Source organism: Cervus elaphus, chromosome 23 (assembly GCF_910594005.1).
Source record: "Cervus elaphus chromosome 23, mCerEla1.1, whole genome shotgun sequence".
NCBI lineage: Eukaryota > Metazoa > Chordata > Mammalia > Artiodactyla > Cervidae > Cervus > Cervus elaphus.
This window is the reverse complement of record NC_057837.1, coordinates 50,856,569-50,927,781: the sequence shown is the minus strand read 5'-3', so window position 1 is coordinate 50,927,781 and position 71,213 is coordinate 50,856,569. Positions and strand designations below refer to the sequence as shown.

The following is a 71,213-nucleotide window of genomic DNA, read 5'->3' as shown; positions in this document are numbered from 1 at the left end:
AGTAGAGTGTACGTGTCTGTCCCAAACTCCCTAACTATCCCTTTCTCCCCGGCAACCATAAGTTTATTCTCTAAGTCTGTGAATCTCTTTCTATTTTGTAAGTAAGTTCATTTGTATCATTTCCGTTTAGATTCCACATATAAAGGATGTCATATTTCTCCTTCTCTGTCTGACTGACTTCACTCAGTATGACATTCTAGATCCATCCATGTTGCTGCAAATGACATTATTTCATTCTTTATAATGGCTGAGTAATAATCCATAGTATAAATGTACCCCATCTTTATCCATTCCTCTGTTGGACATTTAGGTTGCTTCCATGTCTTGGCTATTGTAAACAGTGCTGCAATGAACACTGGGGTGCATGTATCATTTGTGAGCATGTTTTTCTCCGGATATATGCCCAAGAGACAGAATGCAGGGTCTTATGGTAGCTCTATTTTTAGTTCTTGAAGGAAGCTCCATACTGTTCTCAGTAGCGGCTGTACCACTACGGAGGTAGTGGTAAATTTGCATTCCTACCAACAGTGTAGGAGGGTTTCCTTCACTTCACATCCTCTCCAGCATATACTCTTTGTGGATTTTTTTGATGCTAGCAATTCTAGCTGGTGTGAGGTGATATTTCATTGTAGTTTTGAGTTTAATTTCTCTAATAATTAGCAATGTTGAACATCTTCTCATGTGCCTATTGGCCATCTGTAAGTCTTTGAAGAAATGTCTATGTAACTCTTCTGCTCATTTTTTGAGTGGGTTGTTTGTTTTGATGCTGTTAAGCATCATGAGCTGTTTGTAAATTTTGGAACCTATTTCCTTATTGGCCACACCATTTGCAAATATTTTCTCCCAGTTTGTGGGTTGTCTTTTTGTTTTGTTTATTGTTTCCTTTGCTGTGCAAAACCTTTTGAGTTTAAGTAGGTCCCATTTGTTTATTTTTGTTTTCATTTCCATTATTCTGGGAAACAGATCAAAAAAGATATTGCTGCAATTTATGTCAGAGAGTGTTCTGCCTATGTTTTCCTCTAGGAGTTTTATAGTGTCTGGTCTCATATTTAGGTCTTTAATCCATTTTGAGCTTATTTTTGTGTATGGAGTTAAAGAATGATCTAATTTCATTTTTTTACATGTAGCTGTCCAGCTTTCCCAGCATCATTTGTTGATGAGACTGCTTCCAACATTGCATAGTCTTGCCTCCTTTGTCATAAATTAATTGACCATAGGTGCGTGGGTTTATTTCTAGGTTTTCTATCCTGTTCCATTAATCTATATTTCTATTTTTGTGCCAGTAACTTACTGTTTTGAAGACTGTAACTTTGTAGTATAGTCTGAAGTCAGGAAGCCTGTGTCCTCCAGCTCAGGTTTTCTTTTTCAAGATTGCTTTGCTTATTTGGAGTCTTTTGTGTCTCCATAAATATTTTGAGATTTTTGTTCTAGTTATGTGAAAAATGTCTTTGGTTATTTAATAGGGGTGGCATTGAGTCTGTAGATTGCCTTGGGTAGTATAGTCATTTTGACAATGTTGATCCTTCCAATCCATGAACATGGTATATCTTTTCATCTGTTAATGTCCTCTTAAACTTCTTTCATCAACATCTTATAGTTTTTGGAATACAGGTCTTTTTGATTGCTTAAGTAGGTTTATTCCTAGGTATTTTATTCTTTTTGATGAGATGGTAAATAGAATTGCTTCTTGATTTCTCTTTCTGATATTTTGTTTTAGAGTATAGAAATGCAACAGATTTCTGTGTATTAATTTTGTAACCTGCAACTTTACCAAATTCATTGACGAGTTCCAGTAGTTTTCTGGTAGCATCTTTAGAATCTTCTGTATATAGTATCATGTCATTTGCAAGTGGTAACAGTTTAACTTCTCCTTTTCCAATTCACATTCACTTTACTTCTTTTTTTTCTCTGATTGCTGTAACTAGGACTTCCAAAACTATATTGAATAAAAGTGCTGAGAGCGAACATCCTTGTCTTGTTCCTGATCTTTGAGGGAATTCTTTCCACTTTTCACCACTGAGTATGATGTTAGCTGTAGGTTTGTCATATATAGCTTTTATTATGTTGAAGTATGTACCCTCTATGCTCAGTTTTTGGAGAGATTTTTTAAAAAATCATAAGTGGGTGTTGAATTTTGACAAAAAGCTTTGCATCTATTGAGATGATCATATGGTTTTTATTCTTCAATTTGTTTATGTGGTGCATCACATTGAATGATTTGTGGATGTTGAAAAAATCCTTGCATCTTGGGATGAATCCCACTTGATCATGGTGTATGATTTTTTAACGTATTGTTGGATATGGATTTGCTAGCATTTTGTTGAGGATTCTTTTTTTTTTTTTTTTGCATCTTTGTTTATCAGTGATATTGGCTTGTAATTTTCTTCTACTGTGGTATCTTTGTCTGGTTTTGGTACCTGGGTGATGGTGACCTCATAGAATGAGTCTGGAGGTTTTCCTTCCTCTGCAAGTTTTTGGAACAGTTTCAGACATATAGGTGTTAACTGTTTTCTGAATGCTTGATGAAATTCTCCTGTGAATCCATCAGGTCCTGAACTTGTATTTGTTGGGATGTTTTTCATCACAGTTTCAATCTGAGTGCTTGTGATTGGTCTGTTCATATTTTCTCTTTCTTCCTGGTTCAGTCTAGGGAGACTGTACCTTTCTAAGAATTTGTCCATTTCTTCCAGGTTGTCCAAATTATTGGTATACAGTTGCTCATATTCTCTTATAAGCCTTTGTATTTCTGTAGAGTCAGCTGAACTTCTTTTTCATTCCTAATTTTATTGATATGAACCCTCTTCCTTTTTTCTTGATCAGTCTGGCTAAAGGTTTATGAATTTTGTTTATTTTTTAAAAGAACCAGCTTTTACTTCCATTGATTTTTAAATTGTTTTCTTTGTTTTTATTTCATTTCTTTCTGCTCTGATCTTTATGATTTTTTCCTTTCTACTAACTTTAGGTTTTGTTTGTTCTTCTTTCTGTAGTTGGTTTAGTTGTAAGGTTAGATTGTTTATTTGAGATTTTTCTTGTTTCTTGAGGGAAGATTATATTGCTATAAAGTGAAAGTGAAGTCGCTCAGTTGTGTCGGACTCTTTGCGACCCCATGGACTGTAGCCTACCAGGCTGCTCCATCCATGGGGTTTTCAGGCAAAAGTACTGGAGTGGGTTGCCATTTCCTTCTCCAGGGGATCTTTCTGACCCAGGGATCAAACCCAGGTCTCCAGCATTGCAGGCAGACGCTTTACCCTCTGAGCCACCAGGGAAGCCACCTTTTGCTTCCGACCTTCCCTCTCATGGGATGCTTTTGTTGCATCCCACAAGTTTTTGATTGTTGTGCTTTTGTTTTCATTCATCTCTAAGTATTTTTAAAAATTTCCTCTTTGATTTCTTCAGTGGGTGTTTAGTAGCATATTTTTTATCCATCACGTGTTTGCGTTTGTTAGATTTTTTTAAAAATTGTAGTTTATTTCTAATCTCATAAGTGTTGTGATTAGAAAAGATGCTTGATATTATTTCAATTTTCTTAATTTATCAAGGTTTGCCTTGTCTTCCAGCATGTGGTCAGTCCTGGAGAATGTTGTTTGTGCACTTGAGAAGAATGTGTAGTCTACTGCTTTTGGATGGAATGCTCTATATATCAATTAAGTCCAATTTGTCTAAAGTGTCATTAATTTTCTGTCCAGATAATCTGTCCCTTCATGAAAGTGGAGTATTAAAGTTATTATTAATAATATTAGTAATGTGTTACTATCAATTTCTCCTTTTATGGTTGTTAGTATTTTCCTTACGTACTGAGGTGCTCCTATGTTGGTGCATATATATATATGTAATTGTTATATCTTCTTCTTGGATTGAACCCTTGATCATTATGTAGTGTCTTTCTTTGTCTCTTATAACAGTCTTTGTTTTAAAGTCTATTTTGTCTGATATGAGTATTACTATGAGTATTACATACTTATACTATGTATAATTACTATACATAATTGCTAGTATGTAATTACTATTACAGCTTTCTTACAATTTATTGTTACCATTTACATGGAATACCTTCGCCCATCCCCTTACTTTCAGTCTGTAAGTGTGGCTAGGTCTGAGGTGGGTCCCACATAGACAGCATATGTACAGGTCTTATTTTTGTGTCCACCCACGCAGTCTGTGTCTTTTAGTTGGTGCATTGAATCCATTTACATTTAAGGTAATTATCAATATCTGTGATCCTATTACCATTTTCTTAATTGTTTTGGGTTTATTTTCGGTATGTCTTTTCCTTCTCTTGTGTTTCCTGTCTATAGAAGTTCCTTTGCATTTGTTGTAAAGTGGTTTAGTGGTGCTGAATTCTCTTAACTTTTGCTTTTCTTTAAAGCTTTTGATTTCTCTATTTAATCTGTATGAGAGTCTTGCTGGGTATTGTATTCTTGGTTATAGGTTCTTCCCTTTCATCACTTTGAATATATCCTGCCATTTCCTTCTGGCTTGTAGATTTTCTGTTGAGAAATCAGCTGATAACCTTATGGGAGTTCCCTTGTATGTTATTTGTTTTTTTTCCCCTTGTTGCTGTTAATATTTTATCTTTGTCTTTAATTTTTGTCAGTTTGATTACTCTGTATCTCAGTGTGTTCCTCCTTAGGTTTATCTTGTCTGGTCCTTCCTGGACTTGATTGACTCTCTGCTTTCCCACGTTGGGAAATTTTTGCACCTATTATCTCTTCAAATATTTTCTTGGGCCCATTCTCTCTCTTCTTCTTCTGGGGCCCCTATAATGTAAATGTTGATGCATTTAATGTTGCCCCAGAGGTCTCTTAGGCTGTCTTCATTTCTGTTTTGCAGTAGTGATTTCCACCATTCTGTCTTCCAGGTCACTTGTCCATTCTTCTGCCTCAGTTATTCTACTATTGATTCCTTCTAGTGTAGTGTTCATCTCTATTTGCTTGTTCTTTAGTTCTAGGTCTTTGGTAAACATTTCTTGCATCTCCTCCATTCTTTTTCTGAGATCCTGGATCATCTTTACTACCATTATTCTGAATTCCGTTTCTGGAAGTTTGCCTATCTCAACTTCATTTAGTTTTTTGGGGGGAATTTATCTTGTTCCTTCATCTGGATCATAAACTTAAGCCTTTTCATTTTGATTAGCTTTCTGTGATTGTGGGATTGGAGTTCTGTGGGATTGTAGTTCTTCTTGCTTCTTCTGTCTGCCCTCTGGTGGATGAGGCTAAGAGGCTCGTCAAGCTTCCTGATAGGAGGGACTGTCAAAGACAAAGATAAAATATGAAAAACAACAAGAGAAAAAAGGCCAATAACATATAAGTGAACTCCCATAAAGTTATCAGCTGATTTTAAATAGGAGGGACTGGTTGTGGGGAAGTCTGGGTCTTGCTGTGGTGGGCAGGGTCTGCTCAGTAAAAGTTTAGTTCTATTATCTGCTGATGGGTGGGGCTGAGTTTTCTTCTTGTTAGTTGTTTAATCTGAGGCCACATAGCCCTGAAGTCTACAGGCTCTAGGTAGAGCTAATGGTAGGGTGAGTGGTGACCTCCAAGATGACTTACATCAAAGGGCACATCAAGACTGCTGCTACCAGTGCCCCCGTCCTTGCAGTGACCCACTGTAGACCCATGCCTCTGCAGGAGACCTTGCAACACTCACAGGTGGGTCTTGCTCAGTCTCCTGTGGAGTCACTGCTCCTTTCCCCCAGATGCTGGTGCACACAAAGTTTTGTTTGTGCCCTCCAAGAGTGAAGTCTGCTTTCCCCAGCCCTGTGCAAATCCTGCAGTCAAATCCTGCTGGACTTTGAAGTCAGATTTCCTGGGTATTCCTAGTCTCTTTGCTGAATCACTAAGCTGGGAAGTCTGATGTGGGGCCCAGAACCTTTACAACAGCACAAGAATTTCTTTGGTATTATTATTCTCCAGTTTGTGGGTTGGCCACTGGTAGGTATGGGGTTTGATCTTATTGTGATTATGCCCCTCCTACTGTCTTATTGTGACTTTTCCTTTGTCCTTGGATGTGGGGTATCTTTTTTGGTGGATTCCAACATCCTCCTGTCAATAGCTGTTCAAAAAGTAGTTGTGATTTTGGTGGTCTTGCAGGAGATGAATGCACAACCTTCTACTCTGCCCTCTTGAACCAATCTGAATATTTTATGCATTTTAATGTCTAAACATTTCTGAATTCTGGAAGTAAATATAACTAGGGTATGATATATTGTTGCTTTAACTATCTAGCTAGATATATATATTTTTAGAATTTTGTATTGAATTCTCATATCTATGTTTATGAGAGATATTGGTCTGTTATATTTCTTTCTCATTTTATTCTTGTTTGATTTGGACTTTCAGGATTTTCTAACTTCATAAAATAAATTGGGGCATGTTCTCTTATTTTCTGGAACAGTTTTCATGAGACTGGAATGATCTGTTCCTTGAATGTTTTGAAGAAATTGCCTATAAACCCATCAGAGACTATTTTCTAATGGGTAGATTTTTTTTAAAGTTTTGATTACATTTCGCAAATGTTTTTCAAATTATTTAGCATTTCTATTTCTTCTTGAGTCAGTTTGGGATAGATATAAAATGAGGACATTACCCATTTCATCTGAGGTTTCATGTTTAGTAGCAAAAATTTTTTCATAGTTTATAGTTGTTTATGGTTTAAATTTCTGTTTTTTTATGTAATTAATTCTTACTTTTATTATTTTATTTCTTCTGCTTTCTTCAGACTTATTCTATTATTCTTTTCTTCCTGTCTAATGCTTGACTGATTAAATCAACAATTTTCAACCTTTCTATGTGTAGAATCTAGAAAATACAACAAACTAGTGAATATAACAAAGAAGAAACAGACTTACAGATATAGAGAACAAATTATTGGTTACTAGTGGGGAGAGGAAAGGGGGAGAGGATTAAAAGTTACAAGCTATTACGTACAATAAATAGATATAAAGATATATTGTACAACACAGAGAATATAGCCAATATTTTATACCTTTTAACCATGAATGGAGCATAACCTTTAAAATTGTAAATCACTGAACTGTACACCTATAGCATGTAATATTGTACATCAAGTGTATTTCTACTAAAAAAAACAATTTTCAGTCTTCCTTCTTTTCTACTGTTATTATTTATGATTTTATATCAATTTTATGCCATATTTCCTAGAAGTAGAGCCCGGGAGCCTAAGATAAGAATTCTTGTGTATATAGTTTATTGAGAGAGGGCTCTCAGAGTAAGGAAGCTGAGGGAAGCTGAAAAAAGTAGAGGAACGAGTTAAGCAGGGACATGGGCTCAGTTGAAGTCTCCCTGGGCCTGATGCGTGGGGAGCTCTGGAACAGGACTGGTCATAGAACTGTTCCTATCTGGAGGCAAGCAGGTTGGACATTTGTATTCCTACCTGAGTTAATGACTGGTTACAGATTGCAGGTGGGAGTGGTAGTTGGGGGGGCATAATCTCCTGGGTGAGATGGCTCCCATGAACTTAGTGAGGTTAATTCACTGGATAAGGGGCAGACATGAATTTCTAGCAGAAATACTCACAGATGCTGGAGACAGGCACACTGACCTGTTGAAGGGGGACAAATAGCAGCTACTACATCCAATAATATATAGGTTTCATTTTTATTATTTCATATTTGTACTACTATATGATTTTATACTAAATTTATTTTATCTATAAATGATTTATAAATGAGTTGAAAATCTTTGTTAGATTTATAAATTAACTGTTTTGTATCAAGAGAATATTTATAATACTCATTTTTTGCTATTGGTTGTGAAATGCTCCATTTTGTAAATTTATATGTGTGCTTGAGAGGAATGGTGTTTTTTTTTAACCTCTTGTTGGGTGCTAGGTTCTACATATGCCTTTTATATCAAGCTTGCTAATATTGTGGTTCAACTAATCTATATTTCTAAAAATGCTTAATATATTTTTCTCAATAATTAAAAGAAATTTAAAAATTTACTCTAATATCATTGATTTATCAATTTATTCTTATAATGCAAGAAATTTTTCCTGTTATAGTTCATCAATTCTAAGATACACATTTTCCTCCACATTTTAACATTTTTGTTATTGGGATGCATTTCACAACTGAAGGTACCTTGTTACTGCTTTTGGCCAGGTGGAGGTCACAATGAAGTTGTCATTGCCTGAGCATGGATCACCTTGGGCATAGTTATTCTTATTGCCATCATTTCATTTGAATAATGTGCCTGTTGGTACATCATGTGTGGAATTTAATAATCACTTTACATTGCCAACAATATTACATTAACTCAGCACTGAAATAAAAAGTTGTGTACATTCTATGTACAAAAAGATAGCAGCGGGGCAAAAGCACCTAAATGATGTTGATTGAAACAATTATAATTCTTTTTTTCAAAACAGCAACCAGGGATTTTATGAAATAAAATGAAGATATCCATAGGCAGATGAAGCTGTTTTATAACTAAAAAGTTTGCTTGTCACTCACCAAGCAATGCCATGAAAGTCAGGAGAAATTCCCAAAACCCTCAAATTTAATGAAAGAGGTTTCAAAACAGTGAGAAGCTGGTATGACTGAGGTGTTGTGTGGTATTTGTTGCTGAAGCTTTGAAATCTGTTTCCCAGGGGCTTTCTGCTTTGAACAGAGCTGTTTAATTTCCTGTTGTGTGATTCAATTGGGGAAAAATGAAACTATGAATTTAGGCAAATAGAGAATGATGACAAAAATTGCACATTCTTTAAACACCTCAAAACTGTACTGTCAATTTTAAAAGCACTAAAGAAATAATGTTACTGAAATAGTAAATCACTGTGATTTGTGTAGTTGCTGCAAACCAAAAGATCTGAGCCACAGAGCTACTGGTCTTGTTTTTGCTGAATGTATAGAGCTTCTTCATCTTAGGCTGCAAAGAATATAATCAATCTGATTTCAGTATTGAGCCATCTGGTGATGTCCATGGTTAGAGTCATCTCTTGTGCTGTTGAAAGAAGGTGTTTGCTATGACCAGTGCATTCTCTTGGCAAAACTCTGTTAATCTTTGCTCTGCTTCATTTTGTACTCCAAGACAAAATTTGCCTGTTACTCCAGGTATCTCTTGACTTCCTACTTTTCATTCCAGTCCCCTATGAAGAAAAGGATATCTTTTTTTGGTATTCATTCAAGAAGGTCTTGTAGGTCTTCATAGAACTGTTCAACTTCAACTTCTTTGGCATTAGTGGTTGGGGAATAGATTTGGATTACTGTGATGTTGAATGGTTTGCCTTGGAAAGAAATCAAGATCATTCTGTTATTTATGAGATTGCACCCAAATACTGCCTTTCAGATTCTTTTGTAGACAATGAGGGCCACTCCATTTCTTTCTAAGGGATTCTTGGCCACAGTAGTAGATACAATGGTCATCTGAATTAAATTTGCCCATTCCAGTCCATTCTAGTTCACTGATTCCTAAAATGTTGATGTTCACTCTTGCAATCTCCTGTTTGATCACTTCCAGTTTACCTTGATTCATAAACCTGACATTCCAGGTTCCTTTCCAATATTGTTCTTTACAGCATTGGACTTTACTTTCACCACCAGACACATCCACAACTGGGTGTTATTTCCAATTTGGTACTGCCTCTTCATTCCTTCTAGAGCTATTTCTCTGATCTTCTCCAGTAGCATACTGGACACTACCAACCCAGGGGGTTCAACTTTCAGTCATATCTTTTGCTTTTTCATATTGTTCATGGGGTTCCCAAGGCAAGAATACTGGAGTGGTTTGCCTTTCCCTTCTCCAAGGAACCATGTTTTGTTAGAACTTTCCACCATGACCTGTCTTTCTTGGCTCATAGTTTCATTAAGTTCCACAAAGCTATGGTCCACGTGATTATTTTGGTTAGTTTTCTGTGATTGTGCTTTTCATTCTGTTTGCCCTCTGATGGTTGAGGATAAGAGGTTTGGGTAAGCTTCCTGATGGTAGGGACTGGGTATGGGGAAAACTGGGTCTTGTTCTGGTGGGCAAGGCCAGGCTCAATAAATCTTTAATCCAATTTTCTGCTGATGGGCAGGCTGATTATAGCTCAGATCATCAACTCATTATTGCCAAATTCAGACTTAAATTGAATAAAATAGGGAAGACAACTAGGCTGCTCAGGTATTCCCTAAATCAAATCCCTTGTGATTACATGGGCTTCCCTGGTGGCTCAGAGGCTAAAGCATCTGCCTGTGACATGGGAGACTCAGGTTCGATCCCTGGGTTGGGAAGATCCCCTGAAGAAGGAAATGGCAACCCACTCCAGTATTCTGGCCTGGAGAATCCCACGGACAGAGGAGCCTGGTGGGCTACAATCCACAGGGTCGCAAAGAGTCGGACACGACTGAGCAACTACACACTACAATTATGATTATATAGTGGAAGTGACAAATAGATTCAAGGGATTAGATCTGATAGACAGAGTGCCCCAAGAACTATGGACGAAGGTCTGTAATGTTGTACAGGAGGTGGTGATCAAAACCACTCCCCAAAAAAAGAAATGCAAAAAGGCAAAGTGGTTGTCTGAGGAGGGCTTACAAATAGTTGAGAAAGAAGAGAAGCAAAAGGCAAATGAGAAAAGGAAAGATATATCCATCTGAATGCAAGTTCCAAAGGATAGTAAGGAGAGATAAGAAAGCCTTTTTAAGTGAACAATGCAAAGAAATAGAGGAAACAGTAGACTGGGAAAGACTAGAGATCTCTTCAAGAAAACTGGAGATACCAAGGGAGCATCTCATGCAAAGATGGGCACCATAAAGGACAGAAATGGTATGGACCTAACAGAAGCAGAATATATTAAGAAGAGGTGGCAAGAATACACAGAAGAACTGTACAAAAATGGCCTTAATGACCTGAATAAGCACGATGGTATGATGACTTACGTAGGGCCAGACACCTGGAGTGGTTGAAGTCAAGTAGGCCTTAGGAAGCATTACTGTAAATGAAACTAGTGGAGGTGATGGAACTCCAGCCGACCTATTTCAAATCCTAAAAGATGATACTGTGAAAGTGCTGTACTCAATATGCCAGCAAATTTGCAAAGTTCAGCAGTGGCCACAGGACTGGAAAAAGGTCCATTTTCATTCTAATCCCAAAGAAGGGCAATGTCAAAGAATGTTCAAACTACCACCCAATTGTATTCATTTCACATGCTAACAAGGTAATGCTGAAAATCTTTCAAGGTAGGCTTCAGCAATACATGAACTAAGAACTTATAGATGTACATGCTGGATTTAGAAAAGGCAGAGGAACCAGAGATCAAATTGTCAATATCTGTTGGATCATAGAAAAAGCAAGGGACTTCCAAAAAAAAAATCTACTTCTGCTTCATTGACTATGCTAAAGTCTTTGACTGTTTGGATCACAACAAGCTGTGGAAAATTCTTAAAGAGCTGGGAATACCAGACCACCTTACCTGACTCTTGAGAAGCCTGTGTGCAGGTCAAGAGGCAACAGTTAGAACCAGACATGGAAGAATGGACTGGTTCAAAATTGTGAAAGGAGTACATCAAGGCTGTTTATTTAATTTTGCCTTTTTGCATTTCTTTTTCTTGGGGATGGTTGTGATCACTCCTTAGGGGAAGGAGGCGTCCCCAAGGCCGTATATTGTCACCCTGCTTATTTAATTTATATGCAGAGTACATCATGCCAAATGCTGGGTTGGATGAAGCATAAGCTGGAATCATGATTGCCAAGAGAAATATCAGTAACCTCAGATATGCAGATGACACTGCCCTAATGACAGAAGGTGAAGAGAACCTAAAGAGCCTCTTGATGAGGTTGAAAGAGGAGACTGGAAAAACTGGCTTAAAACTCAACATTAAAAAAACTAAGATTATGGCATCTAATCTCATCATATCATGGCAAAAAGGTGGTGAATAAATGGAAACAGTTACAGACTTTATTTTCTCGGGCTCCAAAATCTCTGTGGATGGTGACTGCAGACATGAAATTAAAAGACGCTTGTTTCTTGGAAGGAAAGCTCTGACAAACCTAGACAGTGAATTAAAAAGCAGAGACATCACTTTACCAACAAAGGTCCATATATTCAAAGCTGTGGTTTTTCCAGTAGTCATGTATGGATGTGAGAGTTGGACTGTAAAGAAAACTGAGCACCAAAGAATTGATGCTTTTGAACTGTGGTGTTGAAGACTCTTGAGAGTCCCTTGGACAGCAAGGAAATCAAATCACTCAATTCTAAAGGAAATCAACCCCTGATATTCATTGGGAGGACTGATACTCCAATGTATCAGCTGAAGCTCCAATACTTTGGCCATCTGATGCAAAGAGCCAACTCATTGGAAAAGACCCTGATTTTGAGAAAGACTGAGGTCAGGAGGAGAAGGGGATGACAGAGGATGAGGTTGTTGGATGACACCATTGACTCAATGTACATTAGTTTGAGTAAACTCTGGGAGATAGTGAAGGACAGGGAAGTCTGGAGTGCTGCAGTCTATGGGGTCACAAAAATCAGACATGACTGAGTGAATGCATAACAACAAACCAAAAGATGTTTACTATGAATAAGGTATTAAGATAGTTTAATTTCCAAAATAGAATACTGCAGAGAGACAAAGAGGGAGTTATGAATTCGTTTAAGGATAGGAAAGACAGTCCCAACTAACCTGGGTCACCATAATTTTAAATTATAAAACAATTTCTGAGGAGAATTTCTCCAATGATTCATAAAATAATGGAAGGATGCTGGCTGGGGGCCAACTAAATCCATCTAGAATAGATATGGACTTCCCTGGTAGCTCAGCTGGTAAAGAATCTGCCTGCAATGCAGGAGACTCCAGTTCATTTCCTGGGTTGGGAAGATCCCCTGGAGGAGGGTATGGAACCCACTCCAATATTCTTGCCTGGAGAATCCCCTTGGACAGTGGAGGCTGGTGGGCTACAGTTCATGGGGTTGCAAAGCATTGGACACGGTTGAACAACTAAGCACAACACAGAATAGATATTTGGGAACCATGGCCAAAAAATCCACTTGGTACATTAGTCATGATGGATTTCATTAGCAATTATTTGAGAAGTGAGATAACAAGCTTACGTGATGCAAACAATGAAAATACACATGAGAGGGCCAAAGACAGAGAGCACAGTGAGAAGTTCTAAAATATCTGTGTTCTTAAAGACCTAGAGAAAAGATGGGGACAGAAGCAATAATTGAAGAGATAATAGCTGAGAATTTTTTGAAACTGTTGAAAGATACCTATCCACAGATTCAAGAAGTTTATTTCAAAACAGTCTACAAAAAAAGAAAGAAAGAAAAGAAAAAGAAAAGAAATCTTCACCTAGATACATTATAGGGAAGCTACAGAGAAACAAAGACACAGAGAAAAATCTTAAGAGCAGCCAGAGAGAGAAAAAGAGAAGATTACTTTTAATTAGCTGTCAAGAAAAGTGAGAAGAAAGTGGAATAATATTTTCATTGTATTTCTTGGGCAAAAGCCAATAGAATTTTATACCCAGCTAAAACATCTTTCAAGAAAGGTGAAGCAAAGGCATTTCCATAAAACAATACATTTAAATTATGAGTTTATCCCCAGCAGAACTTTACTAAAGATTGTTCATTCAGAACTAAGTAAATGTGCTCATGTGCTTTTCCATTGTATTCACTTTCCAATACCAGATGCACTCCCTTGTTATGGCTTTCCTACTAGACCAATTCTTAGGACTTTCTGAAGTAGAAAATAAAAGCACTGCTACCAAATGCTTTCAGAAGGTTGAGGGAAAGTCATTTCAAGGCCAGAGTATTTGCTGCCACTAGAAAGACTATGACTGTCTTTATTTTGAAATATGTGATAGAAACCAGAGAGAGAAAAATATGACTTTAAGGAAAAACATTACAGAATCATTTCAAGACCTTTCTACTGTTTAAAATGGAAATCTAAAAGGAACTCTTAATTCAATGACAAAACAAACAACCCAATAAAAAATGGACAAAGGATTTGAATAGACACTCCACAAAAGAATATATAGAGATGAGAAAAATGCACATGGGAAGATACTCTACATGTTTAGTCATTATGCAAAAGCAAATTAAAACTACAATGATCTGTAACAAAACACCTACCATATTACCCAGCAATCCAACTGTTAGGGATTTCTTAATACTAGATAAACCTGTTCACACATATATCTATATGCAAATGTTTATAGCAGTTTTATTCACAATCTCCCAAACAAGCAAAAACCAAAATGTCCTTCAACTAGTCAGAGGATAAACTGTGATACAGCCATATAATGGAATACTACTCAGCAATACAAAGGAATGAACTACTAATATAACAATATGGATGAATCTTACAGGCATTTGGCTAAGGGAGAAAAGCCAGTCTCAAAGGCTACCTGATGTGTAATTCCATTTTTTTTTCCCCCAGAAGAAGTAAAACTATAGGGACAGAAAACAAATCAATCAATTTTGGAGGGTGGTCGAGGGATAAAGTTTCATTACCAAAGGGCATATAACATAACTGTAGTGATGTTTCAAAATGTGCAAAACTGAACATGAAAAAGAGTGAACATTCCTATATGTATTATAATTTATATCTTAAAAAAAGAAAAAATGCAGGCATCTTCAGGGTACAGTCTCACTCTCTGACACGTAAATAAATACTGTTCATCTCTTTCTTTCACTCTCTCTCACCCACCCACCACCACCACCAGCACAGCTCCCCAAAACAAAAACACTGGTCCTTGTTCTGTCAAGTTTCCAGAATTACTTCCATTAGCCTTCTATCTCCTTTTAGCAGATGATTTCCCACCTACTGTACCAAGAAAAATTGGATTAGATGAACACATCTGACCTTTCTCTCCTCTACCTCAAGGTGGTTTTTCTTATTTTTATTTATTTATTTTATTCCTTAACAATTTTTTTGGCTGTGCCATGCAGCATTTGGGATCATAGTTCCCCAACTAGTGATCAAACTTGCTCATCCTGCATTGGAAGCACAGAGTCTTAACTGTGGACCACTCCAGAAGTCTTGAAAACAATTATTAAAAAATAAAATAATCTCAGGAAAAAAGTATAATAACTTGGTGGTATTACCAGACACTAGTATCCCTTGACATTTTAAGATCATATGAGGACTAATTAACCATTTAAGACTAAATGGAAGAAGCCAATTTGAAATGATTACATACTGTATGGTTCTAACTATATGACATTCTGGAAAAGGCAAAATTATGGAGACAGTAAAATGATCAATTGTTGCCAGGGGCTTGGGAGGAGAGAGGGGTGAATTGGTGTAGCATGGAGATTTGGGGGGCAGAGGAACTATTATTCTGTATGATACCATAATAGTAGATATATTTCATTATACATTTGTCAAACCCATAAAATGTACAATGCTGAAAGTGAACCCTAATGTAAACTATGGGCTTTAGTTAATAATGATGCATCAAAGTTCAATTATTGACTCATCAATTATGACAAATGTACCACTAAAATGGAAAATGTTAAAAACTGGGAAAATTAGGAGAAAGGGTGAGGAAGTGTATAAGACTCTGTACTTTTTGCTCATTTTTTTGTTTCCTGTAAACCCAGAACAGTTTTATTTATTTATTTATTTTTGGTTGCACTGGGTCTTATTTGTGGCATGCAGGATCTCTCATTGTAGTGTGCTGGTTTCAGAGTGCGAGAGCTCAGTTGACCCTCAGCATGTGGGGGTCTTAGTTTCCTGACCAGGAATCGAACCTTTGTCACCTGCATGGGAAGGTGGATTCTTAACCCATGGACCATCAGGGAAGTCCCTAAACTATTTTAGAAACCTATTAATTTTTAAAAAATTGATGCAGAAGAGTTGAACTTTAGTTGTGAAGTTTTAGGAGTAATCAATTTTACTTCACTTGAAATTTATTCAAGTGAATAAATTTCACTTGAATACACATAAAAAAAAGACCCACATTAAAAAAGATACACATTACACATTAAAATGGCAATAGTAGTGATAGTTCAATGATCACACATTAAAAAAAACAAGATACACATTAAAAAATGTGTAAGATACATTTTACACATTAAAAGATACACATTAAAAAAATACAAATTTCTGAATCAGTACACATCTTGAGATAAATGGTATTTTAGATTTGATGAAATATGGTTTGATAAGACATATATGTCTAAAGGTATTCTTTCATTACATTTAATAAAATAAAATCTAAGATTAGAACATACTGTTTCGTAGTTTAATTGGTGCTGTTTTTCTTTTTAAGTGGGGCTTGCAGCCAATGGTGTCTCAGATTAGGTGAAATATAGTATAGGTGTACACTATAAAAACTGGATAAATAATTCATACTTAATTTATCTATTGTTGACTCTGGTGGAGGGATTAAGAGGGGATTATAATTTGAATTATTTTATTTCTTATATTTAAAAATGCTAAAGCAACTGACAAAATATTTATGATGATTAAATCTCAGAAGTAGAAGCATGGTGTTATGTCTTTTCTGGCAATTTTTCGTATTTAAAACTTTTAGACAACAAAAATACCTGAAAAACTAAGCTGAAGGACAACAAAAAGCTCAGAAACTTATTTACTCTGAAGTATTGGACAATTGGGGATAGTAGAGCTTGAAGGAAAAAGTCGGGCATGCATACACAAATATTGCATGATTTCTCTTAGATATCTGCTGCTGCTGCTAAGATCCTTCAGTCGTGTGTGACTCTTTGTGACCCCACGGACTGAAGCCCGCCCAGCTCCTCTCTCCATGGGGATTCTCCAGGCAAAAATACTGGAGTGAGCTGCCATGCCCTCCTCCAGGGGAAATTCCTGACTCAGGGACTGAACCCACGTCTCCTGACTGCATCTCTTGCATTGGCAGGTGGGTTCTTTGCCACTAGTGCCCCCTGGGAAGCCCATATCAGATATATAACAATAGTTAAATTCATAGAAACAACAGAATAGTGATTACCAGGGTTGAGGCCAGAGTAGGAAGGTGGGGTGGGGGGAAGGGAAGTTTTTACTGAACAGTTTGGGATGATAAAAAAGTTCTGGAAATACGTAATGATGTGGCTGTACAACATATGTATTAATACTTAATGCCACTGAATTGTACACTTAATGTGGTAAATTTTATGTTATATGCATTTTCACACCCCAAACCCTCCCCTCTGAACCCCCCTCCCCACACACACTAGTTGGGTAGGGGAAATCAAGACTTTTATTTTAGGCATGTTGAGTTTGAGATGCTCAAAGGTAGTTAGACAAAATTCCAGGCACAGGGGAAGTGATCATAGGCTATAGATGCAGATTTAAAAGTCAGCATGTTAGAGCCATGGGCTAGAGGGAGTGTAGGGAAGGGAAGATGGTCAGTTCCAAGGCTAGAGCCCTTCATTATTCAGGAGGCACATCCAGTGAGGTAGGTGGAGAACCTACCTTCTCAGAATCTTCTCAGCAGGATGCTGGGAATGAGGGTGTGGTTGGGGATTCAGCAGAGTGTGAAGGAAGGAAGGCAGACTGAAGCGGATTGAGAAGGGAGGAAGTAGAGATGGGAATTATCCATAATACTTTGAAGAAGGTATTTAAAAAATATATTTATATTTACTTCTTTGGCTGATTCAAGTCTTAGTGGCAGCACATGGAATCTTTGATCTTTATTGCAGCCTGAAGGATCTTTAGCGGCCTCATGGGAGATCTAGTTTCCTGACCAGGGACCAGATCTAGGCCTTCTGCATTGGGAGCTCAGAGTCTTAGCCACTGGACCACCAGAGAAATCCCTTGAAGAAATTTTGCTTTCAATATTAGGTGAGGAATAGGATGGTATCCAGAGGCAGATATGGAGGTCTAGGGAAATTCTTCACCTCTCTCTTTTTTTTCAAAGATGAGAAATGCTGGAAGATGTTTGTATGCTTGTGGTAATAATCCAGTATTCTCATAAGAGAGAAAGTAAGGGAAGAAACAGGGGAAGAGGGAGAACGAAAAGAGGAGGGACTTCAGTGACGTGAATGGTTTTTGATGGACACACATTCTCCTCTGTCTCTGAGCAGGGTGGGCAGAGACAGTGGGCCCTGAGGAAGTGGGTCTGATGATTTAGTGGTGGGAAGAGGATGGCATCTGTTTCCTCAATAAAGAGTGAAGCCATGGAGAAGATGGTGTCTGTTTCCTCACTAGCTGGGCTGGACACATGAAGAGATTTGAAGACAGAGAAGACGTGAGCCGGTCAGAGTAGGAGCGGCAACACCTACAGGAAGTGCAGTGTGCCCAGCAGGCAACACAGAGAGCCCTGTAGCCCAGGATGTAAAGAGACCAGTGCTTAGATTGAGTGACTCTCCCTGAAGCACTAGTTTTCCAAGTTTTCTGGGGTGTATGCAGAGTGCACTATGCAGAGTGTAGTGCTAGCAGATGCAGCTAACTCAATCAGTTATTCTTAAAGTGTACCTTATAAATCAGCAGAATGAGACTCTCCTGGGAAGTTGTTGAAAATGCAAACAATTGGGTACTACCCCAAACCTATCGAATCAGAAACTCTGGGGTTCAGCCTAGCCATCTCTGTTTTGCACAGGCTTTCCAGTTTATTTGGAAAGTTTGAGAGGCTCTGAACTAGAGTTGGGGCTTCCCAGGTGACGCCAGTGGTAAGGAAACTGCCTGCCAATGCAGGAGACTTAAGAAATGTAAGTTCAATCCCTGGTTAAGGAAGATTCCCTGGATCAGGGCATGGCAATCTACTCCAGTATTCTTACCTGGAGAATCCCATGCACAGAGGACCCTGGCAGGCTACGGTCCTTAGGGTCGCAAAGAGTAGGACACAACTGAAGCTACTTAGCAGCGGCAGCAGCAGTGAACTAGAGTTGAGGGCATGAGGGATGATCTGCAACTTGCAGGTGAGAACTACCATCCTCTGGGGCAGAAGTTCCTAGTGGTGTGAGCTCTAGAGTGCATGTGTTTGTGCTCAGTCGTGTCCAGCTCTTTGGGACCCTATGTACTATAGCCCGCCAGGTTCGTCTGTCCATGGGATTCTCCAGGCAAGAATACTGAAGTGGGTTGCCATGCCTCTTCTAGGGGAACTTCCCATCCCAGGGGTGGAACCTGCATCTCCTCTGTTGCCTGCATTGAAGTCAGATTCTTTACCCACTGAGTCACCTGGGAAGCCCAAGTGTCTTCTCTCTTAACTAGTGACAGATCTATAAGCACACCTTGGAAATTGCCAAGAACAGAATGCTATGTAAAGTTAAGAGCTCTGATCTTTTTTTTTTTTTTTCTTAAGAGCTCTGATCTTTATGATGAAAGATTATTTCACAAGGCACACATATCCTTCAAATACACTTTTTACTTTTCTGACTCTGAATTTGAATGAGTGTTTATATCTTGATCTTTGTTCCTGCCGTGGTATTTTGAAAGGACCGCAGACTCTCCTTTCTCTCCCCAGGTCGTGTCTTCCAGGGTTGTCACAGGGACGTTCTTGAAGCCTGCCCCATCTTTCCTTATGACTCAAATCCAGCTTTCAAGTCTATGGAGAAACAACGATGAACTGGCCATTTTCCTTTGTGTGAGGACTTTTCCTCCTCCACTGAAATATAAAGACAAGGATGAGTCAGCCTCTGCCAACCTCCAGAACCTCCCAGTCTTCCCAGTGACTCAGAGGATGGTTTGTTTAATGGGCAAATGCTCCTCCCAGGAAGTTGGCAGCTCAAGCCTCCCCCAATCTGAGTCACCAGCCTTGAATGCTCCTATTAAGACACAATTACCACTGTGACCCAGGGCTGATGCTGCTTAGTCGCTTCAGTCGTGTCCAACTCTGTGTGACCCCATGGACTGTAGCCCACTAGGCTCCTCTGTCTATGGGGATTCTCCAGGCAAAAATACTGGAATGTGTTGCCATGTCCTCTTCCAGGGGATCTTCCCAACCCAGGGATCAACCCAAGTCTCCCACATTGCAGGCAGATTCTTTTTTAAAAAAATTAATTTATTTATTTTAATTGGAGGATAATTACTTTACAATATTGTGGTGGTTTTTGCCATACATCAACATGAATCAGCCACGGGTGCCCATGTGCCCCCCCATCGTGAACTCACCTCCCACCTCCCTCCCCTCCCCATCCTTCTGGGTAGTCCCAGAGCACTGACTTTGAGTGCCCTGCTTCATGTAGGCAGATTCTTCACTGTCTCACCAGAGGTGCTCCTATTAAGACACAATTACCGCTGAGACCCAGGGAGGCAAGCCAAGAAAAGTCAAGGATAAGTGCAAAAGGATAGAAGATGAGAGATGAAAGGCTAAGCTGTAGGAGGCTAAATCTGTTCCGCATTTGCTGGTGACCCTGGATGGACCAACGAAAGGTACACTGTCCGTATACTGAGTATCCTACAATATTAATAGACTCAGTAGAGGGCCCCAAATAAGAGAAGGTGAATCTTCCAGGAGTTTATCTGGCTGGAGACAGACACACTTTGGACCTTTTCTGTATAAAAGGAGGGGGAACCCTGAAGATGGCTTATCTTTCAGGATTTCTAGGACAAGCTATAGCCTGAGCAGGGCCTGCAGGAGGATAGGGAGGCCTGCATGGAAGGAGGTACAGGAGGTATGATGTGGGGAGGCAGGCCCGAGGCAAGGGAGCTTGGCAAGTAGGGGCATCTTTGGGGGCACGGAGCAGCTGGTGAAAACACAGTAGCCCAAGACTTTGTTTTGGTATTGCCTACAATGCTGGCCCCGGTTTTCTTCTCTCTGTCTTCTTTGCTGCTTTCCTGTCCATCTTTGTTCTTCTCTATCCATTTCTTCCCTCTTTCCTACAATGCAAAGAGTTGTGAAGGGTCCCCTCCCGATGGGTTGTGTTTTCTTTCTTGTTCAGATGGTGACTGGTATTTGCTTACCAAGGCAGCAATACACCCATCCTGTTTAGTTATTGACACAGTGGGTTGTGGTCAGCAAGGCGGTCTGCCAGCGAGGGTGGTGTGGGTGGGGGCCAGGATGCTGACACACACAGGTAGACACACACACTCAGCCATGACCAGGTCAGCCTGCTCCACCAGAGTTGCGAGGTCCTGGGCTGTCCCACTCTGATGTCTGGGATCTTGTGAGACAGTCAGCTGGTCTGAGCTTGGTATGGACTCAGAGCTCAGAAAAGATATCCTGACAAGTTGAGTGCATAGTGCACAGCTCCTTGGAGGATAGTGGAGGTCTCAGGAGCCAGAAGGGCAGCACTCAAAGGGGATAATGTAGAAGGCATCTTGCTCAGAGATCCCACTTCTGCCTGAGGAGGGCATTAAGACCAGAGACAGCAAAGAGCTTGGAGAATGGATCACCCTAAACCACATCCCTTCTATGCTCTGCCTTTCTTGACTAGTTCATGTGATTTGAGATACACATTTTTGTTTTTCTTCATTTCCCAAAATCCTATGCCACGGCTAATATACAGGGGTAGGCTGGGGATTGACAAGGTCTTCAGGTGTTGGTGGTATGAGTGGGGAAAGGGCGGGAGTAAGGCTAGACACATGGGGGATAAATGTTTTGTTGAGGCATGGAGGAATCCAGGCCAAAAAGATGGTACTCTGTTTTTCAAGGTGCTTGCCTGGGAATTGACTTGTAAGCTATAAATGGGAGAGCCCAAGTGGACAAAGACTGTCAAACAAAAAAAGCCAAGGAACAAATAAAACACATGTAAACTGAGAGTCTAGGTGGATGCCCTTTGATACTTTGAGGGGGTTCTCAGAATTCCTGAAGTCATCTGGAGCTTGCCAGGGTCCGTGTCCAGGCCTGATTGCATACCAACTATGATGGTGAAGAACCAGACAGATGTGGGTTCAGGGGTCCGACTCCAGCATTCACTACTGTGCGACTGGGGCCCATGCTTCCACCAAGAAATGACTCATTGTCTGAAACTGAGATTGAACTGGGAGTCTTGCTTGATCTGGCAATACTTCCAAACCCTTCAAAAGTCAGCCTCTACCTCCAACCTGAGACAGACCCTGAATTATTTTGAAGTCTTGGATTTCATGGAAAAAACTCACATAAATTTAAGTTAATCTCCATGTTTCTATCCTTGTTTTGGTATAAAACATGTATGAAACTATATGGGTTAGAAAGCAAACATATTCCACCTGGTTGTGGACTAGTTAAGGCCTTGTTTCCTCCTGCATTGGCAGGCAGATTCTTTACCAGCTGAGCCACCTGGGAAGCAAGGCCTTGTCATCTCAATGGCCAATTTTTCAGGTGGACAGAAGGAGGCCCTGGGCTGCATGTGGGGCCCTGGAATTCTTTGCACCAGGCACCAGTGAACTAGGAAAAGAAGAGCAGGAGAGTAGGACTTTCATAAGGTCCCATTAATTCAGTTTTAAGGACTTCATTTTTGTCTTCCTATTTTACCTTTTTGATAAATGGTTAATTGTCTCTTCTTTCACAAAATTGGAATTATTTTAGTTGAAAAATACTATATTCTCTTACTTGGTAAAATAAAGGATAGTCAGGCAAGCAGAGAGTGAGAGCCTCCAGACAACAGGGAGGAGGCAAGAGGGCACAACCCCCCTGGAAACAGGGTACTTTCAGAGCAGTGGCTATACACTGGAATAGCCAGGATGCCCAAGTGGCATCCCAGACCTCCTGCGTCAAAACCTTTAGGGGTGGGACCCAGGGGTGGTTAATGTTTTTAAAGCTTCTTAGGTTATTGTGCAGCTAAGATTGTGCAACCAAGGTTGATACCCTTGCTTTGGAGCTTTGCTACTTAAAGTCTGGCCTGAAGATCAGAGGCATCAGTTTCACCTGGTAGATGGTTAGAAATGCAGGATCTCAGGTGCCATCCCAGACCTGCTGAATCAGAATATGCACTTAACAAAGTTCTGGGCGCTTTGTATGCAGTCTGAGAGGACTGGCTTTAGTGGATTTGTCAGGAGCCTAGTCTTGATGGGGTGGTCTTGGAAGCAGCTGGCCTCCTTCAATGGGAACCTGAAAGCCATGGGTGCTGGTCCCTCCACCAGCCTGCTCAGTATCTCCCGTTCTTGGGCGTACAAACTTGAAGACTTAAGCAAAGGAACTTATATTTGTCTGGGTCTGTTAGTGTCTTGTCATTAATGCGTCACTATTCCATCAGAATAACCATACAGTGACCAAGGATGTTGGCTGAAGATCAGGGAATCCTGTCCTGGAGGAGAAAACTAAGGATTCCAAGTCAGGGTGTGTGGAGAGGACAAGCAAAGTATACAGTTTGGTTTTGACTTCAGATGCAGTGTTCATTTACTGCATGCCTGGTGCTGAGCCAAGTAATCTCTTATTTTCTAACTCTTTCTTTAATCAGGTGGAATGGACATCACTTGGGCTTCCCAGGAGGCACAGTGGTAAAGAATCTATCTGCCAATGCAAGAGATACAGATTTGATCCCTGGGTCGGGAAGATACCCTGGAGTAGGAAACCCACTACAGTATTCTTGCCTGGAAGATTCCTGGACAGAGGAGCCTGGTGGGCTGTAATCCATGGGTTCGCAAAGAATAGGACACAACTGAGCACTTACAAAAGGCTAGGGGGAATGAGGATACTCTTTATTTGTCCTTTGGTATCAGCAGCTATTGCCACAATAGTGCTGTGTAACAACCATGAAACCTCAGTGGCGTATAACAACTAATATATATTTCTCATGTGTATGTGGGTTGACTGAGATTACTTTGCTGATCTCATGTATCTACAAGTTGGCTGGGTGCTGAGGGATCTAAACTTGCATCAGACAGGCACTTCAAGATGATGGCCCTAGTGAGCTGGGCTTTAAGTGCTGGGTGGAGCTCTGGTCTGCTTCTCTTGTCTTCACTCTGTGGCCCCAGGCTGAAGGGCAGTAATTATCTAGGGGAGAATTTCTAGTGGAGATGGTTAAAGCATGAGAAAAGTAGAAACATGCAGAAACTCTTAAGACTGAAGCTCAAAACTGACACACTACCATTTCTACCTGATTTCAGTGACCAGAGAAAGTCATATGGTCAAGTCCAATATCAGTGGGTGGGAAAATATACTCCACCTCTCTGAGTTCATGGCAATATTATGGGTACACAGTACTACATAGGGAAGTGAAGAATTATGGCCCATACATCAACTCATTGCATCCTCTAACCAGAAACTATACTTCCTTGGGAATATGTGATCCATCCCTTCTAGAACTTTATAAACTCTCCCATGGGAGAGATTACCGGCTGTTCACCAACAATCACTTTCCTACCCTTCCTGGTCTCCTAGCTAGAACACATTTCCCAGCCTTCTTTGTAGTTAGGTGACTATGTGACTCATTTTGATCAATGGTATATGAGTTGAAGTAGAGCCATTTGTCAAGCTAAGGCTTTCCTAAGCTGCAGGCTTTGTGCAGATAACTATAAGACTCGAATAGTCACTGAAGGTGCAAAATAGAATGGGCCTAGATCCTTGAATCACTGTGTGGATGAAGACCATTATGAAACGGAAACACTTCTTTATCATGTGGGTAAGATATACATTTCTATTATGTTTAAACCACTGTATTCTTGGATCTCTTTGTTATAGGAGGCAGTATTATTATTACTAATACACTTATTTATTTTTTATTAATACACTTCTTAAAGTCCTTTCTTTGAGGGCTCTGTTCTTTTTAAAAACTTTGTATTTTGTATTGGGGTATAACTGATTAACAAACAATGTTGTGATAGTTTCAGGTGAACAGCAAAAGGACTTGGTCATATACACACATGTATCCATTCTCCCCCAAACTTCCCTCCCATCCAGGCTGCCACATAACATTGAGCAGAGCTCCATGTAGGTCCTTGTTGGTTATCTGTTTTAAATATAGCAGTGTGTACATGTCCATCCCAAACTTCCTAACTATCCCTTCCCCCGCATCCTTCCCCCACCCCACCACCAGCACCCAAAAGTTCATTTTCAGTCTGTGAATCTCTTTCTGTTTTGTAAGTAAGTTCATTTGTATAATTTCTTTTTAGATTCCACTATAAGGGATGATAAATGGAGTATTTCCTGCTATGTCAGTAAATAAGTATGTCCCAGTCATCAGTTATTCCAGCCTTTCAATGTGAGTTCCTAAGGGCACTCAGGAAGGAGAAGAATACCTGTGATTTAGCAGCCATCAGGCTGCAGTCACTCCCTGCCATGGGCCCTTAAGAACTCAGAATGTGAAAAACACAGGATACTGGCCCCAGATAATTGAGATACATATGAAAGGAATGATTTTTGTGAGCCCAGACCCTTGCATCTTCCCATACACAGAAAATCACTAAATTCCTTAACTTTGGATATCCAGTTTCCTTTAAGGAACAATAATCTTTTGATGTTCAGGCTACCTGGCCTTTGTTGCAAAACTTCTATATTACTTGGCTCCTCCCCTCACCACCTTGAAGCACTTCTCTCAGGTTTACTTGAGATGCTATCTCCTGGGCTTACGTCCTAAAAATTCCCACTTAATAAAACATAATTTTCAACTTTTAGATTGTGACTATTTTTTAAGTCAACAGGGATGTCATATAATATTTCTCTTCCTCTGTCTGACTTACTTTGCTCAATACGACTACCTCCAGATCCACCTACATTGCTACAAATGGCATTATTTCATTCTTTTTAATGGCTTAGTGATATTCCATTGTATATAGGTACCCTATCTTCTTTATCTATTCCTCTGTCAGTGGATATTTAAGTTGCTTCCATGTCTTGGCTATTGTAAACAGTGCTACAATGAACATTGGGGTGCATGTATTCCTTTGGATCATGTTTTTCTCCAGATATATGAAGGACTCTGTTCTCATAAAACAAAGAGATCTGACTCCCTGAGATGGTGGGTGTGGAAGTGCTTAGTAAACTGTGTAGTTCTCCACACAAATGAAGTCTTACTATGATTAATGCTTTACTAATGTTTCAACTCAAAATGTAGTCTAAGTCAGCTGTATTGTTGTGGTAGAGACTGATGCCAATAATTATGGCCATCTAGAAGGCTTCCCTGGTGGCTCAGATGGTAAAGAATCTGCCTGCTATGTGAGAGACTTGGGTTTGATCCCTGAGTCAGAAAAATACTCTGGAGAAGAGAATGGCTATCCACTCCAGTATTCTTGCCTGGAGAATTCCATGGATAGAGGAGCCACTGTCCATAAGGTTGCAAAGAGTTGGACATGACTGACTGAATAACACACACACACACACACACACAGAAACCCTGATTGTTTAGACATTAGTTTTTACATAGTTTGTTCTTTTAAGTTTTCACCCCCATCCTGAGAGACAGTCTTTTATCACTACTCCCATTTAAAGGATGGCAGACGGGAATCTGGAAAACCTGCTCAAGATCTCAGAGGGTCAGGTGCCTGAGCCTGACCTTTTCCTCTTATAGTTCTGGGAGAAAACAATGAGGGAGTGTCTTAACTCCAGGTCACACTGCACCAATCAGATTCCAAAGTCTCCCTTGGGGGAAGAGAAAAACAGGTTATACCCAAGGCTGATGCTGGTGGTTAGATTTGTAAGGAGCATTTAAAGTTCCAGGCTCCTTAAAACTGCCTACCCGAAGAATCTGTTCTTGAAGATAAGAGAGAGGTATTTCTTGGAGCTTCTGCTTTGTGGTAGATATCTGCAAAGATGGTTACTAAGGACTCCTGTTCCTGTATTGCACATTTGTTATGGGTTGGATTATATCCCTCCTAATAGATATCTTGGATATGTTGGAGTCCTAATCCCCAGGACCTCAGAATGTGACCTTATTTGGAGGCAGTGTCTTTATAGAGGTAATCAAGTTAAAATGAAGTCATCAGGGAAGGCCCTGGTCAACTGGTGTCTTTATAAGGGGGAATTTGGGCACAGAGATAGGCATAGGCACAGTGAGAGAATGCGTGTGAAGATAAAGGGATGAAAGCTGCAATTGCCAGAACATAGTCAGAAGCCGGGAGAGAGGAATGAAACATATTCTCTCTATCTGATAAAAGGAATCAACCCCCTGACACCTTGATCTCAGACTTTTAACCTCTAGAATTATGAAACAATACATTGATTAAGCCACCCAGTTTGTGTGACTTTGTTGCAACAGCCCTAGCAAACTAATATACCATCGTAATCCTCCCATCAAGAGGTAGAGTAAACTTATTCTTCCCTTGAATCTGAGCTGGCTTTGTGACTTTCTGTAGCCAATACAATGTGACAGAAATAATGAATTGGCAGTTCTGGGCCTAACTTTTGTGTTTTTTTATCAGCTTTTCCCTCTAGTTGATATATAATCTTATAGCTTTGTGGTCAGAAAAGATGTTTGAAATGAGTTCAATTTTTAAAAATTTGCCAGGGCTTGACTTATGGCCCAAGAGGTGATCTATCTTGGAGAATGTTCAATGCGCACTTGAGAAAAAAGTGAAATCTATTGTTTTGGGGTGAAATACCTGAAATAAATTAGGTCCAACTGGTCCAATATATCATTTAGAGATTGTGTTTCCCTGCCTATTTTCTGTCTGGTTGATCTGTCCATTCGTGTGAATATAGGATTGAAGTCCCCTACTATTACTGTGTTACTGTTGATTTCCCCTTTGATAGCTGTTAGCATTTGCCTTGCGTATTGTGGTGCTTGTATGTTGAGTGCATATATATTTATAATTGTTATATCTTCTTCTTGAATTGATCCCTTGATCATTATGCAGTGTCCTTCATTGTTTCTTGTTAACAGTCTTTAAGTCTATTTTATCTGATGTGAGAATTGCTACTTCCACTTTTCTTTTGAGTTCTATTTGCATGGAATGTCTTTTTCCAGCCCCTCACTTTCAGTCTGCACATGTCCCTAGGTCTGAGGTGGTTCTCTTGTAGACAGAATATATGTTTTTGCATCCATTCAGCCAATCTGTGTCTTTTGGTTGGAGCATTTAGCCCATTTACATTTAAAGTAATTTAATTATTGATATGTATGATCCTGTTACCATTTACTTTACATTTTGGGTTTGTTTTGTATGCCTTTTCTTTTTGTGTTTCCTATCTAGAGGTGTTCCTTTAGTGTTTGTGTAGATGTGGTTTGGTGGTACTGAATCATCTTAACTTTTGCTTGTCTGTGAAACTTTTGATTTCCCGTTTGAATCTGAATGAGATCCTTGCTGAATAGAGTAATCTTTGTTGTAAGCTTTTCCCTTTCAATCTGTTTAACTATATTCTCCCATTCCCTTCTGGCTTGCAGAGTTTTTGTTGAAAGATCAGCTGTTAGCCCTATTAGCTGTTAGCTTTGTAGCTCTTAGGGATCTGCTTGTATGTTATTTGTTGCTTTTCCCTTGCTGCTTTTAATATTTGTTCTTTGTGCTTAATTTTTGTTAGTTTGATTAATACATGTCTTGGCAAGTTTCTCCTCAGGTTTACCCTGTATGGGACTCTCAGGGCTTTTTAGACTTGGGTGGCTACTTCCTTTCCTGTTTTAGGGATGTTTTCAACTATAATCTCCTCAAATATTTTCTCATGCCCTTTCATTTGTTTTCTTCTTCTGGGATCCCCATGATTCAAATGTTGGAGCACTTAACATTGTCCCAGAGGTCTCTGAGATTGTTCCCATTACTTTTTATTTTTACTGTGTTCTGTTTTAGTTATTTCCACCATTCTATCTTCCAAGCTCACTTATCTGTTCTTCTGCCTCAGTCACTCTTTTGTTGGTTCCCTACAGTGTATTTTTAATCTCAGTTATTGTGTTGTTCATTGTTGATTATTTGCTCTTTTCTAAGTCCTTGTTAAACATTTCTTGCATCTTTTTGATTCGTGCCTCCAGTCTATTTATGCGTGCCTTCATTTTATTTTCAAGATTTTGGATCATCTTTACTACTATTACTCTGACTTCCTTTTCAGGTTGAGCTTGATTCCTCTTCATTAATTCGATCTGGAAAGTTTTTATCATATTCCTCCACCGACTGCATTTGTATCTGTCTTTTCATTTTGTTTAATTTACTGTGTTTTGGCTTTCATTTCTGTAAGCTGGAAGGTCACAGTTCCTCTTAATTATGGAGTCTGTCCCCCTGGGTGGGGTTGGGCCAGGGCTTTGTGATGGTTTCCTAGTTGGGAGGACTTGTGCCTGTACTCTGGTAGATGGGGCTGGGTCTTGTTTCTCTGGAGGGCAATGCCCTGTCCAGCAGTGTCTTTTAGGGTGTCTATGGGTTTGGTATGGTTTTGGGTAGCCTGTCTGCCATATGCAGGGTTGTGCCCCTGTTGCTGAAGGATTGGGGTGGGGCATCCAGCACTGGAGCTTGCTGTCTTTTAGGTGTTGCTTGGCCTTAATGTTGAGATGGAGGCCTTTGGGAGGGCTCTTGCCTATTAATCTTCCATGGGGCAAGAGTTCTCTGGTGGTCCAGATTCCTGGACTCGAGTTCTTTATAGTATTATGAAGACTTCACAGGCCACACAGCACAGAAAACAAAAATCTCTAGACTAACGGTGAAAAAACTCTAAATAGCCAAGAACTCCCAAAGGGATTCACACACTTCTATAGGGAAACAAATGAGGAAGAAGAAGAAAAAGAAAAAAAGATGGGTAAGAAAAGGAGTCAGAAGACAGCAATCAAGATTATCAAACCTCTGCAGTGTCACATTAGCCCCCTCAGAGTATTTTCATGGCAGTCAACCCTGGTCCTGTCCCTATGGACCGACCCCTGAGGCCCGAGCCTCTGCACTCAGCCCCCACTCGCTGTGGGCAGACGCGAACATGTAGGCTGCTTTGCAGCTGGGAAGTGACATTTGGCGTGATCTCTGTGGTGAATTTTCTCTGTTTTGCCTTCAGAGCACCTGTCTCGCTGCGCTCCCCTCTGAGGTTCCCAAGTTCCCCTCTGACCCTGTCTGTGAGTGGGTAGGAAACTAGGAAAGTGTGTGGAAAGTTTTCTTCCTTCACAACTCCCTCTCTGGGGGGTAGCTCTCTGTCCAGAACTTCTTTGTCTCCCTTTTTTTGTCTTTATCTTTTGCCCTACCTGATTCTGAGGAGATTGGTTTGTTTTTCTGGAAGTCTGGGGTCCTCTGCCAGTGTTCAGATGTTCTGTGGGAATTGTTCCACACGCAGATGATTTTTTGATATAATTGTGGGGGAGAAGGTGGTCTCCCCATCTTATTCCGCCACCCTCTTGCAGGTCCTCCGGGGCCTAGGTCTTAAGATGCCTAGCACATTCCATTTTCACCCTCTGGGAAGTCAAGCTGCCAGGTTGTTAGTATATTCTGTAGAGAGAAGTCACTTGGATTGTTTGATATCCAGACAAGCTTTCAGTTGACGTCCCTGGTCAACACTGAATGCAACAGAAAAATTATCTAGCTGAGCCCAGTGAACCCAATGAACTCTGAGGAAGAAATCATTGTTGCTTTAAGCTACTAAGTTTTGGGGTTGGTTTGTTACACAGTAATAGACAATTACACCAGGGGCTTCCCTGGTGGCTCAGATGGGTAAAGAATCCACCTGCAATGTGAGAGACCTCAGTTTGATCCCTGGGTTGGGAAGATTCCCTGGAGGAAGGCAGGGCAACCCACGCTAGTATTCTTGCTTGGAGAATTCCATGGACAGAGGAGCTTAGTGGACTCAGTTCAGGCAGGGCCCAGCTTCCATGGAAGGCTTGACCCCTTGGACTGAGACTCTGTCACTACCAGGAAGCCCTGGAGATGCTCACAGGATTAAATAGAATGAAACTGTCAAAGACACTCCCTCCTCCCCGCCGCCAAAGTAGAGCAGTGAAAGATTACCAGGGAGCAGAATCTCAAGTAGAAAATAAATGAACAAATAACCTCCAAATCTTTGGGGGCTTTTGTTTGTTTTTTTTGTTCCTTAAGGAAAAAATGACCCTCACACTTTACTTCGGGTTTTATTAAATTGAGGATGAAGCAGTGGGTACAAGTGAAAAATATTTTCTTACAGAGGCCACCTCCACTCAAGGTCGTGTATTGTGAAGGGACAGGCTCCAGTGATTTGAATGCTCCCCCTCCCACCCCACTTTCCTCTCCTTGCAGTTAAACGTTCGAGATTGATACCACGCAGGGTCCTGTGGGGTTTCTGGACACAAGGCCTTTCTGTATCCCCCATTTCTTTGATTATAGTAAATAATCTTCATGCAGCCTCCATGACCTTCCCTGAGTTCCAATGGGTAAATTCAAACAGTTGATAATTAGGAAAGGGAGGAGGAGTGAGACCAGGGAGAAACAGTCAAGAGCAGCCTTGGGGCAAGGTTTTGTTTCCCCATCAAGGGATTGTTGTTGTTCGGTTACTAAGTTGTGTCTGATTCTTTGTGGCCCAATGGGCTTCAGCACGCCAGGCTCCTCTGTCCTCCACATCTAGCAGGATTTGCTCAAACTCATGTCATTGAGTTGGTGATGCCATCTAACCATCTCATCCTGGGCTGCCCCCATTTTGCTTTTGCCTTTGATCTTTCCCAGCATGAGGGTCCTTCCCAATGAGTCAGCCCTTTGCATCAGGTGGCCAAAGTATTGGAGCTTCAGCTTCAGCATCAGTCCTTCCAATGAATATTCAGGGTTGATTTCCTTTAGGATTGATTGGTTTGATCTCCTTGCGTTCTAAGGGACTGTCAAGAGCCTTCTCCAGCACCACTGTTGGAAAGCATCAATTCTTTGGTGCTCAGCCTTCTTTATGATCCAACTCTCACATCTGTACATGACTATTGGAAACAACCATACCCTTGATTGTGTTGCAGGGAAGAACCAATTCTGACTCCATGATGTATCTGTTTCTTTGACTTTAACCTTTGTTTTCCATTGTTTTTGCTATTATAATCACACATAACAACCTGCCTTGGGGAAACTTGCCCCTCTGCCTGAAGAGATTAATACATCCCTGGGCTTCCTTTGTGGCTCAGCTGGTAAAGGATCCACCTGCAGTGCGGGAGACCTGGGTTCAATCCATGGACTGGGAAGATCCCCTGGAGAAGGGAACGGCTACCCACTCCAGTATTCTGGTCTGGAGAATTCCATGGACTATATAGTCCATGGGATTGCCAAGAGTCAGACACGACTGAGCGACTTTCACTTTCACTTTCCCTGAGGTTGGGGCTTCCCAGGTGGTGCTATTGGCAAAGAATCCACCTGCCATTGCAGGAGACCAGGTTTGCTCCCTGGGTCAGGAAGATCCCCTGGGGGAGGGCATGGCAACCCACTCCAGTCTCCTTGCCTGGAGAATCCTCTGGACAGAGGAGCCTTGCAGGCTCTTGTAGCTCCATTGAGTTACAAAGAGTCGTACTCAAGTGAAGCAACTGAGCATAAGCAACTCTCTGAGGTTGGCCATTCCAGGAGATATTTGCAAGATAATAGTCTTTACTTTAAGTAAGTCTTTCTTATCTCTCCTTACTATTCTTACCCTTCTTACTATTCTTTGGAACTCTGCATTCAGATGGGATAGCTTTCCTTTACCCCTTTGCCTTTCACTTCTCTTTTTTTCTCAACTATTTGTATATATTGCATTTCTTTTTCTTGGGGGTGGTTTTGCTCACCACCTCCTGTACAATGTTATGAACCTCTGTCCATAGTTCTTTGGAACTCTATCAGATCTAATTCCTTGAATCTGTTTGTCACTTCCACTGTATAATCACAAGGGATTTGATTTAGGTCATACTTGAATGGCCTAGTGGTTTTTCCCTACTTTCTTCAATTTAAGTCTGAATTTTTCAGTAAGGAGCTCATGATCTGAGCCACAGTCAGCTCCAGGTTTTATTTTTACTCACTGTATAGAGCTTCTCCTTCTTCAGGGCTGCAAAGAATGTAATCAATCTGATTTCGGTATTGACCATCTGGTGATGTCCATGTGTACAATCATCTCTTGTGTTGTTGGAAAAGGGTGTTTGCCACGACCAGTATGTTCTCTAGGCAAAACCCTATTAGCATTTGCCCTACTTCATTTTGTACACCAAGGCCAAACTTGTCTGTTATTCCAGGTATATCTTGACTTCCTACTTTTGCATTCCAATCTCTTATGATGAAAAAGATTTTTAGTGTTAGTTCTACAAGGTCTTGCAGGTCTTCATAGAACTGTTCAATTTCATCTTCTCTGGCATTAGTGGTGGGGGTACAGACTTGGCCTTTACTTCCTCTACTCCTCCCCCATTCTGTCCTATAAAAGAAGCTGGAATCCAGACCCTGAAAAGATGGTTATTTTGAGACATTTGTCAACCATTTTTTTCTGTCAACTGGCTTTCCGAATAAAGTCATATTCCTTGTCTCAATAGTTTGTTGCTGGGTTAACTGGCCTGTCATGCTGCAAACAGACCAAATTTGGAATTGGAAACAAATATATTGACTTTGTTGGCAAAGTGATATCTCTGCTTTTTAATTCACTGTCTAGGTTTGTCATAGCTTTCCTTTCAAGGAGCAAGGCATCTTTTAATTTCATGGCTGCAGTCACCATTTGCAGTGATTTTGGAGCCCAAGAAAATAAAATTTGTCATTGCTTCTACTTTTCCCTCTTTTATTTGCCATGAAGTGATGAGACCAGATGCCATGATCTTAGTTTTTTTTTAATGTTGAGTTTTAAACCAGCTTTTTCAATGTCCTCTTTCATCCTCATCAAGAAGCTCTTTAATTATTCTTCACTTTCTGCCATTAGAGTGGTATCATCTGCATATTTGAGGTTGTTGATATTTCTCCTAGCAATCTTGATTCCACCTTGTGATTCATCCAGCTTGGCGTTTTGCATGATGTACTCTGCATATAAGTTTCATAAGAAGAATGACAATATACAGCCTTATAGTACTTATTTCCCAGTTTTTGAACCAGTCAGTTGTTCCATGTCTGGTTCTTCTCAGGAGACAGGCAAGGTGGCCTGGAATCCCCATTTCTTTAAGTATTTTCCACAATTTGTTTTGATCCCCACACAGTCAAAGGCTTTAGTGGAGTCAATGAGTAGCAGCGCATGTTTTTCTGGAAATCCTTTGCTTTCTCCATGATCCAACAAAGGTTGACAATTTAACCTCTGGTTCCTCTGCCTCTTTGAAATCTAGCTTGTACATCTCGCTTCATGTACTGTTGAAGCCTAGCTTGAAGGATTTTGAGCATAATCTTGCTAGTGTGTGAAATGAGCACAACTGCCTGGTAATTTGAACATTCTTTGGCATTGATCTTCTTTGGAATTGGAATGAAAACTGACCTTTTCAAGTCCTGTGGCCACTGCTGAGCTTTCCAAAGTTGCTGGCATTATTGAGTGCAGCACTTTAGCAGCAGCATCTTTTAGGATTTTAAATAGCTCAGCTAAAATTCTGTCATCTCCACTAGCTTTATTTGTAGTAATGCTTCTTAAGGCCTACTTCCCTTCACACTCCAGGATGTCTGACTCCAGGTGAGTAACCACATTGTCATGGTTATCTGGGTCATTAAGATCTTTCTTGTATAGTTCTTCTGTTCTTGCCACTTCTTCTGTTTCTGTTAGGTTCTTTCTGTTTCTGTCCTTATCGTGTCCATCCTTGCATGGAATGTTTCCTAGATATCTCCAGTTTTCTTGAAGAGATATCTAGTCTTTCCCAGTCTATAGTTTTCCCCTATTTCTTTTCATTTAAGAAGGCCCCTTTATCTCTCCTTGCTATTCAAGGGATACACACAACAATATCTTTGAGATATTTCACAGATACTGAAACCTGCTCCAGGTGGGGGAAGTTAATGATTAATGATGGTATGCTACCCACAAGCATGTAGACCCCAGACCAGTTGGACCTGAAGGTTAATGATGCTGACTCCTACTTACCTCACCACCAGCCCAGCAGAAGAATGTCCAGGAGCTGATCATGCCCTCTTTAAACAATTAATATAAAACTTCTCACTATCTTCCCCAAATTGGGACACATAGTTTTGAGGGCATGACCTAGCTGTGGCCTGCTTTGCCGGCAAAGCACTAAAGCTATCCTTTCCTATTTCACCCAAGACTGTGTCTCTGAGATTTGATTGGCACCAGTGTACAGAGATGCTGAGATTTCCGCACCAGTATTGATGTAAAGTGGCATGGGAGGGGCTGCTGGTGGCTGGGTGCGCAGTGGTGTTGCAGACAATCTGGGGCTAGAGGTAGCCCCTTAGGGAACCACCCCGCTCCCCGCCCCAACTAAGATCCAGTGGCTCTGCGGAAGTGAAGGCAGCTCTGGGAGGAGAGAGAGGCTCCTCTTCCTTTCGACGGCAGGGTTTGGAGTTCTGCGGGTAAACTGAGTCCAGGGGCCTAGCTCTGCTTGTTGCCTGGCAGGCAGCTTGGGCTCCACCTTACGCCCAAGCACAGGGCAGGCTGGGCTGGACTAACTGCTTTTCTTTTGGGGGACAGGTGGGAACGTTAGGTGCCCAGATTGAGGAGGGGACGTTGGAGCTCAGGTGGGGAGCGCTGAATCCCGGTCCCTCTGCAAGAAGGGACACAGAGGTCCTCTGCCAACGCGGCCTCCAGCCTCCCCGCCCCTGGCCAGCCGGGCCCGGGAGGAGCTCGGCGAGTCCCCGCCTAGAGGCGGAGCGGGGGCTGGGCCTGAACGGATTGGGCGGGGTGGGTCGGGGACGCGAGGCTGAACGGGGCCCCACACAGGCCGCGGCGGCTGGCTCGGGCCCCTAAGGTCCCAGCGGCGGCTGGAGGAGGAAGCCAGGCGGCGGAGGAGAAGGGGAGGCGGAGGAGGCCGAGGTGGAGCGCCGCTCGCGGAAAACTCTCTTCCCCGGCTCAGCAGGGAAAGGTACAGCGCGCGCCTGCTCCCCGATCCTCGACCCCCGGCCGCCGGCCCCGTTCGGGCGCAGGCTGGGGCTGAGTCGACCGCGGGAGGGTGAGGGGCCCGCAGCAGCCCCGAGGGCTCGGCCGGTCCGGGGCTCCGGCAGCTAGAGCGGCGGTCGCGCGGGAGGGCGAGGGTATCCGGCGTTCCCGGAGGCTGCCGAGGGCGGTGGGTGCCGCGCCCCTTTGCTCGTGTTGCGGGAGGCGGCGGTCCGATCCGGCGGCGGTGGTTCCCGGGGCAGGGGCTGCGCTGGGGTGGAGGGCAGGCGGGACCCGGGGGCTGCGTGCGGCAGGAGAGCACCCAGTGCGCCCGGCGGGCGTCCTCGGTGGGAGCAGACAAAGCCGGGCGCTGACGCCCCGCGACTGCTGGGGCGACCCAGAGGGTGGGCACTGGGGAGGAAAGAGAAGGCGCCGGGGCGATGGTCGGGACGCTGGAAGAGGCTGGGCCATCCTCCCAAAGGGCGTCCAGGTAGTCTCCTCGCGGGAGGTATGGGGGGAATCCCCCGGACAGAGTGGGGAGCAGCTCTCTCCGAAGAGCCAACTAGGGGCTCACAGGCTGCTGTAGGCTAGGCTCCCTACCTTCTCGGAGAGGGGTAGGGAGTGTTGAGTGCTCAATTTGGGGGAAGGGCTTAGAGATAGAGCTGGTGAGAGGCCTGGGGACCCCCTCGGAGCTTGCACCAGGAAAAGGCATGGCCTGATAAGACAAGCGCTGTAGCTGGCACCTGTGGTGAGCTGTGCCCACAGGTTGGTTGCAGGATCTGCTGGTGGTTGCACATCCCGTGCCAGACCGCGAAGTAGGTGGGTAACTTGTCTGTGTTTGGAGCAGGCAGCAAAACGGCAGGTGTTTAAGGTGGGGTCATTGGAATGGGCATGCATGCATCTGAAAGTGTGTAGTGAAGGACTCACATCTGCATTTTGCATCTTTGCCCCTCCTCCCCTTTCCTCTAGTTAGGTGAGGTCGAAGCATCCCAGTTCCTGCCACAGGCTAATGCCTCCACTAGGATTCCAAGGTAGTCTGCTCCCTGTCCCTCATTCTTCAGTTACCTCTCCTCCTGGATCATTCACAGCAGTACTTCTTAACATGCTTTGGCACCCTACCACTTCCATTTTATGACCCTCCCCCACCTTTTTTTCTTCATCCCTCATTCTCCCCCAGCTACAGATGACCTCACTTCCCTTCACAGCAAAACTTCCCAGAGAGCTGCCTGTACCTATGGTCGCTGTGTTCTTCAGCTCACTTGACCTGGCTTTGGTCCCACCGCTTCATTGAAACTGCCCTAGCAAAGGTCTCCAGTGGTTTACACTCCCCTACAAGCAGATCTTCCTTGACCTCCCTTGGTCTAGATCATTCTTTGCAATGTCCTCTCTTGACTGTTGGTTTTCTTCCTCACACACCCCCTTTCCTCCTACCAAATTACTTGTTTTTAAGGATGACTCCTTCACACAGTTGTAAATGTTGGAGGATCCTGGGCTCTGTTCCTAGCCCCCTCCTTTCTCCTGAGTCCCTTCTATTTACGTTCCCCTCAAGCTCTCATTTTTTTCTTATAATTTTTAAAATCATTAAAATCAAACATTAATTTACTAGCACAAATCTCAAATGTACATCATTTTCATTCTCATAATTTTATGTAGCAAATTTTATCTTCAGTTTCAACTATCTAGCCACAATCTAATGATTTATGATGTTATAGGTATGAAAACTTAATATGGATGAAACAGAATCCTGACTGCACTCCCCAAACATGACCCTCCTCTGGCCTTCCCATCTCAGTAAAGGCCTCATAACCCACCTGCCATCAAAGACAGGAAACTAGGTGGCATCTTTTTTCCTTCTCTCCACAGCTGGTATGACATCAAGTTCTTTTGCCAAATCTATCTCAGGCCTATTCTTCATACTCTTGACTCCATGCTACTGCCCTAGGCTACTGCCCCAGGCCAAGCTACCTTTTCTGTCTTGCCTGAATATTGTAGTAGCTTCTGCCTGCTTTCCCCAAGTCTGCAATTGCCTCCTCAAATCCATTTTAACAGCAATAAGAACAATTTAGAAAAGTATTGAGTAGTCTCTCATTCCTCTAAGACCCTCAATAGCTCCCTTTTGCACTTGGAGTAAAATTTCAAAGCTTTCCCCTCGCCTTTCAGGTCTTCCATGATCTGGTCACTGCTGACCTCTCCTAGGCTAATCCTGACCACTGTCCCCGTTGTATTTTTCTGACAGCTACACCTGAATCACTTCTGCCATTTGAACACCTAAGCTTTTTCCTGCCCTGTGGCCTTTGCCTGTGCTGTTTTCTCTGCCTAGAATGTACTTCCAAGGTTTTCTACGGGACTGGCTCTGCTCCTTCTTATTTTTCAGGTCTTACCTCAAATATGTCTTCCCATCATTCTTTGTAATTCATCATAGCACCTGGTTTACTTTCTTCATTGTGCTTGTCACAGTTCACAACCATTTGTTGCACTTGTCTGTTTACTCTGTGTAGCGTCCTAAGGACTGGCCCACTGTTGCATCTGGAGCATCTAGCAGAGTGCCTGGAATGTAGCCAATACTCAGGAAATCTTCAGCCAGGTGGGAAGGTCAGGCAGTGCCGGAGCCCCCTGTAAATCTCAAGTGATCATAGGACTTTCATTTTCTTTCCTTGAAAGCAGTTGTGCAAATCACTGCAAGAATCTGGGAGGACCAGTGGGAAAAAGGGAAGTAGAGACGGTACAAATGGCTTAAAGGCAGGCCTGTACACGTAGTGGGAGACTGGCTGGATTTGGGGGGTGTGGAGCTGATGTGGATTGCTCTGGGTTGGGGATCAATGATTTCGTTTGCTCCCTTTGGTGGAAATCCAGATTAGGTCAACAGAAGGGTATGTACCTGTGTGCTTGTGTATGTTTTCTAACTCAGGAGATAGAGATGGCCTGGGCAGCCAGGGCTTTATTTCAGGTTACTTTCTTGGGTGATTGCTGGGTACCCAGCCCTGGGGGCAGAGAGTTGAAGGGGAGGAAGAAGCTGAGGTTGGGGGGGGTCCTCTAATCCTTTATCTTCCCACCCACAGCTCTCCTCTTTGCACAGAGGAGCCCAGCTGAGAACTGAGCTGTTTGGCTAGTGCTCTCAGAATGGAGGGCTAGGAGTCAAGGGTCTTCAGATCTGGGAGCGGGAAGCTCAGCCCTAGACAGGGAGACTGGTGATGGACCAAGATAACACTGTGAGGTGAGTGCTACACCTAGAGGCTTGGGGTTCAGATCACAACTGGGTTGGCATGCCTAGGAAAGGCTTTGAGCTGGGATAGAGGGGGCAGAAAAGAGGGTGTCCTGGGTGGGAGAAATTGAGCAGAGGCCAAGAGGCTAGTCCAGGGCTCTGGTATACTCACTGGGTGCCAGGCAGTATTCTAAGGACTGTGCAAATATTAGCTCCTTTCATCCTCTTAACAGCTCTATAAGGTAGGTCTTATTCCCATTTTACAGATTGGAAGACCAAGGCATAGTCATACAGCTCAGTAGTGACAGAGCAAGGATTTGAACTTAGGCAATCTGGCTTCAGAATCCATGCTCTAAGTCACTCTAGTCTGTCACTTCTCTCTTACCTCTCAGATATGCGAGCTGAAGTCTTTTTAACAAGTGTTTTTTTCCTGATTCCCAAAGGTGTTTGGCTTTGGGGCTGGAGAGGTAGGAAAGAAGTCAAACCCTCTAAGGTAGAAGGGGTCCTTACTCAGAGTGGGTGGCTGAGTCTGTCTGTTTCATGTCTCTCCTTTTCTTTTAGGAGGGGCACTGTGCCCAGGCCAAGTAGGGTGTCATGCATAATGTGATTTCGGGGAGCTAAGGAGGACATTTTGTTCTGGTACAAAAACAGCTCCCTGCTTGAGATGCCACCATTAGAATGTCACTTCTTTGATTCAGCATTGCCCCATTGCCCTCTTCATCTGCCTGTGGCGACTCCAGAGAGGTCAGATAGGAGCTCTGCAGATAAACTAGCCTGTTTTGGATTCCATCTAGGATGTTATGAGGTGGAGGTTCAGACTTGGCCTTGGGAAACCTGGATGAGGGTCTAAGTAGGGCTGGGTTGAAGGTGGGAGTAAAACTGGGGGAACAGAGAAATGGGAGCTGAAAAGAGCTTAATCTACTTCAATATTGGCCCTGACCTTACTTCTCTTTGTGTCTGTAAAATGAGAGTCAAGAGACCTTTTTTTCTTTGATCCCCAGAGGCTGTGGAAGCCAGGAACTCCTTGAGGTCCATGCTTGAATACCTTCTTGCAGACCCAGGGTAAAGGAGCGAGGACTTCCCATGGGATGCCAGCCTGTAGGAACTGGGCCAGAAAGGAGGGGGTGGGCAGGAGGGTGTGGCAGCCTTGTCTTTTGAGGCTTTCCTGTTTGGTCATGAGGATGCCTCGGGGCAGGTGACTTGGCCTTCCAGGGGCCTGGCTAAAAGGCAGAAAAAAGGTTTGCTGACCACACAGGGATGGAGTCTCCTTGCTCCACATTCTGACCCCAGGTTTTAAGGGATCTGCTTATCTATCTCAGCAGACCTCCCAGTCCCCGAGGAAAAGAGGGAGATTCGGTGGTGTTCTCTTCTGCATTTTCCACCTTGCTGCTGGAAGCTCATTAAGCCCATGTTTCTGAGGAGTGCTTCTTCTCAGAAGTATACAATGGGCTTGTCCACCCTGCCTGAGTCCTTGTCTGCTGAGTTGAGGTGAAGACAGGCTAGAGCTGAGGGTGGACTTCCCAATAACTGGCACTGGGCCTTGTTATCTGGAATTGGCACCTGACATCTTCTGTGCCCCATCCTGGTGCTTGGAGCCACTGGGAACACAGCTCAGGGTCCTCGCTAATCAGGAAATAATAGTGAGCCACGCCAGTTGCGATATTGTAGAACGTGGTTCAGAACAGCTTCTTGGAGGAGGTGGTGCTTTAAGGGGGCTCTGAAGTCCTGGGTGGCTTTGGTGGAGGAGGTTGAGAACCACCTCCTCAGGAGGAGGAACCCCACAGGAGGGGGTGGTTTTCCTGAGGTGGAGTGGGAGCCCAAGCCTGGACAAGTCAGCTGAAGCATTGATTGCCAAGCCACTGAGTCTAGACTTGATTCACCAGGCCCCCAAGGAGCCGTCGAAGCTTGCCATGGGTGCAAGGACTTGATTACATCAGTGGTCTATAAAAGTATTTCTCAAACTCTAGCATACATGTGTGTCATCTGGGCAGCTTGTTAATAATATTCAGGTTCCATTTCAGCAGGTCTGGGATGGGGCCCGAGACTCTGCATTTCTAACAAGCTCCTGGGTGGTGTGATGCTGCTGGCTTATGGGTTATCTTTGTGTAGTGAGGGTTGAGACTGGGGACTTCGGGCCAGGCAGATGCAGGGATGGGCAATGATCAGGTGAGACCTGAAACAGGTAAAGGAGACTGTCTTGGCTCCTGTGGACCGTGTTGGGGGTGGTGTAGAGACTACTTGTATGAGGGCAGGGCAGAGGGGAGTTATGAAGAAGGTATGGGATGGAGGGGCTACTCTGTTGGGAGGTGGGGCCAAGTGAGGGGCTTCTGGGGACTTGGGTCTCAGGTTGGGAACACAAGCCTGATTTCTAGGTTGCCAGACTTTGAGGAGCTCCCCAAACCATGAGAAAGTATCTTAGGTGACTGCCCCAGGGCAAGATGACATGCGGGTAGCATGTAGGGCATCTTATCTCTCCTCACAGCCAAGCCGGCCTATGGTTAGCCAATCTGGGGTGAGCACCCTTCCTCCAGCCAGGGTGTGGCCAAGGAGATTAGGGGAACAGCTGACTCCAGCCCTAGACATGCCATCTTCTCCTCAAAGCCCCGAAAGTCTCCCCAGCTGCTGAGCCATCATCCCCCAGCAAGTAACCCTTATCCCCGCCTGGCCTGCGTGAGTTCTTGTAGCTGCCCTGATGGTTGCATGAGTTGCTGTTGGGCCACGTGGGAGTGGGGAGGCCTGAATGCTTCTCTCTGCTCTGCCCCTGGCTGGGTCACTACACACAAGTGTCTGCTCTGCTTTGAGGCCTCAGTTTCCTGTAAATTGAGGGATTCAGTCCCCTCCCTGGGGAGCAGTGGGGAGAGTTGCAGGGTTTATTGAGTGGAACACTGCATCTTTCCAGAATGGCAGCTTAATACATTTCAATCCTGGATTACTATGGAAACTCATGTGCTAATGATGGAGTAGAGTGAGTGATTTGCCTAGAAGAGCTATCCAGCTTGATTTGGGGGAATCTCCCAAGACCCCTTGTTCTCTGAGCTGTGCATAGCCTGAAGGGTAGTATCTGAGGCCACTGGTCAAATGAGGTCCCTCTAGACCCTAGCAGAAGTGTAGGCACTCACCTTACCCAAAGGAAGGTAGGAAGAGCAGACTCTAAAGACACTGGTTCTGCTGCCCTGGGCAGTTCCAAGAGGGGCTTTCAGGCTGAGCTCCCAAAATGTCACTCATAACTCCTAAAAGGGGACCCTGTGCTCCCCTCCTTGATTCCTACCCGTGTGCTCCCTGCTGTGAAGGCTGTCCTGAAGGGGTGGACTGTTGCTGTTTAGTCGTTGTGTCTAACTCTTTGTGACCCCATGGACTGCAGCCCGCCAGGCTCCTCAGTCCATGGGATTTCCTAGGCAAGAATACTGGAGTGGGTTGCCGTTTCCTTCTCCTGTGGATCGAACCTGCATCTCCTGCTTTGGCAGGTTGATTCTTTACTGCTGAGCCATCAGGGAAGCCTGAGGGGATGGGAGGAGGAAGTGTTTCTCAAAGACTGTTCTGAGAAGCCTCAAGGTTTCAGGGGACAAACAAGGGAAGAAACTGGAAAAGCCACTCCACAACTCTGTGGGAGACTCAGAATGCGTTTAAAAGACTCTGACAAGTCCTGTAGAAAAGAAACTGGTATTTCCTAAACTGATTTGATCATACAAAGAAAAGTTTTTGAAGACATCCTAATAATGACTAACTGACCAATAAAACACCTGGTGGGAAGGGCTGATGTGGGAGGATGTTGTTGCATGAGAGACTATAAACATGGGTGACAGGTGGGCCCAGAAGTGCCAGGGAGGGGAGGTAGGATGGAGCAATAGCTTCCTGGCAGAGGTGGACTTGGTGGTTTGGGTTCAGTTTGGACAGTCAGTGGAAGAAAAAGGCGCTGTAGAGGGAGGGATGGCCAGGAGGAGACTGGGACCCAGAACGAGTCCTTGGTTCTAGGACTCGGGTTCTAGGACACTTTGCTTCACTTGGTGGGTGGGCAAGGGACCCAACAGTAGCCAGGCCTGAGTCTTAGGGGTTCTGGGAGGGCCTCCTACCCCATCATTCCCTGCCGTCTTCTTGCACTACAAGTTCTCTCCTATCCTTTCATCTCAGAGAGTGGGACTGTGATCCCTGGACAAGAAGCTAAAACCTCGCTATGCCTTGGTCTCATTGGTACTGTGAGGATAATGCTATCTCCCTCATAGGGTTGTGTGACACCCAGATTTTTGTTGCCTGCTCTTAATGTGATTGACATGGCTGCAGGCAGTGTCTCCAGGAGGATCCTGGGGAAGCGACTGTCAGAGATTTGAAAGGTACAAAGGTCAGGAGAGAGCCTTGATAAGGCCCACTTGGGGTCTCATTGTTAAGATGGCTCATTATGTTGACCTTGCAAACAAAGAATAAAATCACAGCGATCCTTGAGATGACCAAATTGCCCAAATGACATTCTGTTTTCTCACTTGCCTACCTTCTGCTACGAGACCACCAGATTCCAGACCTCTGGCTACGTGACCACAGGACTCAACTACAGGCTAAAAATTAACCATCCCTTCAGAGAATTTTTCATTGGTGGGGTATAAGAAAGACCCTGTCAGAAAGGGAGGACGCTGGTTCTCCTTAAGGGCCAGTCACCCTCTCGTTTCATTCTAATAAATTTCCCTTTTCTTGCCTGACAGCCCGGCTTGCTCTCTTTTTCTTTGCACTCACCTTGAGGCTCGGGGTGGGGTCTTGATTAGAACAGAAGAGTGATCTGGAAGGGTGAGAGAAAGAGTGAGTGAGGACTGGCTTTCTGGAGGAGCGGCTAGCAGGGTGGGGAGATCTGGGCAGAAGGCGGAGGTTTCACATGCCCTGTGGGCCAGGTCTGGGTGTGGGAGTCTTGGGGTCCAGTGGGTGGGGTCCAGTGGGTGTGCAGAAGACAAGGGGCCTGAGGGCAGGGAAGAGGTGTCAGGGACCTGTCTTCATTCCTTAGGCCACTGGGAACTGTTGAAGGTTTTTGGGCAGAGCAGTGGTTTGATCAGAACAGTGTTTGAGTGAGAAAGGTGGCTGGGTGTGATGGTGGGTTAGGAGTACAGGACTCCCCTTTGGGCTTCCAAAGAGAATTGCTGCGCCCTTTCATGTCTCAAGCATGGGGCCAGGAGTGAGTGAACTGCTCATATGACTTAGGTTATCAGAGCTCTGAGTCATTTTCCCAAAAGGTTAAGAATCTCACTTTTGTCACCTTCCTGGAAGGGGAGTCTAAAGTGTAGGACAGGGAGAATCCCTGGGCTGGGAGAGGAGGTCAGTGAGGTCACCCTGCCTTGCCCCTTGCCACACCTCATTTCCTCTGAGGTGTGAAGACCCTGTTCAGCAGCTCAGGTGGAGGTGATGGAGTAGGGCATTTCAAACAACGATCCAGAAATTGCCGTAACAGTGCATGTGGGTAAGAGCCCTATGTGCTGACGACAGCCCTCAGGGAGGCCCTGGGTGCTCCGTGAGCTTTCTTACCCAGTTCAGCTGCACTCTCTTCTTCCTTTGCCCCTGGTTCTTTCTTCTTCAAATAGGTAGGAACCCAAGGTTTCTCCTGCTCTCTAAATCAGGAGTCAGTAGGAAGGGATGAAGAAAAACATTTGGATTCAGCCAAACCAGGGTGGCTTAGCTGTGTTGGGGCAGGTAAATTCAGTACCCCTGCCTCTCAGTCTAGATTCCATTTTTTTTTTTTTTTAATTAATTATTTTTGGTTGTGCTGGGTCTTCACTGCTGCGTGGCCTTTTCTCTAGCTGTGGTGACTGGGTGCTAGTCTGTAATTGTGGTGCCTGGGCTTCTCATTGTGGTGGCTTCTCTTGTTGGAGCAAGGGCTTTAGGCATGCAGGCGTCAGTAGTTGCGGCTCTTGGGCTCTAGAGCACAGGCTCAGAAGTTGTGGCATTCGGGCTTAGTTGCCCTGTGGTATGTAGGATCTTCCCAGACTAGGGATTGAACCCATGTCTCCTGCATTGGCAGATAGATTCTTTACCAATGAGCCACAAGAGAGGCCAGTCCAGATTCCTTTTATTGTCTAGCTGCTTCTTGGGGGAGGGTGTTAAGGAAGGTGTGATTTAAGACTGAGAAAAGTAGCACTTGGAAATGGGTTGTAATTTATTAGGAAACAGAACAAAGAATCCAGCCACCTTCTGCAGCCTTGTCCGAGGCCCTGATGGACACATAATTCCTCTCCTTCTGGTGCATGGGGCATGAGCTATTTCCCAAACATGGGAATGGTGTCAGTGCCAGCAAGTGGCATGACTGGCTCTCAAATCTGGGTTCTAGGACATTGGTTTGATGCCCTTTTCTCAAGTCACAGACCCCTCAGAGCCTGCCTCCACACCTTCAACCATGCCTTCCTACCCACAACCAGACCTCTTCCCCAGGCCAGTCCAGCCCAGCAGGCGCCCCCCACCCCCACCTCCCCAAACTACTGACTCCAGGGAGAGAGGACTGATGGATGCTCTGAGTGGACAGGCAAATAGCTAGACCTTAAGTCAACAAAGTAGGAGACATGCAGGACCACCAGTGGGCAAATGTTCATAGGAAAGATTTTTAAGTGAGGTCTTTAAATGTTGAATGCACATATCTCTTACTTTCTTCTGTTTTGGAAAATTAAAAAAAATCATATACAATTAGTGCAAAATTTTGAGTTAATCTGAGAAAGTAACTCAAGAAAAGATGATGAATTTGATTTTCATTCTCTGGCTTTAAGAAAGAGTAAAATCTGAGCCTTAATATCTTAGTATATTCTGGATTGCCTTATGTCAGATGACAGGTTGTGGAACCTCTCTGAAACTCACTCAGTTTTGTCCTCTGTAGAAGGGTGATATTGACATGATTAACCTAAACATTCCATGTGAAAAGCTTAGCATTGCCCTCTGTACCTCAGACATACTCAGTGAAAAATAGTGGTAACAGTGATGATAGAATTATAAGAACAGACTTTTCTCTATTCTAAACGCTGGTGAGTTTTTTAATTTGTCTTTGAACTCAACAAAAGAACTTGAAGAATATGTTATTGTCTAAGCTCAGTGTTTTAACTCTGTAGGTGTTTTATGGATTAAATCATGGGGCCCACATATGCATTTTGAAATGAATACCATTGGCTTTTCTGACTTGGTTCCAGCTCTTTCTGAGGCCGGCAGGTGATAGCAGGGGAGGAGGGTGGTGGTGTTCTGCTTCAGGGTTGAACTTTATGAAGAGCTCTTTACTGGGTGATCCTGTATAAGGAGAGCACAGTTAAACTACCTTGGAGTTACCAGGAGAGGAAAATCTTGGGCCACAGAGAAGAGGTGACTGTTTAGAGGGAATTATCATTTAGCTGCTCTTAGAATTTTATTTTGTGCTACCAAAATCACCATCCTTGTCACTGTTTATGGAGGGTAAAACCAAGGGCAAAGGGCTGTGGTCTGGCAAGCCTTAAGTCAGTCCCCATGGGACCCACAGCCCACCTGACTAATGCCTTGGCCAGGAGGCAAGTGGCCTCTGGGCAGCAAGTTTTGGCAGTGTAGCTAGGGTAAACTGCTGGGCTGGGGACACCTCCTGCTAGCCCTGGGTGCCTGGTACAGTTTGTACAGTGTCATTGTGTGGGTAGGGGTAAGGCAGAAATGCCAGATCGAGGACTGTCCTCAGGCCTGATGCCCCGGGAGGCTGACCGAGGGCCTGAGAGGTGGGCAAGTTCGGGGTAGAGAGCTGAGCTGGGCATTGACAAGCCTGCTTTGCCCTTCACTCTGTCTGGGTGGCCTCCATCACACCTGTGAATCTTTCTGAGCCTGTTTCCTCATCTTTTAAATGGGCACCAGGGTGTTTGGGAGGATTAAATGATGCCATGAATGGAAAGTGCCCAGCACAGGGCCAGGCACACAAAGGGCTCAATAAAGAGAGATTTACTCTGGGGTTTATTTAGTAACTGGACTGTGGAGGGATGTTTTCTTCATGATTAGGCATGCCACCTGTGCTCTGTGATAAACCATGTTGTATTTGGGGGGTGGTGAGCATTAAAGAGGGAGCTTTGCAGGAAGGGAGTTTAGAATGAAGGGGAGCCTCTTCCTGCAAATGCTGCCTGAACCAACAAAAGCCTTGGATAGCCCAACTATGCCATTAGGAGCCTGAGTCCTGGGCTGAGTAGAATGGGGACCCCACCCGTGGCTCCAGAGCCTCTCCTGGAGAGGAAAATCTTTCCTTGAGAGAGCCATGGGTGGGGTCCCCACTCTACTTAAGAGCCCCCCCACCCCCCGGGGTTGGAGGTGAAGCACAGATCGGCTTTGTGCAGAGTCACGAGGGGCAGGCAAGGGGGGAACCGCGCCTGGCTGAGCTGTCTCACAAGCCTCAGCTCTTGTCAGTGATTTTGAAAGAGTCAGCGGAAACTGCTGACTGTGCTGTCTTCCTTCCCTCCAGAACTGTGAGGCTGCGGCTCCTGGCAGGGAGAGGGGAGAAGTCCTGCTGGGAGGCTACCTCTTTGTCTGCCAGCTCACACCTCCCTGGCCTCAAGTGCCCCATCTTCTGAATGGGAGGATCTCCATGTGGGGACACTAGCTCAGGTCTGGGGCTGGTTAAGGCCATGCTTGCAGGTGATGCCCTATGCAGTGGGGCTGGGAGAGGGGCCCTAGGCTGTGTGTTTGGGGGCAGGCTCAGCCCGGCGATGGGAGGTGGCCCGGAGAAGCATTCCTAACTCTCCTGAAGTCCCAAGGAGAGAAGACCTGGGTTCTGGAATCAGGCCACCAGGGCCCTTCTCCTGCCTGTGGGTCCCTGAACCAATTTTTGTCTTTCCAGCTTCACAGGCTTGTTGTGAGGGGGAAAGGAGACGACCAGTTGACAGAGAACTTGTAAGGGTTGGTCCTGGTGTCATGACTGGCCACCCAAGTCATCCTGACCCCATCCTTGCTCTTACTTCCACATTCCTTCACTCAGCAAATCCCTAGGAGGTCACCACAACACTTGTAGGCTCTGGTCCCCTCTTGCCTCCCACTCCCTCTGCTCTGGTGCCACTCTGTCCGAGAGGCTTCCCTGACCTCCCCAACAGAGCAGCTGCCTCTCCCTTTATCTGCTTTGCCTTGTGGCACCTGTCACCCCTGGTGACTCAGACAGTAAAGAATCTGCCTGCCAATGCAGGTGATGTGGGTTCGATGCCTAGGTTGGGAAGATTCCCCTGGAGAAGGAAGTGGCAACCCATTCCAGTATTCTTACCTGCAAAGTCCCATGGGCAGAGAAGCCTGATTGACTACAGTCCATGGGGTCTCAGAGAGTTGAACATGACTGAGCGAATAACACACATTCAGACACACACACACACGCACGCAGGCACACACATGCACACACACACACACATACACCTGTCACCCCAATCCTTGATGGGGAGGCATCTGGCTGTTTCTGTATCTTGAGAGCCTGTCACAGAGTAGCACTCACTCAACTTTATTGTTGTTGTTAAATACACAAAAAATTTATCATTTTATCCATTTTTGAGCATACAGCTCAGTGGTATTAAATATATTCACATTGTTGTGCTATCATCACCACTATCCATCTTCAGAACTATTTTTCATTTTTCAAAACTGAAATTCAGTACCCTTTAAACACTAACCCCGTTTTTCCCCACTCCCCTGTCCCTGACAACTCCCATTGTACTTTCTGTCTCTGTGAATTTGACTATTCTTCGTACCTCATATAAGTGGAATCATACAGTGTTTGTTCTTTTGGGACTGATTTATTTCACTTAGCATCATGTCTTCAAGGTTCATCCATGTTGTTGCATGTGTTAGAATTTCCTTCCTTTTCAAGGATGAATAACATTCCATTATATGCATGTACCACATTTTGTTTATTCATCCATTGATAGATGCTTGAGTGGATTCCATCTTTTGGCTATTGTGAATAATGCTGCGATGAAGGAGGGGGAAGCTGCATCTTGAGGGAAGCAAAACATATATCCCTCCAAGAACTTGAGTCGGAGCCCAAGATCCATTAGAGAACAGAACAGATGTGATGGCCATTTTGCAGATGAGAAAACAGAGTCTTCCCTGGGTCACTAAGTGTTAGACCTCATCCTTGCACTTTGGGTCCTCTCTGAGGGTTTTTCCTGTGAACCATGGTTTCCATGAAAACCATGGTGCTAAAGGTAGTCCCAAAGGAGGAAACTATTTAGCAAGCTGAGTCATCAAGGGAAACATAAAAGTGTGTGTGTATATGTGTGTGTGTGGGGGCGGGGAGGGTTGGGGAAAGACAAAAGAGGATGAGAAGGTAAAGAAAAGGTGTCTTCCTGGGGTTCCCTAAGGGCCATGGTGACTTGGGTGGCTCAGAACAGGCCTGATACGGTCTCGAGGCTGATTTTCTCTCTCCAGATTCAGCCCTTCCCAGGGTACTGAGGGACTATGAGTACCATCTCCCATCAGCCCTCCCCTGCCTATGGCCTGATTGATGTCACCAAGGGCAGTCTCACACCAGTGTAGTCACTGGCATAGTAATCAGCTCTGTGGTCTCTTATACTTCTGGAGTTAATGGCTTCCTAGAGGGGTGGTTAGAGTTGGGGTGTCAGGTCCTGCTCAGAGGGAGGGAATCCAGGCCATGAAGTCTCATCCTAAGGGTGAGCTAAAGGGAACCACAGTGAAACCTGTGCCTTTAGGACCTTGCTGGGGACATAGGACACCAGCTAATAGGGTCTGGGGTCCCAGCTGGCCTCATTCAAGGTACGGGTTGTGGATGTTGGCAGTTTGATCGCTAGTAGTTTGATGTCAGAGCATGATCCACTCACTTTTGCTAAAGGTGGGCGGGATCTCTAGGATGGATACCCTGGTTCCACTGCCAGCTGAGCTTTATGCCCATCAGAAGGACCCTGCCCCTTCTCTGACTTCTCCCCTTCCTTTTTTCCCCTCCTCCACCCCTTCTCAGGTAGTCCCCGGTTTCTGTCTCTGCAGGCAGCTATAAGCTGGGTTCCTGAAACAATTCACGTAGTCTATCCCACCTTGCAGAGCATCAAGGGAAATATAAACTAGCCAGAGGACTCACCTCCCCAGGAATGCCTTCCCGTCCTGCCCACCACTGCCTTCGTGGGTCACGCCTTTGGCTCTGACAACCCCCCAGACACTGAGTTTAGGGCTGTCTTTTCTCCATGCAGGGCAGGCTCCCTACTTCTCTTCTGAAAAACGCTTACAAAGCCTTTTAAAATTGTGCTTTTAGGGACTTTACACATGTGGTTACAGGGAAGAGATGTGGGTAATAAAGACATTATGCTTGGAGAAAAGTCTAAGTGCCAAGAAGGAAGATGGGGCCCCTAAAGCCCCTTCCCCATCTTGGCCTGTGAGGGCCAGAGAACACTGCTGGCGGGAGGGCTCTGCAGAATGCAGCCCACATGCTTTGTCCCTTTCATTGATTGAGCTTGCAGTTGGCAAATGGCCACCGTATCTGATACCTACTCCCCACTCACTCCCTGGCAAGACTGGTGGGATAGTCAGGCTGAATCAAGGTTGGGGGGTCGGTCATACACAGGCTGTGGGATAGTCTGGTTGATGCCAAGGCTAAGGTCCACTGATATTAGGGTTGGGGCCAAGATTGACGCTGGAGTCTAAGCTCAGATGAAGACAGGTTCTTCTACACATGAAACAGAGCTCTGGGCCCTAGAAGAGGTGGCTCCCTCTTCTGTACCAGTCTCTGTGGGGATCATCCTCCCTTCCCCTCCCTCTCTGAGGTGACCCTGGCAGGTGGCCCCGTCTTTTTTCTGTGCTGTCATTGAATTCTCCCAGCAGTCCCACCGGGTAGCTGTATCTATCCCCATTTTACAGAAGGGAAACTTAAAGACGGAAGGAGGCAGGCATTTACACATCAGATGGGGCTTCGATAAATATGTCCAGAAGAGGGGGTACAGGTGCTATGCCTTTGGGGTGAGTTCAGAGGTATTTGGAGGTGAGACCCAGAGAAGGGAAGACACTAGTCTGGGGTCACTGCCAAGAGAGACTGAGCTGGGGCCTGAATCCAGGTCTCTGGGTTCCCAGGCCAGTGTTCTCCCCCTTCCCCCTGTCTCTTCTTGGGTCACAGACTGCTCTTGCCTTGTCCCCACATTTACCCACCCCAGCCTACCTTCCGTGACTGGCCAGGCCTGGCTCAGCAATCCTACTTTTTTCACTTCCTGCCTGGCTAGCCTGGGTGAGGAGGGCTGGAGAGGGTCTGGCTAGGAGGAGTTCAGGCTCAGTCCTTCCCTGGGGTTGAGGGTGGGAGGAGCCTCATGGGCAGACACAGAGCCCCATTGTCAGGGCCGCTGTGCAAAGCAGCTGGTCTGGGATTTCTGGGCGTTTTTTACATTTGAAGAATAATTGCATTGTCTAGGGGGCCCTTGAGACTCCAAATCCCTCCCCAGACCTGTCAGGCAGTCCAGAGAGATTCCTCAGGACCAGTATCCCAGCTTTCCTCCCCCTCCCTCCCTCCCTCCTGTGAGGAGCCTGAGGCAGAGAGGGGTTCCTTCAGAGAAACTGAGGTAGGGTTGCTTCCCCAGGGTACTAGGAGTATCTGTTGGGAGGAGACCCGTTTAAGTTCCTGAGTTTGCTTGAGGAAGGTGCAAGTGGCCCCCAAAGCTCTGGACAGAGCTCACATGAGCAAGCATGTGGCGTAGAGAAGGCTGCTTATTGGAAGGGTAGGCCCATTTTGGAGTGCTTCAGCTGTTGGGAGTCTGGACGCTAAAGGTGACAGGGGGTGAGCCAGGTGGGCTAACTGCTTTGGTCATACAGTTGTCTGGGATATGGTCATTCATCCTGGGGTGACCCTGAGAAAAGGACAGGGAGACAGACCATTTGGGAGCCTGAGCCTTAATTCAGAAGGGAGCCAAGGATAGGTAGACTTTTCTTTTGTTTCATTGTTTCTTCTGAGAGACAATTCTGGAAGGGTGAGGGGCTCCTAGGAGGCTGGTCCCTTGTGGCATTGTTTTTGTTACAGTGGTCACTATTAGGGAGGGAATTAGCCTGATAGGCTGAAGTGGGCTCCAACACTGCGGGGGGATGGGGCGTCCTGCACCAACCTGGGTCGTTGATACTCCTTGTGCTTCACTCCCAGGGCTTGAGGAAGGGGTCACCAGTCTAGTCTGGGACCTCAGCCCTGCTCAGTGATTGTGGAACTGCAGCCTCACTGGAGTAATAGGCAGCAGGATTTCCTGGGGGTGAGATGCTCATGCTCTGGGAACAGGCTGGGGTTGGGTGGTGATGGCTGCAAAGAACTCTCATTTCCAAGATGTCTGTTGCTTCAGGAAACACCAGGGGAGCAGGCCTTGCTGATGGTTCAGTCAGCACAGAGTTGTGCAGTTACACAGTTGCACAAACTCTGTATCCTTCACAAGGCTGTACATGTGTTCAGAGAACCCAGAGCCCCCTTCTCTAATGTGTGGGGAGGAGTGTTTTCCATAGGCCTTCAGAGAGGCTAGGCTGGGGATACCTGAGTCTTTGGTGAAGCTGGAGTACGTGTGTGTATATGTTTGGAGCGGGGAGGGAGTGTGTGTGAGTGAAAACTGAAACCGGAAAGAACAGCTGGGTTCAGAGGGGTCAAGGGCTGACATGCTGAGGCCTTCCCCATAGAAGTACATAGTAGATGTTCATGAATTGTTAGATTTTTATCCCTGGCTATGCTTGTCTTGGTTGGATGGCATCACCAACTCAATGGAATGAGCTTGGGCGAACTCTGGGAGATAGTGAGGGACAGGGATGCCGGGTGTGCTGCTGTCCAACGGGGTCACAAAGAGTTGGACACAACTTAGCGACTGAACAACATGCTGTCTTTAAAGGATGGAACTTGGAATAGGTCCAACAATTCTCCAGGAGTGTGGTTCAGTCGGAGGAGGCAGGCAGGCAGGCACCTGGGGAACAGTGATATGGGGTGTGGGGTTGACAAGACTTGACCTGAGGGGTGAGGGCAGAACTTCTCCTTAGGATGTTTTTGAGCCTTGTGAGTGCTCTGGCCCTTCAGTGGTTTTACTGTGGTTGAGAAAGCATAAGGAGATGCATGGTGTCCCCAATTCAGTTCTGGGCTCAGCAAATTTAGATGTTGGAGGCCAGGACTAAAACATGTTTTTAGTATCTGGCAATTAGGAAATTCTTCTTGGCGGGTTGGATAGGACTATCTCTTTTACTTTTTAAATTTCTTGGAGGGTAAATTTCTGAGGGTGACAAAATGAAACTGGTGAGTATGTTGAGAGAGGGCGGGTGGGAAAGTGCCAGTGGACATATGCTCGGTGGCTGGTGCCCATTCTTGGCACCTGGCCTCCTGGCCTTCACTCATCCTTCTTTGGTGACCCTGCCACGGGACAGGGCCCTTCTTCCCTTTATTCTCTCTTCTGTCTGCTTTCCAGTTTGGCTACTTGGGTGGGTTCAGTTGGGGCAGTGTTGGCTCTGGCCTGCAGGGGGAGGTGGTGGCCTGCAGGCCAGAGAAAATGGGAGTGAGGGTAGGAGGGGGTGGGGGTTGGGTGGGGAGGCAGTGAGGCATCTGGATATCTTGAACGGGAGTGGACCTAATTTCTTGAAGCGACTAGGCATGGCCTGCCTGGGGACATGGGGGCCCTACCCTCCTACCCCTGTTTTGCCTTGGAAACAGGAGCCAGAAGGCAAGAGTCTTTCGCCCTGTCCCTGCTCCTTCCCCGCCTCCTCCTCCCCCTCCCCCTCCCTGCCTGGCTGAGCCAGCACTTTTTTCTTCTCTCCTTTATCTGCTCCAAAAGTACAGGGTGTTCTGTTTCTCCTATGCATACAGATCAAGGAAGGGGATGTTATTTATTTATTTATTTACTGAAGGCAAGAGAAGGAGAGGCAAGCACCAAGGAGCGTTAAGTGATTTTTCTTCCCCAGTAAGGCATTTTCTCATAAAATTAAAAAATTTCAAAGGAAGAGATGGCATAAACCAACAGAAAACAAATGTGCTCCCTCCCAATCTGAGATAACAGAGGGTCCAAAAGTCCAGTTCAGCATTTACCTGAGGGCCGAGCACACAGTAGGTGTTGCTACGTATAGTTTCCTCTCTTCCCTTCAGTTTGGATCCCGGGGTAGACTGACTCTATGGGAGGATGGAGATGCCTCATTTTGCCATCTATGGACAGTGCTTGTGGCGTCTCTGGCTTAAGGGCCCCAGGGGTTGATAGGCCCATCTGGGACAAGGCTTGTGGAGACAGAGAACTAGAGTTAGCAGTGAGGGCCAGTGGAATAGGTGACCGATATGACCCCTGTTTACCTGTTTCCACCATGACTTCACTATAGCTCAGATGGTAAAGAATCTGCCTGTTATGCAGAATACCTGGGTTTGATTCCTGGGTTGGGAAGCTAAGGAATGGCAACCCACTCTAGTATTCTTGCCTGAAGAATTCCATGGACAGAGGAGCCTGACGGGCTACAGTCCATGGGGTCACAAAGAGTCAGACACAACTAAGCAACTAACACACATACCACGGTACCCTATGTATGATGTCTCTTTAAGTTGAAGGTCTCTGGTATGTTGGGAACTTGGGGTCCTTTCTGGGTTCATCTTAAAGGCAAACTGCCTGCCCATATTTCCCACAATCCATTCCTGAAGCCTATACCAAAGGCAGTCTTTTAAAAATTTAGTTATTATCAATTTTCTAGTTTTTGTATTAGATGATGAGTTCTTAGATGCTTATTTTAAAATAAGTAAATACAGACAAGCAAAATAAATAAATAAATAAATATCTTAAAAAAAATTTCGCTACAGAACTTTACAAATGATTTTCCTGGACAAGGCTCTTAAAAATGCTGACAATCTCTAGACATCCATATAAGGCCTTATTTAACTGTCATAATAATGTAGGTTAGGACAAGCTGGACCACTTGAGAGAGAAAGAAATGGAGATTGGAAAGCCAGGAAGTTTAGGTATCCCCCACCCCAATGTGCTGCCCCAAGCGTTTCTTCCCTCCACACGCCTCCCAAGGCTGAAGTTATCCTGCTCCTCCACGTTTTCAGAGGTGGTGCTCCAGGGAGCCAAGGAGTTCTGCCCTGAGACCTTAGGGACTTGAAGGAGTAGAGAGATCCCGTTTCATCCCAGTTACACCTTGGTCTCCCCAGGAGCTTTTTGAGAAGGGGTTCCATCTGTAAGGTCTGAGAACCACTGCAGTAATCCCACCCCTTTACAGCGTTAAAGTGGTTGTTTTGGGGGGAGCAGCCTCAGGTTGGGGGTGGGGCTGGAGACGCCCAGGCAGAGCCCCCCAGGCTTGGAGAACTGGGGCCTGGGGCAGGGTGGGCAGTCCCCATACTCGCAGAGCATAGCAGGGTGCTCAGTGTTTACAGGTTTACGCAGGTGCTCCCTGCGTGTTTACAAACCTGATGTAGAACACACTTCTTGCCTGCGCCGCGGGGCGGACTCTTCCTCTCGGTCGGCCGCCGGTACCGGCAGCCACACCCTCACCTCTAATTTTAGTCCTCCCAAGGAGAACCTGGGGAGGAAGCGGAGGGAGGCAGAGGGGGAGCGGAGGAAGGGTAAAGGGGAGGGGAGGAAAGGGCTCGAGCCAGCTCTGACCTCCTTGCTCCCAGGAGGCGGAACCGCACATCACTGGGGTGGGGGTGGGCGAGACCGAAGATGCACTAGGAAGAATGTGGAAGCCGGGATACAGGTTCTCCCAGGAGGAGGGGAGCCCCTGCCTCTGAAGGTCTCCGTGTCTCGGGCGCCACCTTCCGGCCCTCTAGGGAATAGGTCCTCCGCCGAGTCGGGCAGCGTGGGCATGGGGGGTGGGGTGCAGTTTGGAGAGAGTTTGGGGGCAGGAATGGGGTGACACTCCTGTCCGTGCCCAGGTGTGACATCGGCAGGTAGAGTGGGAAGAGGAGTTCAAGGAGCAGCTTCTCAGCCTGAGCGTATTTAGAAAAATAACTCTTTTAAAATCTGTGATAAAAAAATGTTAGAGGTGGGATGGAAACCTAAGCGGTCAGACCTTGAAGTGTGGGAAGAAGGTTAGTGCACAGCTTTTATTTTTTACAGTGAGCCAGGAATAGTTATTGAGGTGTTTATGCATACATATATAGAGTGGCACTAACCACCATTCATAGTACATTTCCTTCCAGTCCAGAAAGTTCCCTTCTGACCCTTTCACTCATTCCCCTCCTCCCAATCTCTCTTCTATCATCACAGAATCATTTTATGGCTTCATGAATTTCACATAAATAGAGTCATACAATATGGTGCTCTTTTGTTTCTGGCTTCTTTTGTCAATGTAATGTTGTTGAGAGTAGTTTGGTTCTGTTTGTTGCTGAAGAATATTACCTTGTATGAGTACACTACAAATAGCACAATATATTTTTCTATTCTTCTGTTGATGGACCTTTAGGATATTTGGTTTTGGTTATCATGAAGAAAGCTGTCATGAACATTCTAGTGTATCTGTTTGGTGGAGTATACCCTGTTTCTCTTGGGTGTTTTCTTAGGAGTGGAATTGTTGTGTCATAGGAAGGGTTTTTCTTAGCTTTATTAGATTTATATGCCCCCTCTCCACTGCCCAGCAGCTACTTTCCACTCATGAATTCATTTCCTTGTTGTTAGGTCTTGAATACTATGGATAGTTTGAATAACTGGACAGTATGCAACTTCTGCCTCTGAAAGCTTAGCAAAGGCAGCTTGGGTCAGGAAGGAAGTGGGGACAGGATCAGAGCTGAGTGGCCCCTTGGGATGGCCCAAAGATACCTTCAAGCCCTTATAGTCACTCTGGGAATAGAAGGGCAACCTCTCCCAGCCCTGGGGCCAGATTCAGGGACACCTTTGGCCTCTCATCAGCTCCCTAGACTGGCGTCTCTGAGCAAGCTGGCTTAGTGTAACTGTCAATTTGATGTCTGGCCTCTGGTGCCACAGGTCCTCACGGTCCACTGTTTCCTGGGCTCTTTGCTGCTTTGTGGTGACTGAGGGGCTGGGTGGCCTGGGACAAAAACCCGGAGACCTACCCGGAATAGCAGAGGTTCATTCAATACCAGCCTCGTGGCACTTTCTTGGGGGAAGGTGGGACTGTGTCCTGCCCACCAAATTACCACCTCATTTAGGCTCTGAAAGACTAACAGAAAGCAAGAGGAGAAGAGAAGGCAGAGGAAGGGAGAGTGAGGGCCAGGGAAGGGCCAGGCCAGGGAGGGAGAGTAGAGGGTCTAGTGCAGTGGGTACAAGTATCCTGGGCTTGGTTCCAGCACCCTGAGGTCTGTACAGCATCCTGGGGTCCATGTGAGCATCCTGAGGTTGATGTGAGCTGGACCACAGCAGTGATGCTGGGCTGTGCTGGGTTGTGCTGATCCGGGGTTAGCAGCACCAGGGTCAGTTTCTCCTAATTTTGACCTTCTTGATCATTCTCTTTCTTGCTGACTCTTGTCTCGTCCTTGAGGAAGAGGCAGTACCTAGTTGATCTGGGGTGGGATTGATGGATTTCAGGGGTTTGGGATGGGCTCTTAGCTCTCCTGTTTGCTGATGAGGGCCCACAGTACATAACCTCCTTCCTATTTCCTTCCTCATGGCTCCCTCTTTCCCTCCCTCCCCACGTCCTTTGGAGATGGCTCTTCTTGCCCAGATCCTCAGAAGAGAAGGAGAGGGCTCAAGGTCCCCCCTTGAGGGCAGAGGCTGGGAGCATCTCCTGGGGCAGGTGCGAAGTGAAGGCAGAGCAGGTGAGCTGTGACCCCCTCCCCGCTCCAGGTTCCTAGGAGGCGAGTGTGGACGGTATGCAAAGTTGTGAATCCAGTGGCGACAGCGCGGATGACCCTCTCAGTCGTGGCCTGCGGAGAAGGGGACAGCCTCGTGTGGTGGTGATCGGCGCTGGCTTGGCTGGCCTGGCTGCGGCCAAAGCACTTCTGGAGCAGGGCTTTACAGATGTCACTGTGCTTGAGGCGTCCAGCCGCATCGGGGGCCGCGTACAGAGTGTGAAACTTGGTAAGTGCCTCATTCATCTCAGTCCAGCCATCTCCCAAGGTCACCTCTTGCCTCCCAGTGCCCTGGCCTAGCCAGAGATCTTGTTATTTTAGCTCTTTCTCAGGGTTTGGTGTTCTGTCATGCATGCTGCCTGGGCATTTTCCAGAAACTTCCTTTGCCTCCTCAGCACCCTTCTGAGGTGTGCAGAATGGGAGTCTGGCCTCTGTTTTTGGAACAAAATCTAGGGTTCACAGTGTTTAGGTGGGAGAGGACACCCAGAACACAACTGTCTTTGTAGTGGGTAGACTGGTTTCTATTTCACAAGAAGGGGAATTGTGCAAGTTTCTATTAGTTGTTAACTTTTGAATATGATTTAATATACCATTACTAAGAGCTAGCCCTGGGACAATAGGAGTTCAGCGCAGTGGAGGTGGAAGAAGACTTTGGGCCTCCTTGTGAGTGATGGGCAGGTCTTAGGATTGTCTGGGAAGAGGATCTGTGTAGGTTTCAGAGTATTAAGGCTTCTGGAGAAGGCAACCCGTTAAGAGACACACCCCAGGAGTGGGCAGATTTTGCTAGGGGTCCTAGAGGTTGGGGGATTGCCTGAAATGCAGCCAGAGGTCAGGGTTTCCTAGCCAAGGGGTCTGACAATGAAAATGGCCCAGTGGGACTACCCATAGTGGCCTGGTGTATGTGGGTTACACTGACCCTCCATAGGATTTTGTGTCTATTGTTACCTGGGCTGCAAGGCCAAGCAGATTCTGTGCATTTACTTTTGACAAATGGGCAATTGGTTCAGAAAAGTAGGTGGTCAGGCTTAGAACAAGCAGAGATTGAGGAGACATGGGAAACTTTTTATTTTTTAAAAAACTTTGATCACATTAAAAGTCTTCCTTAGAGCATTTCCTGGAAGGTATATGTGAAGTTATATCTGTCTTCCCTGGCAGACACAGGAGTATGTGTTGGCAGTGAAGATGGAAGTGTGTCCCAAAGCACAATGGAAACCTGAGGACAGTCAGCTGGGGGACCTCCTGGGGGAAGCCTGAGACTCTGCTCAACACCGACTGGCTGGCTAGGAGTCTTAGGGATTGGCTGGCTAGGAGCTTTAGGGATGGGATGGCTCCATTTGTGGTTCTCAAGTCTTGATGAGACATTCAGGGTCTGACATAAAAGCGGAAGACGGGAGGACAAATGGCCCAGTCTCAGTGGTAGTTGACAACTGAGATGTGCTTTGCACGGAAGTTGGTAGAGGGAGCAAAGTGGAAGGAATGGGGCTATAGGAGGCTGAGGAGATGCATGTGGCTGGAAGCCTCCCTCGGAGGGGAGGGAGCTTGGGTGGGCCTTAGGTGATGAGGGGAGTTGGATAGCTGGTCAAAAGAAGGAACGGATGATGTATATGAGGAATCAGATCAAGGCAGACTCTGCTAGACTATGGGAGAGCAAGTCCAGGCAAGCGCGTAGGTGTTGTGTGTGCAGACACCTGGGGCTGAAAGCCCAGGCTGCAGTTGGACCTGCAGCAGTGTGAGAGGCTAGCTGTGAATCCCGGTGGTAAGGGCAGTGGTGATGACCAGAAGCCCCAAGGACACTGTAGGGTATTTGTAGAGATGGTGCCCGCTACCCTGTGGTTACAAGGACGGCAGAGGTGAGAGGCCTGTGGGGGAGGACAGGAAACATCCTAAGATTGAGGCTGCTCTGGGCCACACCCCACCTCCTTGTAAAGCTTGAGGGATAGGGTGGAACTCTGATGTTGCTGACCTTGAGCTGTTCACCTCATTCCTGCTTATGCCTGGATACCCCATGCCTGGACATTGCTGCCCAGTGACTATGACTTGGAACTCCCTGGTGTACCCTGGGAAGGGTCCATGATGCAAGCCCCTTTTGCTTCTTTTGGAAACTCAAAAGAAGCAAACTCAAAAGAAGCAAAACAAAAACAAAAACAAATGCCTTGGGGAACTTGAGGCCCTAAAGGATAATTAGTGATAAATGTCCCCAGTGACCAGCCCCCCTTCTTGAACCCTGTGGAAGAAGGACAATGGGTTTCCAGCTTTTCATACCCTCTAGTCTGCCCACTTTCCCATACATTCCTGCCCCTGATTCCAGAGTCACCAGGAAGTTCTGTCTTACTGGCTGTGGTTTGAGGTTGATTGTTTTTTCTCTTGCTCTGTGTTTGGCACATAGATGCATACAGGGCTACAGGGCTTTTTTTTTTTTTTTTTTTAACTGATGGTTTAATTAGAAGCAGCCCAGGAAAGAGAAGGCACAAAAAAAGAGGAATGCCCAGTTCCTGGGGTGAGGGGTGATTGTTGTCTGTTATTGTTTATAAGATAGCTATTGCTGCATAACAGACCAGCCTGAAATATGGTGGCTTAAAACAACATCATTTGATTTGCTGATATTCTGTGGCTCCAGAAACTTGAGTTTCTCTTCATGGTGGTCACAGTCTAAGAGGGTGAGGATAGAAGGTACAAGGTTTCTTGAGGCCTGGTCTCTGAAGCCACAACATTGCTTTCATTGCATTCTATTAATCAAAGCAAGTCATAAGGCAAGCCCAGATTCAAGGGGTGAGGAAAGACTCCATCTCTTGATGGGAGGACTATCAAAGTCACATTGCAAAGGGCCATGTGTGTAAGGATAGGAGGAATTATTGTGTCCATCTTGGCAAAAAAGTTATCATACATGATGTCTTGAATCAGGCCTCCAAAAACAAAAAACAAAACAAAACACCAAAAAATGTTCCTTTATATTTTCCTTTCTTTGTTTCAACTTTCCTGGGAGCTATGCAGGGGAGGAGGCAACTATATCACAGGCTCTGCAGCATGAGAAAAGGAAGTTGAGCCCCAGAAGAGGAAATAGGCCCAGGCACAGTGGGAACTTGCCTCAGAGTATCTGGTCCCTTGGCTATGGATGGGGTGGTAAAATGAGCCACCAGCCTTGTCCCATTTTGGGCCCAGGAGTTTCCCTTGCTCCAAACAGTCTCTTAAGGTTTCGCCACCTGTGCCATAGGATGAGAAAGCTTGGTTTTTTCCAGAAGTCTGTTTTAGATTGCCTTGGGGAGGAGTCTTCAAAACTGGAATGTTTTCCCTCTTTCTTCTGCCCTAGACTGAGTTAGGAGTTGGCCATTTTCCATCTGGGTGAGTGGCTTAGATTCCTGAACCACTGGATTTTGAGGAATTGGAATAAGGCCAAATGGGGACCTTGGGTCTGGAAGGCTGGGCCTCCTCACTGGGTACCCTCTGGTACCATAGAATTTCTCCTGAGAGGGAGGCACCACTGAGGAGGGAGGGCCTATTGTCTGATGTTATCACAGAAGGAGAATCTTCTAATTATTCCAGTGAGGCGACTTGGTGTCGTCAGAGTCACTGAGGGTGAAAGTTACCTCATTTATAAAGTGCAATCCATTTTGTGCTGCATGTGGTTTCTTACTGGGAGCTTTTCACTGAAGACTTTGGTTTGTTGCCAGAGGGGGACCTAATCCCCTTGCTTGCCCTGTTGTTGGGGATGGAAGGACCCCTTGGAGAAGGAAGATGAGGCAGTGTTCTGACCCTGTTTGAAGAGTCCTTGTTGCGCTAAGAGCCTGTTGTTGCCATCAGGACACGCTACCTTTGAGCTGGGAGCCACGTGGATCCATGGCTCCCACGGGAATCCCATCTATCATCTAGCAGAAGCCAATGGCCTCCTGGAAGAGACAACCGATGGAGAACGCAGTGTGGGCCGCATCAGCCTCTACTCCAAGAATGGCGTGGCCTGCTACCTCACCAACCGTGGCTGCAGGATCCCCAAGGATGTGGTTGAGGAATTCAGTGATTTATACAACGAGGTGAGGTATTAGGGGAATAGTTGAGCACAAGGGTGTGGGGGACAGGGAGCACACGGGCACTGTGTGTGTGTGTGTGTGTGTGTATGTGTGTGTGATGGTGGTGGGGGGCTAGGCAACTTGCTAGGGTTTTCTGTGATCTTGGTCATGTCTGTACATTCTCTGGGCCCCAGTTTGAGGGTAGAATGAAGACAATGAGAGGAGAAGTACTAGGGAAGAGATTATTGATACTTATGATTAAATATTTCCCCAGAAGCCCTTAAATACCTATTAGATTTGTTACCAGGTAAATGTGTATGATTATTGTTGTTAATGTTCTTAGACACTCTTGTAAATGATAACTTTAAAAAAACCCTTATTTTCTAATTGTTCCTGGTATATAGAATTATAACTGATTTTTAAAAATTGAAGTATAGTTGATTTACAATATTATATTAGTTTCAGGTGTACAGCATAGTGATTCAACATTTTTATACATTATACTCCACTTAAAGTTATTACAAGATAATGGTTATATTTCCCTGTACTGTACAATATATATTTGTTGCTTATTTATTTTTATACATAGTAGTTTTTATCTCTTAATCCCATACCCCTGTTTTACCTTTCATTCCTTCCTTCTCTCCACTGGTAACCACTAGTTTGTCCTCTATATCTGAGTCTATTTCTGTTTCGTTATGTTTGTTTATTTTTTAGATTTCACATATAAGTGGTGACATAGAGTATTTGTCTTTCTCTGTCACACTTATTTCAGTAAATATAATACCCTCTAGGTCCATGCATGTTGTTGAAAATTTCAGATTTTCATTCTTTTTTATGGCTGAGTAAAATTCCAATGTGTGTGTGTATATATATATACATATATATAACAATATAGTTTATATCTAACATGTATATAAAACATGTGTGTGTATACTACATATATAACTATGTTTTATATCTATATCTATCTAACATCTTCTTTATACATTCATCTGCTGATGGGCACTTAGATTGCTCCCATAGTTTGGCTATTATTAATAATGTTGCAGTGAACTTTTGGGTACAAGTATCTCTTCAAATTAGATTTTCTTTTTCTTTGGATATATACCCAGGGGTGGAATTGCTCAGTCATGTGATAGTTCTATTTTTAATATTTTGAGGAACCTCCATATTTTCCATAGTGGCTGCATCAATTTACATTACCAGCAACACAGTAAAGGGCTCCGTTTTCTCCATATGTTCACCAATGTTTGTTACTTGTATTCTTTTTGATGATAGCTCTTCTGATAGGTGTGATATCTCACTGTCATTTTTAATTTCTCTGATGATTAACTATGTTGAGCATCTTTTCATATGCCTATTGGCCATCTGTACTTCTTTGGAAAAATGTGTATTCAGGTCTTCTCCCCATTTTTTAATCAAGTTGATAGTTTTTTTTTTAATTGAGTTGTATGAGCAGTTTATATATTTTGGATATTACCCCTTATTGGTCATATTATCTGCAAATATATTTTTCCATTCAGTAGGTTGTCTTTTTGTTTTGTCAGTGACTCCCTTTGATGTGCAAAAACTTTTAGATTGAATTAAATTTGTTTTTGCTTTTGTTTCTTCTGCCTTAGGAGAAAAAAGGTGCTTCAATTTATGTCAAAGAGTATTCTGCCTACATTCTCATCTAGGAGTTTCATTATTTCCATTGTTACATTTAGGTCTTTAGTCCATATTGAGTTTACTTTTGTATATGGTGTGAGAAAATGTTCTAATTTCAGTCTTTCACATATGGCTGTCCAGTTTCCCCAGCACCACTTGTTGAAGAAGCTGTCTTTTCTCCATATATATTCTGCCTCCTTTATCATAGACTAATTGTGTGTGGGTTTATTTCTGGGCTCTCTAGTTTGTTCCATTGATCTGTGTGTCTGTTTTTGTGTCAGTACCATGCTGTTTTGATTACTGTAGGTTTGTAGTATAGTCTGAAGTCAGGGAATGTGCCAATGTCTTATTCCGGCTTAAAAAAAAGTTAATATTTTTAGTAACTTTGCTGTGAACTGCAAAAAACAAGCAAGGTAACTTGTAGGTCTTGCCTTCTGATAGCTTCCATTTATAGTGTAATGACCCTTCACTTTAGGTTAGTAAACTGGTCAACACTTACCTATTATACATTTTTTATATCTCTTGGGCATAGGAAAGGAGAAATGACCCTTGCTTTGGGTTGTCCCTGCTCAATGGAAGGCAGGAACACTCACTGTCTTATGTTGTGTACAATCCTATAGTGTTGTGTGTTCTCACTCAATATTAAGCAAGTAAGAATTAGTATTCTTGAAAGTAGACCTTCTTGGTGTACTGAGAATCAGTCCTGTCCTGATTCCTATGTTACTGTGAGTGCTTCAAGCATGGACGCCTTTTGAGAATGACATTCAGGGTTCATAACTTACTGGTTCTTTTAAACATTCTTGAAGGTAGATCATCATCAACTTCTGCTTGTGGGTCTGATTTTTGAAAGCCAAGAGTGTGAGTCATGGAAAGTAGGACAGATAAAGGTAGGTTATCATTGGAGAAGGAAATGGCCACCCTCTCCAGTGTTCTTGCCTGGAGAATTCCATGGACAGAGGAGCCTGGTGGGCTACAGTCCATGGCGTTGCAAAGAGTCAGACATGACTGAGCGACTAACATTACATTATTATTATTATCATTCTAAGTGGTGCTGCTTTGAGTCAGAAGGAAAAGGTGTTAACCATCAGGTCAAGAGAGAGATTTCCTTATATAGTTCTTACACAGTGCTGGAGGCCATTCTGAAGAGGTGTGCTCTAAGCATGTGAAGCCTTGCCTGAGGGTGGCTTCATAATAAATATGTAGCCTCACCCCCAAGGCGATGACTTTGAAGGGCTACTCATTTGAATGTGTTATATTTGTTAACAAATAGATGAATTTGTTCGGTAGTTATCATATAGAGCTTAATTTCTGGAGCAAGATTACCTTGGCTCAGGTACCAGTTTTACCATTCATGTAGAATGGTATATACTTGTATATTCATGAGCTAGTTATTGAGCCTCTCGGAGCTTTACTTTCCTCATCTGTAAAACAGACACAGTTATACCTACTTCATAGTGTCTTGAAGGGTAAATGAGATCCCAGTGAAAAGTGCTTAATGAGAAATGGGGTGAATATTGTTAGCTCTTACAGACCCATCCCATTTCCCTTGGGTCACATTAGGAAGATATCATTTAACCTAGGACAGGAGACTACTCACATGACAAATGCATGTTCAATTATGGTGGTCCTAGTCAGTGGTTGACACAAAGAATCATGTAAATCTGTTAGTCCTCAGCTGGGCATTTTGGCCTTTAGTTGACATAAGCTGACTGGCTGGCTACTCTGTTTCTTATCACCAACGGGAAAAATCTAAGGGGGAGGAGACAAGTTGAAAGCCTGACTCCTTGGCAATGCTACTAGGTGAGGAATTTGCTGAGGACTTCAGTTAAAGCCAAACACCCAGCATCTTGTGACTGTTGGGAGAATAAAAAGGAATAATTTAACTTGCTTTCTTCTTTATATCCAGAGAAATGTTTAATTTATGTTTCTATCTTATGTGGAGGCTTTTCCCTTGGGGGACTGGTGGGGGTCGGGCCATACCACCTTTCTTCCTCAGCAGTCCTAGAGCTGGGTTGCAGGGTAGACACAGTCCTGTCAATGTATGGGCCTCTTTTGCTCTTTCCCCTGCAAAACATCAGCCAGGACACAGCTCTATACTGCCTGCCCGGGAGAGGGTGAAGCAGATACACTTGGACAGGAATGTCAGGGGAGAGTCCGTGCATTTGGTTCTTGAAAAAGGGTTATCTGTGTAGACGTGGGTTCTTTAGTGGCCGGTACGCTTGGCTATGTAGAGCACTTGAAAGGGCAGTTCCTTTCCCACACACTGTACAGGCAGCAGAGATTTCACTTTGTTCTAAGCAGGGGTTCAGTAAGAATGCTTCTGGGGCCCATCCCACCTCCTGTGTCTGGAAGCAAGGAAGCTGACCGCCCAGGTTCAGTTTGCCATCCCCAAACCTCCATTTTGTTGGTGCAGCCTCAGCACAAAGCTGAGCACCACATTAATTCACCACGAGGTGCCATGGGCTCAGCATATCCAGGAGCACTTTGGAGATGGTGAGTATTGAGTTAGAACCCGTAGGTCTGAGATGGAGGTGGGATGAGTGAATGTGTTTTCAGTCTCCTGGGATCTCTTTGCAGGTCTATAACTTGACCCAGGAGTTCTTCCGGCATGGTAAACCAGTTAATGCTGAGAGTCAGAACAGCGTGGGGGTGTTCACCCGAGAGGAGGTGCGCAACCGCATCAGGGATGACCCTGATGATCCAGAGGCCACCAAGCGCCTGAAACTCGCCATGATCCAACAGTACCTGAAGGTATCTTTGCCATCTCGGAGCTCTGTTGAGTACAAATGCCAGAATGAGAAAGACTGACCCTGGGGAAGTTGGGTCCGAGAAGGGCAGCACTGCCCTAAAGTCCTGCTTCTATCCCTGCCCAGCCTTGGCGGTCACCTGGCTCCCCTCTGGCTCTTCCCACAGGTGGAAAGCTGTGAGAGTAGCTCGCACAGCATGGATGAGGTGTCCCTGAGCGCCTTTGGGGAATGGACTGAGATTCCTGGTGCCCACCACGTCATCCCCTCGGGCTTCATGCGGGTTGTGGAGCTGCTGGCTGAGGGCATCCCAGCCCACGTCATCCAGCTGGGGAAACCCGTCCGTTGTGTTCACTGGGACCAGGCCTCATCCCGCCCTCGGGGCCCTGAGATTGAGCCCCGGGATGAGGGTGACCATAATCATGATGCCGGGGAGGGCAGTCAGGGTGGAGAGGAGCCCCGGGAGGAGAGGCAGGATGAGGATGAGCAGTGGCCAGTGGTGGTGGAGTGCGAGGACTGCGAGGTGATCCCGGCAGACCATGTGATCGTGACCGTGTCGCTGGGCGTGCTCAAGAGGCAGCATGCCAGCTTCTTTCGGCCAGGCCTGCCCGCCGAGAAGGTGGCTGCCATCCACCGACTGGGCATCGGCACCACTGACAAGATCTTTCTAGAATTCGAGGAGCCCTTCTGGGGCCCCGAGTGCAACAGCCTACGGTTTGTGTGGGAGGACGAGGCGGAGAGCTGCACGCTCACCTACCCGCCCGAGCTTTGGTACCGCAAGATCTGTGGCTTTGATGTCCTCTACCCGCCTGAGCGCTACGGCCATGTGCTGAGTGGCTGGATCTGTGGGGAGGAGGCCCTTGTCATGGAGAAGTGTGATGACGAGGCAGTGGCCGAGATCTGCACAGAGATGCTGCGGCAGTTCACAGGTGCGTCCCGGTCCTTGTCCCGCCACCGGCTCAACAGGCCTCGCTCTGTCTGTCCTCCTCCTCTAGACCCTCTGAGTCTCCTGAACCAGTACTAGCATCCTCATCCCCAGGTTGTGAAACTGAGGTGGCGCACCCCTTGGGAGAGATGCTGTAGGTCACTGTGTCTTGGCTTTGGCCTCCTAAATTGGAAGCTCTCTCCATTTGGAATTTGAGACACTCAAGATCACAGGCTCTGTGTTTCTTCTCTGTTTCTAAGGCTGATGGTGAAAAACTCAGATATCACCCCCAAACCTCAGATTGCCTACTCATGTTGTCTTGCTAAGAGATGGGCTTGTGGTTGTTTTGTCTGATTTTTAGTCGAACGTCTTTCCTGCACTATCCCAGAAGAGCCCCACAAGAACCCCTGAAGTTGGAAGGGGGAACATGATTATCTGGGATGTTTTTCAGATAGGAAAATTAAGGCCCACGGAGAGGAGGTGTTTTTCTGGGGGATTACAAGGAGACATTGAGGGGTATACAGCTTGAACCCCAGCCTCCCTCCCTCCCTTCTTCATGCCTGGCCTTCCTGGAGCCCCCGAGGTGCAATGGGAGTTGTCTGCTCAGGAGTGTCTTCTTTGTACAACCATTTCTTATCCTCCCTCCTCCTCGCTCTTCTCACTCCCCAACAGGGAACCCCAATATCCCAAAGCCTCGGCGAATCCTGCGCTCGGCCTGGGGCAGCAACCCCTACTTCCGGGGATCCTATTCATACACACAGGTGGGCTCAAGTGGGGCAGATGTGGAGAAGCTGGCCAAGCCCCTGCCGTACACAGAGAGCTCCAAGGCAGCGGTGAGTGTGGGTGTGCTGGGTAGGCGACGGGCTGCAGGGTGAGGGGTCTGTGAGGGTGGGTGTTTGCTATGTGTGTTTGGTCCAGGGGAGGAGTGCCAAGGTAAGATAGGTGGAGTAGCTCCTGTAATGACGGAGAAAACAAGAAAAAGGACAGTTAACATCTGGAAGAACAGACAGAGTCAAACTAGGATATCTTAAATGCTTTCTTGAGGCTATAAAAACCGAGCCTTTTAATTCTCTGCTGTCCTATATGGTAGCCATTAGCCACACTTAATTTAATTAAAATCTAAAGTAATAAGTACAACATTTTGTTTCTCAGTTGCATTAGCCAGATTTCAAGTTTGAGAGCCGCCTATCACTCATGGTTGCCATGTTAGGAGTGTGTCACTATGGAGCATTTCTGTCATTGTGGAAAGTTCTGTTGGGCAGCACTGACCCAGTATGTTTTGCTTATTTCCCCCAATTTGTTTTAGAAAATAAAATACTGACCTTCCCCCCAATTATAGTAACTATATCGTAAAACATATAGAAAAATAATAAATTGAAATTATTTATATATATTTCTGTTCCTATAAAGTAGATTTTGAGTTCCCCCCCACCAAGCATACCCATAGAATAAATGTTAAAACCCCAACAGAATTATATTTGAAATAATCCTCTGGTGTAATTGACGAAGAAGATGGCAGTTAAACAATGTGTTGTGCCTGTCCTGGCTGTGCTTAGGAAAGGCTGCTGCCATAGCCGTCCTCCTTCTCTTGTCCCCTGCATTAGTTAGGACTAGCGCACATAACAAAAAGCAAAACAAACTGCGGTTTAAACAAGACAGAAGTTTGCTTAGGTCACACAAAAGGAAATCTGGAGGTAGATGTTGGGGCCCAGGATCAGTAGCACCTGGCTCCATCTTCCAGGCCACCTTGGGATCCAAGAGGGCTGTGGAGGCTGCTGCTCTTGTTCTCATGTCTGTGACAGGCTGATGAGTGAAAGAAGGGAACCCTTGGGAGGAGTCAGTGTCCCTAAGCAATAGTGCACTTGAAGTTGCTTGGCTAGAACTTAGTCACATGACTCTACCAGCTGCTAGAGAGACTGGGATACATCATTTTTTTTCCTGGATGGCAGTGGTGGTGGTGGTTTGGTCGCTAAGTCATGTCCAACTCTTGCGACCCCATGGACTGTAGTCAGCCAGGCTCTTCTGTCCATGGACCCAGTTAAAGGTCAGGATTCTTGTTACTGAGGAGAGAGAGAAAGGATGTGGAGTAGGCAGCTTGCCCTCTGCCACTATATGTACCCCCCTTTCAGCTTAACCACCTCTGCAGGCTCTATTGGTGGGTTAAAACCTCACTACTCAAGGTGGGTGGTCCATGGACCGGCAGACTGGCACCATGTGGGAGCATATTAGACATGCAGACTTGCAGCCCACCACAGACCTGATGAGTGAAAACCTCATTCTACAAGGTCCCCAACACATTCAGTTTGAGGTATATTGGAACAAAATCCAAACTCAAGCTTGGAATGCAAGCATTTGTTCTATGCTTGGACCCCACCTAAACAGCCTGCTTTCTTGATGTTAAGCTTGGCTCTGCCAAAATTCTCACCATCTCCTAGACAAGGCCTAGGAGATGCATTTCTGCCCCCATTTTTCCTTCTTCCTGAAACATCCTTTGCCTGTTTATTTATCCAGCATCTTCTGAGAAGAAGCCCAAAGGTCCTGTCCTCTGGGAAGCTTTGTGTGATCTCCCTGACAGAGGGCCTCTTTTCTGGGTTCTCAGCACCTCGCCCACACACCCATCACATCATGTATGATGCCATTTAGTAATTGGGTTTCGTGTCTGGCTTCCCCACCAGCAAGGAAGCTCCTCAAAGCAGCTGCCTGGTCACCTTTTATCTTCCAAGTGCCCAGAACAGTCCCTGGAACCTAATAGGGGCTCCATAAAGGTTTGTTAAATTACTGCCTAACTTTATTGAGTTCTTATATTCTTTCAGGTTCTGAGTCCTTTAGATACATTATTTCACTTAATCCTTACAATCACCCTCAGAAGTAGATGGTATAAACTCATTTTGGAGATGAAGAAATCAAAGCTTAGGGAGGTTAAATCATTCCCCAAGTTCACTAGTAAGAGGCAGTCTGAATTTCTGAAACTGTAGAGCCAGTACTCACAAAAACCTCAGAGCAAAAAGGACTGAGGCCCGGATGTTTGGGGAAGAAGCAGGGGAAGATGGGCAGGTGGGATGGGCAGCTCCTCATCCTATGGAAATAGCAATACCTGCATCTCAGATGCCCGCTTATTCCTTTCTAACTTGTAGTATGGATGGGGGTTCTGGGGCAGACAGCTAGCCTTTCTTGCTCCTCCATTTTCACTTCCCTGTCCCCCTGCCCAGCCTATGCAGGTGCTGTTCTCAGGTGAGGCCACCCATCGCAAGTACTATTCCACCACCCATGGTGCTCTGCTCTCTGGCCAGCGTGAGGCTGCCCGTCTCATTGAGATGTACCGAGACCTCTTCCAGTAGGGGACCTGAGTGCCTCATTGCTGCCGAGCGTGTTCCTTAAAGAACCACTAACTCGTGACTGCCAGCCCTGCCCCTTGCTGCTGTGTACTCCTCATTTCAGAATCCTCTCTAGAATGGATTTGTGTCTTTTGTAGAGCTGACATCTAACTGGCTTCAGACCTGGCCCTGTAGCTTCTTCTTTTCTCCTTCCTGGGTGGTGACCAGGGTGGGGTCCGTTGATTTACCTCTGTGCTCTGATCTCTGACCTCCCTATGCTTCCCCTCATCTCTAACCTTGTTATTGTAAGTGCCTTCAATACTTTGCATTTTGGGATAATAAAAGAGGCTTGCCCTTCCTGTGCTCCTCAGCTTCTCTCTTCCATTTTTCTTAGCCTCGTGTGTGTGTGTGTATGTGTGTACATGTGTGTGTATGTATGTCTTTGTGTGTTTGTCATATCTTCTTTGAGGGGATCATGGGGCCATCTATGGTCTGGATATACCCCCAGAAAGGAAGATGCCTGCCTTTAGTGGAAGGGGCATCCTCTTACCCCAATCTGTTTGTGATTGTTTCCCTTCCTGCCAGTGAGACCCCTTAGGAGTAAGAGTCCCTCATTATCCAGCCCCAACTCCTTCAAGGTAGGTCTGGGTTGGACTGGCCTTTTGTTGGACTTCTCAGAGCCTGATTGGGTAACATAGCCACATGGAGTGAAGGTGAGTTTTATGGGAGGGGACACCTGTTGTGGCTCCATGCCAAGCTCAGATGTGTTAATTATTAATCAATGTCATCTGGCCAGAAGGCCCTGGTTCTGCCCTTGGGATGCTCCAGTTGACTTCTGGGAAGTTTTTTCCCAGAAAAACTTCTGGGAAGTACAGAAGTATAGCCATTTTGGTGGGTGAGAACATACAAACACATATATACCCCTTATATATACACACACACATACATCACTCCTGCACAGATACACTACCCCACACCCTTACACCTATACACAAGTACAACTATACACACATGCATAAAACCTTAAAGAACATTTAGTCATTTTCTTACTCCAGATTTCTAGCGACAGAATTTGAATTCTACAGAGTTGAGGGGTTGGGTAGTGGAGGATATGATGAAAAGCTGGGTACACCCCCTGGTTTAACTCTGGGTGAATTTAGGTTGTGT

General features: G+C 44.9%; 1 protein-coding gene across 7 annotated transcripts; it reads left to right on the top strand.

Annotated features, from left to right (window-relative positions):
* The first annotated feature begins 35,370 nt into the window (after positions 1-35,370).
* SMOX (spermine oxidase) lies at positions 35,371-70,416 on the top strand. 7 transcript variants are annotated; one of them, XM_043883704.1, is made up of 9 exons: positions 35,371-35,550; positions 38,621-38,775; positions 57,408-57,641; positions 61,211-61,437; positions 65,641-65,814; positions 65,977-66,736; positions 67,405-67,565; positions 69,408-69,497; positions 69,942-70,219. In XM_043883704.1, exons 3-9 carry the CDS (start codon positions 57,434-57,436, stop codon positions 70,068-70,070), a joined length of 1,749 nt encoding a protein of 582 aa, XP_043739639.1. In that variant the 5' UTR covers positions 35,371-35,550; positions 38,621-38,775; positions 57,408-57,433; the 3' UTR covers positions 70,071-70,219. The 7 variants fall into 7 exon arrangements, with proteins under 7 accessions (XP_043739639.1, XP_043739644.1, XP_043739638.1 ...); XM_043883709.1 differs by lacking the exon at positions 38,621-38,775 and having other exon boundaries at positions 66,382-66,736; XM_043883703.1 differs by lacking the exon at positions 38,621-38,775.
* The last annotated feature ends 797 nt before the right edge of the window (positions 70,417-71,213 follow it).

Excerpts from the sequence above, each read along its gene's own strand:
- SMOX (XM_043883703.1), top strand. The coding sequence starts at position 57,434 with ATGCAAAGTTGTGAATCCAGTGGCGACAGCGCGGATGACCCTCTCAGT. Across the intron at positions 57,642-61,210 it reads CGTACAGAGTGTGAAACTTG|GACACGCTACCTTTGAGCTG; the intron begins GTAAGTGCCTCA and ends TGTTGCCATCAG. Across the intron at positions 66,737-67,404 it reads GATGCTGCGGCAGTTCACAG|GGAACCCCAATATCCCAAAG; the intron begins GTGCGTCCCGGT and ends ACTCCCCAACAG.